Raw genomic sequence first — 72,089 nt, forward strand, 5'->3', positions numbered from 1 at the left:
GCATGGGAAAAAATATCAATGCATGAAGGCCAAATTGATAAGTAACACAGGAACCTTTAAAAGGCCGAAAGCCTTCCAGCTAATGATGACAACTTACAGCTAATAAAAGGCCTAAAGAGTAAGCTGAATGATATGCTTGATAAGGAGGAAACTTTCTAGGCCCAGCGTGCACGGATTTAATGGTTGAGGGAGGGTGATCGGAATACTGTGTTCTTCCATGCTAAGGTTAACCAAAGACAACGAAGAAACACCATCACAGGCTTACTCGACAATAATAGTGAATGAAAAGAGGATGAAGGAAGGATTCAAGACATGGACACTAATTATTTCAGAGAATTGTTTCAGTCTTAAGGTAGTACCACTTCGGAAGACATATTGGAGGCAGTGTATAATAGTGTCATTAGGGAAATGAACGATAGCCTGTTTAGGAGTTCAAGGAGGAGGAGGTGGTATTAGCACTGAAACAAATGCACCCATCAAAGGCACCGGGTCCATATGGAATGCCAGCGCTGTTCTACCAGAAATACTATCACATTGTGGGTAAAGATGTGGTTAAATTCTATTTATATGTTTTGAATGGGGATGAAAGGCTGGAAGAAGTGAATCATACCAACATAATTTTAATTCCAAAAAATAGAGAACCTAGGCATATTACTCATTAGAGGCCCATTAGCCTATGTAACATTATGTACAAGCTTATTGCTAAGGTTCTTGCAAATAGACTTAAATTGGTCCTTCCATGATGCATCAGTGATACACAGAATGCATTCGTGCCGGGATGACTAATAACTAATAATATTCTTGTGGCTTATGAATTGTTGCACACGTTGAATAATAGGCGGTCAAGGAAAATGGGTTCTTTTGCTCTAAAACTGGACATGAGGACGGCGTATGATAGGATGGAGTGGCACTTTCTACAAGCCATGATGGAAAGGTTAGGCTTCCACAATAGATGGGTTTCCTTAATAATGAGGTGTATTATATCGGTTTTGTATTCTTTGTTGTTAATGGTTGAATTACTAACAAGTTCTGGCCAGGAAGAGACCTTAGACAAGGTGATCCACTATCCCTATATTTGTTTCTAATTTGCAGTGAGGGCCTTTCAGCTTTGCTAAGTAAAGCCCAAAGGAAGAGATACATCCAAGGTGCTAAAGCCAGTCGGAGGAGTCCAATGATCAGTCACTTATTTTTCACCGATGATAGCTTGCTCTTTGCAAAGGCTAGAAAGGAGTGAAGGCGAAAAGTTGAAGGACATGCTATAAGCAGGATCAAGACAAAAAATTAACTTCGACAAATTGGCTCTATTTTTCAGCAAGAATACAAGTGCCGAACAAAGAGGGGACATTCAAGGTATCTTTGGGATTCAGGCCAAAACTAATCCTAAAAAATACCTAGGATTGGCGACCATGGTAGGAAGAGCAAGGTTCAGTGCATTCCGAGAGACCAAGGATAAGGTCGGAGCAAAAATGAACGCACAGGAGAATAGGTGACTTTCATATGGGGGTAAGGAGGTTTTTATCAAAGCCATCCTACAAGCTATCCCTTCATATGCCATGAATTATTTCTTGCTGCCTAAGTCTGTATACAAAGGAATTAATAGCATAATCAGAGGGTGTTGGTGGAAACAAGGGGGTGGGCCGAAAGGAGTCAATTGGCTAAAATGGGATGTTTTATGTCAATCGAAAAATAAAGGCCGACAGCGCTTTAGAGAAATGAAAAAGTTCAACAAAGCTATGTTGGGGAAACAGGGTTGGCGGCTCCAAACGCAACCAATAAACCTCGTGACGCAGGTTCTTAAAGCAAAGTATTTCCCACACAAAGATTACGTGCATGCCAGTCTTGTTAGTTCCCCCTCACTCACGTGGAGAAGTTTGCGGTCTGTCAGGGAACTGGTGGAGAAAGGGCTTCGTTGGAGTGTGAGAAATGGGGAAAACATTCGTATCTGGGTGGACAAGAGGCTCTTCACCTCACCAAACTTTAAACCGCAGGAAACTGGGGGAGAATTGGACAAGGAACGCAGGGTAGCTGACCAATCAACCTTGAAATTAAAGCCTGGAAATAAGAAAACATTTTCAATATGTTTAGCAAGGAGGATGCACAAGCCATTCGTGCGTTACCAGTTAGCAGGGTAGGGTCCCAAGATGTACAAGTTTGGCATTATGAAAGCACAGGGAACTACACTGTGAGGAGTGGCTATAAGCTTTTAAGCTTTGAGGAGAGTAATGACACAACTCTTCCATTCTTACAGGGGGTTGATTAGTGGTAGCATTTGGAAGATGATATGGAGTGCTAAAGTGCTGAGCAAGATCAAGGTGATAGCTTAGTGCAGCTTGCACAATATTCTTCCTACCATGAAAAATCTCCAGGAGAGGACTGGATGTGCTGGACACTTGTTTCAGATGCGCTGTAGAAAGTGAAACGGTAATTCATGCACTGGGAACCTGCCCAAAGGTGGTTGGGTTATGGGACCTATTGCAAATGGAGCCAGGTGCGGACATCAGCTGGACTGATATGGTGGAATGGTTCCAGCAAACTTGTAAAGGGTTGACGCAAGACCAAATGCAGCTCTTCATGACAACAATCTGTGGCATTTGGGGAGAAAAGAATAAAGTGCTGTATAGGGATAGTGAGAGGAATGAATAAGACCTAGTGTACTTCATAAAGAAATACATTGAAGAGTATAATGAAGCCCAGACAAAGATGACTAGAGCAAGTGGAGTGATGAGGGGCTAGACACCACCTGATCTAGGATGGGTTAAAGTAAACTTTTATGGAGCCTTTGATAGCCAGCAAAAAAAAAGAGGGGTGGGCGTTGTAGTAAGGGACTCCACAAGTGCGTTCCTGGCGCTTTATCTAAAAGTATAGCGTTGGTGATGAACCTTTTTCAGGCTGAAGGAAGAGTTGCGGTAGCTGCACTCTCATTCGTATCGGAGTTGGGGTGCAGGCGAGTGATTTTGGAGGGTGACAGCCTTACTGTCATTAGGAAACTGCAAAGCATGCAGCCAAATCTATCTCCGATTGGTATCCTAGTAGAAGAAGGGAAACACAGGTTGGCTTGTCTGGAGTGGAGAAATATCAGGCATGTTCACAAGCAGGGGAATATGGCAGCACATTGTCAGGCAAAACATAGCCTTCTTTTAGTAGAGGAACAAATCTGGGTTGAAGATCCCCCCCCGTTTTCTTTTGTCTTATCTTCAAAATGATTGTAATGTCTTAGTTTAAACGAAGAAGTAGCCCTATTATTCAAAAAAAAAAAATTATAGTAATTTTTTCCTCTTTCCTTTTTTTCATATAGTATTTTTTTTCTTTTGCCTTTATTTCATTCTTTTATTTTTCTTAAACATTGATAATTTTTGAACTGCAACGAAGCAATATATATATATATATATATATATATATATAGATTAAGTTACATTAAAAAAGTTTTATATTTTTTAATCATTGATTTTAATAAATTTAAAAAATGAAATTAAATAAATTTTTTTCTTTTTTCAACTTATCTTTTTTATTTCTTATATTCATTAAAATTAATTATTAAAAAATATAAATTTTTTTAATTTTATACTAATGCAAATTCTCGTATAATATATATACATATAAAAGAATACTAGCATTTTCCCTATAAGAAAGCTGAGGTTAACTTGTTAAAATTGAAAAATCAATGTAGAATGGAGATAAATTAATTAAAATCTTTAATATTAAATTAATTTTATTACATTAAGTGCATAGCATATGAACATACATACTCCAAATTTGCTTTCGTCATCTTTGGTCTCTAAGACATTCCAAATGTAAAAGAAGGATTTTCCTTATAAAAGAAGAGGGAGGTGCCAGGCTGCATGTTTGGAATAATTGGCGGCAATTATTTGAGAGAAGTGTAACATGTGGTTGTAATTCTTCTATTCTTACCTGTAAATCATGTGATGAGAAGACAAGAAAACAGAGGAACAGGGCCCACCCTGCCCATCTTTAAATCCCACTCGCATATTTGTAATTACGCCTCTCACGATACGGCTAATTCGCTCGGCTCGTCATGTGTTAGTTATATCCGAATTAAATTTAAAAAAAAAAAATTTTAAGTGTGTGATTTATGAGTATATTTTATTATTAAAAATATTTTTTTATTTAATTTTAATTTAGAAATACATTTAAAAATTTTTAATTTTAAAATGTTTCAAAAATATATTTTAAAATATGAAACATTAATTTAAAATTATTTCTAAATATTTTGATAGTAAAATTAAATAAATTAGCCAAAATGACTTTTAATGAATCGATAAAATCTTGGACAAATATTTTTGAAACGTCAACTGAATTAGATGCTGATCAAACAAAGCGTAAACACTCATGTTATAACTAGTTGCCTAGTGGGGAAGAATATGAAATTTAACCGTAGCAAACTGGCACGTACTTAAAAGGGTAAAAAATAAATAAATAAATAATTAATTAATTAACAGGATCTTAAATTTAATTATTTATGTATTTATATCATATAAAATATTAATAATTTATATATTTTTATAATATTTTATATAAAAATTATATATTATAATTTGTGTCGATATAAACATATAAAATATATTTTTTAATTTTATCAAATCTATTTATAATTTTTTTAAAATTTAAAATTATATAAATTTTATTTATTTTATTCGTATCGATTTTATATCATATCATCATATCTTATTTTAATTTATCACATCTACATATTATTTAATAAAAAATGTGATTCGTCTTTTAATATTATGATTTTAGTGATTGAATTTGATCGATGATAATTGTAATGATTAAATTTATAATTAATAATTTTCTTTGTTATGAATTTATTTTCACTTATACACGGTAAACACATTAAATTGTAATTTTTTATATAATTAATATTTTTTCTTTTTGATGATTTTTTTTCACCTATATACATCGTGTACACATTAAATTGTAATTTCTCTTTTTATCAAAGCATATCATGTTATCAAATTGGATTTGATTAGATTATGATTGATGACTATGATTTCCATTTTAGATCCTGAAGTTATAAAGTCCGATGGATTTGGGGTATTGTAATTTATTAATAATTTAGTTTATGGATTTTGGGAATAAAAATTTCTTAATAAATCATTTGTTATAATCAAAATTTTAATATTATTAATAGTAAAAGTGATAACGATTTAAATAGAAATAGATTTTGTTTTTTTTATAGTTCACCTGTTATGGGTTTTCAAAATTCAATTTGAATCTAAATTAATTTTTTTAAAATTGATTTAATTTAAATCAAATTTTATTAATTTGATACATAAATTTTTGAAATTTATTTTTTAATTTTTTGCTATTATTTTAATATAAATTTTAATATATTAAAATAAATATTTTTATTTTATAAAATTTTAAAAATATAAAAATAATAAAAATTATAATTCAATTTAATTCAAATTTTTTTGATTTAAAATTTGATTTGAACCTGATAAAAATATTTAATATTTAAATTTAATTTAAATTAAATAAAAAAAATTTAACAAAACACCATATTTCAACTCTTTTTTTTTTTTCACTCTGAGTAGTACTTATGGGTAAGATTACCAAAAAATATAATAAAATAAAATAAAATAAAAAGACGATTGAGGCATGCAAATGCAAATGCAAAGGTGGAAAAGTGAATTGTAATTGTAAGCGGGCAGTCCAAACAAACACACACCTAAGAGTGGAGAGCTGAGTTTTCACGTGTGACCCCACTCTATTCCTATAAAAACAAAATTAAAATAGTCGCATTGGCCATCGGCTCCTCATTTATCGCTTCTACTTTCTGCGTAATTTTCTCCCCTTCTTCCTTCCTTACTTCGTTCTTGAGTGTAGTATTTGTAGTCACTACTCTCTCACACGCTCTAACTAAAGCGCCTTTCTTTTCGGCCGGAATTTTTCGAAATGGATGTCCGCCGCCGACTTTTAAAATCATCCCGATCAGCTGCCACGGAGCAGCAATCACCAGCATCCAAGGCATCAGACGCACTCCCGCTCCCTCTTTACCTGACAAACGCCATTTTCTTCACGCTTTTCTTCTCGGTGGCTTACTACCTGCTGTTCAGGTGGCGAGACAAGATCCGCAACTCCATTCCTCTCCACATAGTCACTTTTTCCGAACTGGCTGCCATTCTCTCTCTCATCGCCTCCTTCATATACCTCCTCGGTTTCTTCGGCATTGACTTTGTCCAGTCCTTCATTGCACGCGCCTCCAATGACGCTTGGGACCTTGACGACGACGTCGACGATCCCCGGCACCGACTGCTGACTTGCCCTCCCTCTATTCCTGACCATCTAATTTCGGCGGTTTCCTCTGCCGAAGACGAAGAAATCGTAGAATGGGTTATAAAGGGGACGCTCCCCTCACACTCGCTCGAAGAAAAACTTGGAGACTGCAAAAGAGCGGTCCGCATTCGAAGAGAGGCTTTGCAGAGGATTACTGGGAGGTCATTGCAGGGCTTACCTTTGGATGGCTTCGATTATGACTCCATTCTGAAGCAATGCTGCGAAATGCCAGTAGGCTACGTGCAGATACCGGTGGGGATTGCAGGGCCATTGCTCCTCGATGGTTTCCTGTACTCTGTCCCCATGGCTACCACGGAGGGCTGCCTGGTTGCCAGCGCCAACCGAGGATTCAAGGGCATCTATGCATCCGGTGGGGCCACCAGCACCATCTTGAGGGACGGTATGACCAGAGCTCCAGTCGTCAGGTTCCCCTCTGCCGCCAGAGCTTGCCATCTCAAGTTTTTCCTCGAGAATCCTTCAAATTTTCAGATCTTGGCCGACGAATTTAACAAGTAACATAACAAACTTATGTCTTCAAATGCTTCTTTATTGTTTTTCTTATATGATAGTAAATTTCATTAATCATTTTCGTGGCTTAGGATTTATGACTCTATGTTCATGCAATCTGATTCTATATGTCTCAATCTTGTGGGTCTGTTGCGTTGATATTGATGGGTATTTACAATTTAACGCTTTCCTTATGACTTTTGCTACAGAAGGTTTTTGTGTGTTTAACCCTCATCAAATTTTTGAATCGATTTGATGCTCGGCGAATCACAGAAGCTTAAAAATTTCATGAGTAGATTCATATGTTTGTGATATTTTGATGTCAATTTAGCTATGAATAAGGGAATCGACATTGAATTGTTATGAAGGTAACTTATTTAGATAATTGGATATTTGGCATGTAGATGTCTTATAAAGGGATATAAAAGGGAAAGAAATAATCTACCCGTTTTAATTACTCTACTTTTATTATGCTATACTTGATATTAAACATGCCTTAAAAGGCCTTGCGTGAGCAATGGAAAAGGTTGGGGTGGGGTTGGTTTGTGTTGGGGGTGGTTTAATTTCATATCTGTTCATTGAAGTAGTGATTTATGTTCCATTGGTTGCCAGGTCAAGTAACTTTGCAAGACTTCAGCGTGTCCAATGTTCTGTTGCTGGTAAAAATCTCTATACGAGATTTAGTTGCAGTACAGGGGATGCAATGGGTATGAACATGGTTTCCAAGGGGGTTGAGAACGTCCTTAAATACCTTAAAAGTGATTATCCAGACATGGATATTATTGGTATCTCCGGTAGGTTCATTTCTTATTTGTATCCATTTCTAAGTTTCATCAATGGTTAGTGACACTACTCCATCCTGTGTTGAAAAATTTTCACTACTTTTTTGTAGTTTCAAACAATACTTCTTTATGTCTTATCTTTTGTCTCATCCTTTGGAATTATTAGTTTGATATGTTTTCAACAAAACTATGATCATGATTCCTTTCACTAAGACAGTGTGATATCATCGTAAATAGTAGCTTTACTAAAAAAACCATAATCAAATATAGTCGGAGCATGTTTGTATTTAGAATTTTCCTTAAAAATTTGTCTTTTTTAATAAAAGCATTCTGTACTTTACCTTGACATGAATATACACTAGTTATTCTTCATTGGAAATGTAAACTTGTTTATACTAGTCTTAGCATTTTTGTTTCAGAAACAACATTAAATGTATATTTCTTTTCAAATTATTAGAGTAATTATCATGGTGCCAAAATTTGTTTGCCTTGATTATGCTGTTTCATTGACTGGATATTTCAGCATCAGTATCAGAATTGTGTTCATTTTATTACTATTTCAATTATTGGAGTTAAATTTTTATTTTGATATAGTATCTTTTTTATGTTTAGTTACATTAACATTCCACTTTTTTCATTCATTCTTTCTCTCTCTATTCCTTTTTTTTTTTTTTTTAAGTTGAAATTGTTTTGTAATGGTAATTAAAATTTCTTGTAAGTCTAGTTGACTTGGATTTTTAGATTAACTATGTAGAGTGTTACCTTCACCTAAATGGCAATTACAACATGTTTTTCGTTGTGGTTATATTTTATTTTATTTGCTAGGAAACTTTTGTTCGGACAAGAAACCTGCTGCTATTAACTGGATTGAAGGGCGAGGCAAATCAGTGGTGTGTGAAGCAATTATTAAAGAAGAAGTAGTGAAGAAGGTTTTCAGAACCAATGTTGCTACACTAATAGAGCTCAACATGCTCAAGAACCTTGCTGGTTCAGCTGTTGCTGGTGCTCTTGGTGGATTTAATGCCCATGCAAGCAACATTGTCTCTGCTATCTTCATAGCAACAGGACAAGATCCAGCACAAAATGTTGAGAGCTCCCACTGCATTACCATGATGGAAGCTGTCAATGATGGGAAAGATCTCCACATTTCTGTGACTATGCCTTCCATTGAGGTGATTTAACTTTCTATTTACACAAAGTGAAACTTTTTTTTCTTATTCACCACCAATATGATTTTTGTTCTCATCAGGTGGGCACAATTGGGGGCGGAACTCAACTTGCATCACAGTCTGCATGCCTGAATTTGCTTGGGGTGAAGGGTGCAAATAAAGAATTACCAGGTTCAAACTCAAGGCTCTTGGCAACAATTGTGGCCGGCTCGGTTCTGGCAGGGGAGCTTTCCTTGATGGCTGCAATTGCTGATGGTCAGCTTGTCAAGAGTCACATGAAATATAACAGATCCAGCAAAGATGTATCCAAAGTTGCATCATCAGAGTGAAAGTGGTCCCTGCTTCAAAATGAATTAGAATAAAGAGTTATAACCAGGTTTGATAGGAAACACAGAGTTGGGGTGGCGGAAATCAAAAAATCACTGCTATTGGCATGTGAGATCATTTGGCATATGCTTGGAATAAAAATTGCATTGCACTGCTAGGAAGAAGACAGACAGAAACATGACATACCACTCCATCTGTGGGGGGTATCAATATCAATCGAATCTTTTACCAATCTGAAACAGTCCCCCACCCAAAACATTTAGTCTTTGTTGTGTCCATCCTGTGAATTTTAATTGCCCTCTCTCCTAGTTAATTTCTTCTACCATGTATTTGTAGTTCTGGAACAAGGTGTCAGACTCTGGACCACTGGTTTTTACTTTTATTGCATCGTAGAAAGGAATGGAACTTGGTAAAAAAATTCAGTTGTTGTGGTAATGGGATGTAATTATTCTAGAAATGATTTGTGCAAGTTTGACAATATTGTGTTTATGGTATGGAGGATAATTTGAATGAGTGAAGAAGCTCACGTTTGTTCAAGTCCAAAGATGGCAATCTATGGACTGTGTTGTTGTGCTTGCGTTATGCAATCTTCTACAACTATTCTTATTTTTGAGTTCTAACTTCTTGGGATGTCCAAGGGCAATTTTGCCTTATTGTTGAATTGTGATTGACGAGTATATCTTGAAAGTATAAACAATATACATCAATGCCGGTTGACACAAGTGATAAGGAATTTTATTTTATTTTTAAATAAAATTTTAATTTCAAATTTTATAAATAAAAAATATAAATTTGAAAGAGTTTTTTTTTTTTTTTTTTTTTTTTTTTTTTTTTTAAATTTGATTCAATTCAAGTCTGAATTAATCAATTTACAATGATTACAGCACATTGAAGGTTTTAAACCAAAAAAAATATAAAAAATACATTATCTTTTTTCTCAAACCATAACAATTTAAAAAATTTATTTCCTGAATTATTGTACTTTTAAACTTATTTTTTAATTTCTGGTACTTCTTGCAATGTCATTCCAATCATTAACAATTGTTAACGTGATTTTCTATCTCTCTCCATCCGTTTTGCTCTTATTGTACTGTTCTTTTCTTTTATTTTTTTGTTAGTTAATTTCTCTTCTCTTCTAGTCTTTAAACATGATATTGAAGAAACTTACAATACGTGCCACCTTTTCCTATCCGCTTTGTCCCTCAATCTCTTTTTTCTGTTTTTAATTTGTATGCTGAAGTCATACAGAGTGTTGCTCAATTGCTATGAACAAGGGCTGATGAATTCAGGCAAGCTGGGAAGAATTGCTAAAAAATCACTCATTGAAAAAGAAAAAATTTGGGGCCATGATTTTGGAAGTGAAGTCCTTCACAGATGGAGAGTTTGTAGAAAGGGTGCGTTCTAATAATTCTAATAATCACCGATAATAGTAAAATAAAAAATTATTATTGTAAATTTTTTTTTTATATATTTAGATTATTAAAATTTGAATCTTAATTATTTAAATTTAAAAAATATAAAATTTATCAATAAATCACATAATAATAATAATTATCATTATATATTCCATCTTAATATAATAAAAAAATTACTGTATTTTTTATGATCTAACAAGATTTTTTTTTGGACCCATAATATTTGCTCTATTGTGACAAAACATTCCTCAATTGTTTCTCAAAGTGAATTTAATTGATTATAATTGTTCAAAAATAAGTAATATATTAAATTCATTTCTTTCACACAAATTGATACATGATAGTTTTGGAATGATACTAGAAAATTTGCCCACACCTCGTTGTGGCATAAAAATTTTTATTATATATTTAAATTAATATAATTAATTAAATTTCTTAAGAGTTTATTTTGACAAAATAAAATATAATATAAAAAATTAAATTAGTACTTAAAACATAAAAATTAGATCCATTTTTATCTTTAAAAACCCACAATATAATTCCAAAGGTTCATAATTTATATCCTTTACTCAAAGAACTTCCTTACAAAAACAAAGCAAATAAATGATTATGTATTTCCCTATAGAAACGAAGCAAATAAAATATTATGCATTTCGGGTTGCTAAAATGGAAACCTCATGATTTTACTTGTCTAGCATTCACTAATCTCAACTCAAATCAATTCATTTTCCCATTGTGTATAGATCAAATTAATCAAATGGCTACCGACTAGCTTCATAATTTAAATACTCTGTAACACTGATGCTCTTCATCAAAGTCCAGTTTTCATCAATCGTTTTCACCAATCCCAAAAAGAGTAGATGAAAACACCATCTGAAATAGAAAATATTTTATTTAAACCTTTAAAAATGCATAAACCAACTCCATTGGTTAAAGAATTAACACAGGCAAACAACACATGGAGAGTATAAGACATAAACTTTGCATATAACCATGGTGGCCAGTTAAAGACAATTCAATTATAAAAAAATTAGTATGCCATAAAGTCCATTTAATGCCTAAGACTAAAAGAAGGCATAAAACAAACTAAATTACTATATCCAATACTAAAATTCAACTTAAAATGTAAATAAAGGGCATAAATTATCACATTATACATTTTAATACAATTCATTTGCATAAAGAAGATCAAAGACTAAAAGACTAAAAGAAGATACATTTACAGTATAGATGATATGAGTTTAATTAGAATTCAAAATTTAATTCAATTTATTTATGCGATTAGTTTCAAGAGATTTTATCTTATGTATTTGAAATTTAAATTTTAACATCGATAATTTTTTTATCCTCAAATTACGATATTTTTAACATTAAAAAAAACGTGATTGGGCGTAATGAAACCAATTTATGTCTGTTTAATTGATTCTTTTGTCTTTTATATTTTTTATATATATTTTGAAATACTATATAATTTGTAAATAAATGCTTTTAATTAATTAAAAAAAGAGTTTTGCATTTTTTTTTAAACCTTCCACTAGTTCATGTTCTTAACACAACCACACGTAAGGAAAGGAAGTCTGAAGTTAAACTGCTTGTGTAAGAAAGGTATTCTTAATCCGTATACCTTTTATGTATTCAGACCTGTAGAGCTTATTTGGATGCTTGTCCAACCCTCTGCATAATGAAAAAAAATCATCCCAACACGTTTTTTTTTTTCTGAGTTTCAGAACCATGTACATCGTCTCATGAATTAATTTGCATAACCAAGCCATAGATGAGGTGAATGGCAAAGACTAAATTCCTCCCAAAGCCACTTTAAAGGTATACAAACGATACGACAACTAGACCAACACTGGTAAAAATCCTAAAATGTTTGATATATATGCACCGAAATTGCCAGAAAAGATGAACAATGGCATTAGCATTTTCCTATCTTAATCTAAAGCAACGTAAAAAGTTACACGCTTAATTACAATAGCATTATTTCTTTCTAAAAAGTCCATTTGTACAATCACACCACAGGCAAGGTTCAAGTTCAACCACATAGAAACTGAGCAAATGTGTACACTTAAGGTTTTTTTTTTAAGTAAAAGGAAAACATGCATCAGATTTTATTTAGTTTAGGGCCAAACCAATTGGACTTGATTCGATCTAAGTCCAATTGTTGAATTTTGGTTTTTATTTATGAATATTTATTTATTTATTTATTTATCTTTCCTTTTATTATTAACTGTATTAAAATATTTTTTTATTTTTTACTTTATCATGTTTGTTTATCTTTTGAATTAATTTATCTGTTTAGTTTTATTTATTTTCATGCTTATTTATCTTTTAAATTAAGTTTTATTTATCCTCTTTTTTATTAGTTAAATTATCTGTTAAACAATAAATTGAGATTAGGATTATTGATAAACCAGAAAGTAAGTGATAATCTCGACTTTAAATTGAGTTGGCGTTGATCTTAAATTCTCTTAATTTGTCCTCTATAAAGGACCTGCAATCAACAACAATGATCACATAGTAATTACAGAAAAAAAGCAGCCCGCCAAAAAGAAAAACCACCTTCCTCCAAGCCACTACCACCACTAAATCTGCCATAACAACTTAGCGCCAACCACAACTGCAACTCAACCTTAGCACCAACTCAATGACCCATTCACTATTGCCACCACAAGAATCTAACCCCTACACCAAAAGAACGCAGAACCAAGAACCATCATAAAGACAGCCAAACTTAATTCCTGCAAAACCCAAGAAGCACCACAATAGATAGAAGCATTACACCATACTTCTAGCTTAATTCCCAGAAAACCCATTCCCAGCAGCAAAGACAATTACACAAGAAAAAAACTCAAACATAACAAACCCAGAGAATTTTCGGTTGGGGGTTTGAGTCATTTTTACATATCGGGGTTGTCCAAGAGGAGAGAAATAAGACCTTAGGAAACGGACAGGTAGTTAGAGCAGCGGCAACAACGGTGGCATTTGTGGTGGTTGATGGGATTCTTGGAGATTAGAATGGTGAAGAGGAAGAGAACGATGATTACACCAGCATACTAAAAGTTTAAAGGAATCGAATGGTTGGAAGAGGCTGAGATGGCAGTGGATGGCCGCGACCTCATTCTCAGATCCAGGCCGTTAGGAAACGATTTGCGAAAAATTGTGTCCAGATTCGAGATAAGGGAGTCAATAAGAAGTGAAAGTAAAATTTTGGGCCTGATCAGACTCCAGCCAATGGTGGAGTGTGGCAACCAGCGGCGGCACCGTGACCAACAGCGGCGGGAATCCCAGAGGAGAGAGAGGCTCTGGCGAAAGAGCGAGTAGAGAGAAAAAGAGTAAGGGAAAATATATAATTTTTTGGACTTTTGCCTTTATATAGGCCCACCAAAACAGCGCCGTTTGATTAAAAGAAAAATGAGCTAAACCGGATTAAACCAGTGAACCACCCGAACCGAATCGAACCGGTTGACCTAGTGACCTGAATTTTTCAAATTTTGGTTTTTTTTTTTTTTTTTAATTTTTAAATGTTTTATTTATGTATTTATTTATTTTTGCTTTGGCAGAGTGATTCCTAGTAACTCATTAGACGGATTAACAACAATTTCTATACAACTACCATAAGAAGGAATGGGACTGCTGCTCGCTCTCTTCCTGGAGAAGGGGATGTGGAATCAGCTAGCTGCTCTTGCTGTCTTTCTTGGGAAGAATCCCAGTAAAGCTATCGCATTAAATCCGCAACGTGAAGTATGCTCTTTCATAAGATGCTTTTCATTGCATTTCTTTGACGGTTGCTGAACCTATGTTCATGTTTATTTTCTTGTGAATTTATTTATTAATAAAAAGGTTTTCTTTTAAAAATAATAACAATAATAATTTTTTAAAAAATAAAATAAATTAAAAAAAAAAAAACCTTACAAAAAAGTTGGATTATACCTTTTGTGTCACTTCCAATTCCTATTTTAATAAGAATGGGACTCTTACTTTTTCCGACGGCAACAAAAAATTTTCGTCGTATGTGGGTTTTTTTTATTATTTTATTATTAAGTATAGTTATGATTTTTTTGGTCTATCTATTTATTGAGTAAATAAATAGAAGTTTTATCTATCAATATGGATGGTCTTAATTCGATATGAAAATTTTTTTTATTTTTTATATTTTTTCAAAAAAAAAGTTAAATTATGTATCGAAAGAGTAGTATAAGAGAAGGGCATTTCCAATTTAATCTTAGCTATCGTGGGCCCATCTCAGGCGTCACAAACTTTTTTTTCTTTTCTTACCAGAGGCTATTAACAATATTTATGTTATGAAAGAGTACGAAAAAAAAAAGATTATTTTTTTTTTTTTGAAAAAAAAAAGAAACTTTGGGATTGTTGAATCACATACGAAATAAATATATAAAACAACGGAGCCATCATAGTATTTTTAAACTTTTCTGAAAAAAAAGATGGTAATTGGATTATTTATTAATCTGGGAAGTTTTAAAAAAAATGAATTTTGCATAAAACCTTTCTCAACATATTAACATATCGGAGACCTTTAATTTTATTTTCAAAATAAGATTTTAACAATATATTGGAATACCTAAAGCTTTATCAACATATTAAAAAGCTTGTGATTTTAGATAAATAAAGTATTACTAACATATTAGATAACTTTATAAATTTTAAAAATTAAGTTTAAAAAAAATAAATAATTTTTATAAAATTTTATCAATATATTGAAAAAGATAAAAAATTTTACTAATATATTGAAAGATATTTATGAAAGAAAATGCTATTATGAAAATCAATTTTGAATTATAAAAATATTAATAAATCTGATAACAAAACCTCTTCAAAACATGATAAATAATCTTTTTGAATATTTTTGAAATGAGAACATGTTTTTAAATTATTACAAATATATTGTAGTAATTTGAGAATAATTTTTAATATTAAATTATTTGATAAAATTTTTTAAGTCTTTTTGATAGCATGAAATCAAACTGATACTATCCTTCGATGGATATTGTAAGAGTGTTATAATTTTTTTCACACATAATCATACTTTCAAATCTAATTCTAATTTTATAGATTTGAATTTACTTTTTAAAATAACTTAAATTAAGTTTAAAACTTTTCTTTAAAATGAAATAAATTCAAAAAAAAAATTGATGACGACTCTTTAAATCATGTTTAACGATATACTCACGAATTTATATGCTATAACAACCAACAAAATAAATAGTCAATTAATAAAAAAAGTTTAAAAAATTGATTATCTCTTCTTCTTTCTCTTCCTTCTTACCTCTTGTTAAATACTTACAACCTTCATAAAAGAGTAAACCCCAACTGTTAAAGAAACAATCACAAACAGCAACAAGCAGAAAATATTAATTCAATTAAAAAAAAAAGTGAAAATTTAAGCATTTCAAAGAAATGGGTTTTTCAAAAATAAGCAACTAAACAATTAAAAAGATATAAAAAAAAAAAAACACTTACATGCTCTTTTTTTCCATTTAGATAGGTTCATGGGATCTTCCCTAAAATTCACTTTTAGAGGTCCATAATGATTTGCAACACAACCTAATCATCAAAAAAAAGTTTTAAATTCTATTTTTTTTTATTGAAATTAGCTCAAAAGGAAGAAATACATGATTTTTGTTATCATGGTTATAAAGAAGTGTGCGAGGGTAGTACCACCGCAAACGTTGGCAAGTCTGCCGCGGTGAATGAGGGTAGCAACTTGAGGAGTTGAATCACCTGACTTTGGTGAGGACAGCCGAGCCAAATTGGTGGCCTGGCGAGCCCTGGTGATCCAAGCTAACCTAGTTTTGGTGCAAGCTGCTCTCAACACCATGTTTATTGCAAAGCCGAGGAAAAAATGAAAATAATATATGTTTGTCCAGAGATGATCCACAAAATGGCTCTTCAACCAATGTCTTTATGGTGTCATCCATTACTAATAGTCCTCTGCCTCAATGACTTTTCTTTCAAGAAAGGTTGGACCTAGTTTTAAAGATTTCATTTCCAGCAAAGAGGCTAAATACCAACTTAACCTTACAAAGAACCAAACATGAAACATCAATCCACCGATCAAGACCAAAACTCAGCGATCATCATTTCTGAAGCTTGGTGTGGGGGTATAGTCCCAAAATATGCTCTGGCATGAAGTCATGCCGTGTCGAAATTCCAACAATTGGAGGCCTATACATTCAGCACATGGATAATGAATAGTTAGACGAAATTGCCTACATACATCTCTACAAATGTAAGAGATAAATTTGGGTAATTAGTTCTAGGAGTTAACGCTCCAAATTCCTATGTTCAAAATTTTTTCATGTTAGAAACCTTTCATTCTTACTAAATGTATTTTTTTGAAATAAACAAGCGTACATGCACGCGATAAACCATAAGAGAGACTTACGCCCTGACTCTTTGGTACAACGCACATGTGTCGAAGAAAAAGTTGATGAAAGAGAACTGCAGCTTTGGCAAGTGACATGGTCTCAACCACTGTGTACAGTGATGCATTGGTGATAGGATGGAGATCAACAAACATGTCCTATCCTCCTCTCGAACATCTTTAAAAAATCTTAATAGTCATGTTCTAAATTATAAAATCTCAACAGTCATATTTTAAAGTATAATACTTTTCTTGGCTATGGTTGCTTTATGACTTACTTTTGATTTGTTGTTTATTCTAAAGCATAAAGATCTTAAATATTACCTTTAAAACCATTTATAGAGATAAAGAAGAAAACCCATTTCCCTTGATCCTTTGACTCCATCTTGAAATTATTCATAGGCTGTAGCCATTGTAGCAAAAAAAAAAAAAAAATCTAGACAGCTTCATATGTAACATTTAAAACAACAAAGAAAAAAAAAATAAAAATAGTAAAAATACCTGCAATGGGCAACAGAAAAATACACCTGGCTACCCTTAGATGTAGCCCAACCTTTCAACACATCATGTTCCACTGCAACTATCGCTACTAATTGTAGCAAACAAAAAAAAAAAAAAATCTAAACAAAGCTTCATATGTAATATTTAAAACAATCAAAGAAAAAAAAACGGTTAAAATACTTGCTATGGGCAATAGAAAAACACACCTGGATACCCTTAGATGCAGCCCAATCTTTTAACGCATTAGGTTCCACTGGAACTATTGCTATCAAAGATGATTTCAAACTATCACCTATAAACATATTAAGCAGTCAAGGTAACAAACACTGGTGAAGTTCAACCAAATAATTTATAATCTATTTCCTTATTGGATATAAAAGACTGCGAAGTAAATTTGCATTTTGCATATACATTCTCAGCCTTCTCAGGTGCTATGTATTCACTTGTGCCAACTTAAATATGTTCTTTTTCCTATAATGAATTAATAACTGTGGTCATAAAAGGTTCAGCAGAAAGTTTAACGATATGGATGAAAGCAATCCATGTAGATGATTCATCACCAAAAATAAAAAAACCATAAGAAAATCAGAACATCATTCTCAAATGTTTGAAGAGGTTCTGAATGCAGTCAGCACACACATTAAAAGCCCATTTAAAAAGAAAAAACCCATTAAATTAAACTATTTTCATAACTGAATTAGCTCAATTAAGAGCAAAATCAAAGTAAAAATACCCACAATTAGAATTAGTATTTCACTGTAATCAATAGTAAAACTTCTTGTCACAGAGGTTGAAACCATAAATACCCATCTTTCTCTCAAAAAGCTTCTAGATCTTATAAGGAGTGTTGTTTTGCTAACTACCTTAAAAAGTTAAACCTATGTGACAACAATGAAGAAGCATTGAAACAAACTCAAAACAACAACCAAACTCAATAATCCAAACCCAAAAAAAAGCGAAGAGAGAAGAGAGAGAGCGAGAGATTAAAATTCGAACTTGTACAGGCAGCATTAAGGAGAGGTGAATCAAGAATTGTCTTCCTTCTTTTCTTTCCCTTTTTCTTTCCCGTTGCATGAGTAATAGGCTGGCACTGGAGCTAGAGCTGGAGACAGGGTTTAGGGTTGAGAAAGTGATGTGTTAAAGAGAGAAACTGAAAGCAAAAAGAACGTGAAGCTGATGATGGGATGGAGTTTGTATGCTGCCTCAGCCATGGTTGATGAGTTATGTAATGTTGAAATGGGGTTCGTGAGTTGGTATTTTTAAGGAGATGAGTTTAAATAAATGGAAATGGTGAAGTTGTGAGAATAAAAGTGAATGAAGCTCTTGGAGAAATTTTTTTATGTCAAAAATTACGCATTGATTTTTTTTTTTTTTATATATTGTTAAGCTATCCCTTCGATACAAATGAGGGACAGGTTTTATATTAAGTTATAGATACCATGGTTTGAACGTGATTATAGAGTTTAAGTATGACAGAACAATGTCCTGCTGTAATAGCTGAAAAATTGAATGATGATTGTAAGTTGAATGACTAATGAATCGAACTTTTTTTTTTTTTTTTAAATGTATGACAGAACAATGAGTTGGCACAAGTTCAAGATATTGATAAATAAATTTAAAAGTACAGTTATTTGGGAAATAAATTTTTAAATTACAATGGTTGAATAAAAAGCTCTATTGTTATCTTGAAAATGTATTTCGACTTGATCGTTAGAGAGTTGGATTGCGACCAAAGTACTCCGGCCTCTCAGCTCATTGCCTTTGTCTTACTCGTATCCGATTGGGTGCCAATGTTGATTTTGGCGCTAATCCTCCGAAACAGGTCCCAATTTTCCATGCGAAATCGTACCTATTTCCATTCATCCGTTGCTTCAAACCTTAGATTCTCGAATTCATTCGTCGATGATGACGAGGGAGGCAGCCCCATTTACCGGCTCGCACTTAAATTCCAGCAGCGACGACAGTAGAAGTGCGTGCAGCCTCGGTTGGAACCATATCAGCATCGTAGGAACGGTGGATCGGCCTCTCAAAGTTATTCGGACTACTAAGACCGATAATGTCAGAAACCCCCAAGGTTCTGGCCGCACATTCAAGTCAGTTACTTCCTTTTTTTTTTTTTTTTTTTTTTGACATTTGGCCTTTATATTGAAATTTTAATGTTGGAAAGTTAATTTTAAAGCAGGATATGACAGAAAATGTGGAAAGAGATGGGGAAATGTATGTGAAACATGGTGGTTTTATTTATGTTTTGGGGTATTTAGGGTCTTTCTCTAAGGTTAATGAGGATGGGCAACTCAGATTATATTACGAGGTTCTTCACACAAATAATGCGTTCTTTTTTTTTTTTTTTTTGCCATTGTTTATGTTTCAGGGCATTTAATCAAACTAATAATACCTTGATTAATGTTGGTTTCCTCACCTTTTTGATGAAATGTGATTGTTTACAACTAACCTGATGCATTGAGCTAACAAGATAAATCCAATAGATTTGGTTTAATGCGTGTATTTAGTAGCCTTGTTGTTTTTGCACAAATATGTATGACGTGTGTGGATTCATTTCATGTAATATTTTGTAGGTAATCGTAAAAGAGTTGACTTATGTTGCACAACATGGTCAGAGATCAACTTCCCAAAAAAAAAAAAATACAAGGAATTACAATCAGCGCATGTTTCTGTCTATCATTCTTAATTTGTATGTTTTACTAGTTGTCTGGTTTGTTGTGAAATCATAGTTGGACCTAACCTAGAAAACAGCTTCTTTTTGCTAATTTATATGCCATCTGTGGCCGCTTAACTGAAGATGTCTAGCCTCTCAGAAGTATTATAAATATTTGGTCAATTCTGGAGATAGAGATCCATAATCTTAAGAAAACTGCTAATTATAGAAAAGACACTTAAAATTATTGTCAACTTTGAGGTTTTTGGTTTCTTCATTTGCTCCATGCTTATTGTGTTTTCTTTCTTTCCCTATATATTAAAAGATGTTGGCGACGCTGGTAAGGAGAGATATGAAAGCCAACTTTACTTGTGGCAAGTATTTTTTACCAACCCATTTGAATGGTGGGACAATAGGAAAAGTAAGAAAAATCCAGGGCGGCCAGATTTTAGGCACAAAGATACTGGTGAAGCTCTCTGGCTGAATCCCAATGATCCTCTTTGGCACGAGGCCTAGGTGGTCAAGTTCCCCTGATCGCGTATATGAATGGGTGTATGATCAGTAGGATAAATCTGCAGGACTTGAAGACGAGGAGCAGGTAGTAATATTGGGGGTTCACTGCAGGACAGCTGCAAACTTATAGCATCAGCCAATTGCAAAGAAAGATCTTTAACCTTATTCATCAAATGAAGAACAGTAACAAATGGAAAACATCATGTTATTAATAGGGTATTTAAGGTAATTGTAGAACGAGAGTTATGTGGCTAACTAGGACGGTGGAAATTCTGAGACACTACACCACTTTACAGGTATTATTACTTGTTTTCTTTAGTTGAAATGTTTTATTGTGGAAAATATTACTTATCAATCTAACAATATATCAAAAGTTTTATAAGAAATTTTATTTTTATTAAAATTTTACAATTGAAAAATATGGAAATTTTTTAAAAATACTGAAAATTTCAAAAAATATATAAAAAATGAAAAATTTGAAATTAAAAAAAATGATTGTGTTTTCAGAATTTTTTTTTAAAATTTCAGTTTTTTTTATTTTTAGTTTTTTTAAGTTTTGTAATTTTTTTGAATTTTTTGAATTAAATGTTTGAGTTTTTTTAAATTTTTATAATTTTGAATAATATTTTATATATTTTAAAATTTTTATTTTTAAAAATTTTTATAATTTTTTAAAGTATTTATATTTTTTAAAAAAAAAATTTTATGAAATTTTTTTTTAATATTGATATAATAATTGATGATATAACGTTAATTGATTTTTTTTACACGTATTAATATTTTATTAAATATTTATATTACGTCAATAAATTAATTGATAATATTAATACGAGATATCAGATTAAACGATGGAATAAAAATAAAAATATTAAAATGATAATTTTATTTTCTAAGATCTTAAACTAATAGAAAATGTACAGTAATAATGTGTATTTATCCCATTTTTGTGCCATGCATTCATATTTGAAGGCTTCTAATTTCTTTCTTGTACGTCTTTCACAAAACCAAGTCCCCCGGTGAGACGTGACATGCGACCCTTACAAGTGGATTACTTTGGGTTTGCTTAGATGTGACGATGGAAATAATGGGCTAAATTGTTTATGTGGGCCTTGGGCTATTGCTGATGGGCCATACAATTTTCTTTGGCTTATGCTTCCTATGAAGCAGCAAATAACTTTGTAATTTACTCGATAATATTTTTAAGAGAGCCACCTATTCCTTGGCGCGGGGAAAAGAACACTTTGCGGCAAATTTGAATATACGGTGAATTTTTTTTTGTATTTATGATTATTAAGTTTTGATTTTTGATTGTTTTACTTAAAAGTTCAATATTTTGTTAATAAAACACGTTATTAACAATTTTGATAAAATTAAAAATAAGATAAAATTAATATCGATGATAGGGTGACAGTAAAACTAGATATGACAGACTGACAGTGGGTTCGATTGGAAAAATCTTTTTACACCAATGCCTGCGTAGAGATAATACAAAATAAGTTCATTTTCAAGGTTGAAGAAAAGCAATGAATCAGATCAAGGCAGATATTAAGTAACGGCATCTAGAGCAACATGTGCATAGAATAGAGGATTGACAGGTGCTCCAATAGTTAGAGTCAGAAACTCAAGCAGGAGCTTTCGAAATTTTTCTCAAGGATTCAACGGTGATTGACAGTCCTAACTCCTTAGGCAAAATGTTAAACATGGCACACCAACAGAAACATGGTACTGTTAAATCAAAAGCAATCACTTAAAATTGTTTAAATTTCTTTTTATTTTTTTAATATTTCCTGAAGATATATGTTATCTTACTAATCTCGTTTTGCAAGATTAAAAACTCCACTGACAATCAATCCAATAAGCTTCTTTGCTTTTTAATAGAGATTGTCCTTAGGTAAGTTCTACTTGGCATTTTATACTAGATTACCCTCCAACCTTTTATTTATGTTTGAAGTTAAGATTAGAACAGATTCCCAAGTCTTATTGCTCTTATACTTAGTTTTGTTTGGAAGGAAAACATATTTTTACTTATTGATTCAAAAGTTATGATGCTTAGAAGAAAAAGATATTTACTTAATGATTCAAAAGTTTTGACATCCCATCAAGGTAAAAATGTTTCATTTGGTTTAAATATGTCACTCGCCAGTTCCCATGCATAATCATAACTAGGATTAATATATCAGAATGCACTGATTTTTAACTGTCATCTCATGTTATTGAATCTGTCCAAGTGTTTCTGTTACAACCATTAACATAAATTAGCCAAAAAAAGAAATGAAAGAAAGAGAAGAATCGTGCGCTTTTTTTTTTTTTTTTTCACTATGCAATATGGAAATTTTCTTTTTCTCATCACTGCAATGTTTAACTTCATGTGCAAGGTTCAGCAAAGGAAAATCATTCACCTGTCTTTGAACCATGTTGTCAATACAAACAGTGTCTCACTTTTGATTTTGTTGGGGGAAGGGGGGGGGGTGGCCGGCAGAGAATGAAATTCCATTTACTTATACTGATAAGGGGGCAATGGAATGGGGCAATATCAACCCACATTGCAGTCTCTTATAGATCTTCTCAGTGAAAAGGTGCAACTTCTTCCTAAACAAAATCCGATTTACAGCTGGCATCGTGTTTTCTCATTCTGCTAGAATTTTTTTTTATAGAAAATCGTGCACTATCGGCTGTTTTCTTGATCAATTCTATTGTCTGGTCTCAATACCCTGTCAGGTAAGGTGGAAAGGGGAAGCCAGAAAAATTAATATAGATGTGGGACTGAACATAAACTGCAACAGTATCATTCGCATTCACCCTCACAGCACATATCCAATGGAACTAGGTGTATCTCTCTGCACCGAAGATTTAGTTCTGCATTCGATATACCTAGCTATATTTCTGTAACAGCCAAATCTAATATCGGGATATTCTGAAGATCCATTATGATATATATATATAAAGATCTAAACTTAAATTTGTTAGGTGCCTCTTGTAAGACAAAACCATACATAAGTCTCATTAGATTACTTGCATCTGCGTATTCCTTTCATACTTGTATGCAAGTGCAACAGGATAACTATGTGCAGGATATAGTTGCATTCATGCGCACTTGGACTAGGTAACGAAGATAGGCTAAAAAGAATAACGAGTGATACAATTAACTTCAATTAGATATTCTTGTGGGAATAATGGTGAATGCTATATAGCGATGCTCAGAGATGGAAAGAGTGGTTAGTTCAGTAATTTTGTGGTTGGACCATTATCCCGAATGCATAAAGAGTTTCACCAATTATTGATTGCAACAAGTGGCGGATCAGGGCATTTTATATCTGAAATATACTGTTATTCTTGTGAAATCAATTTATCATATCCTGCTGCAGAACTCTGTGATGCTTTATAGCTTGCATAGAATGTTTTAATAGGCTATAAACAAGGATCTGATTGGTATTTAAATCAGACACTAAGTCAATCTAAACTTGAATAAATATCATGAATTATTTTCTAATATCAAATAAAAGAAAGTCATGCATTAGAAGGGTCAAAAGATAAAGAGTGAATGTAGATTAAAGTACTTACCAAACATTAGGCATGTATTCTGCCGTAGTGGAAAGGTAACCTATCATACTTAGAATTCACCGCAATGGTTTAAGTGAGAAATTTCTTTCCAATCTAGACTAAGGAATAGCGTGACCAATAATGGAAATGATTTTTTTTTTTACACTAATAATAAAATTTTTGAAAGAGTTCCAAATGGAAAACAATCATTGTACCAAGTACCATATCAAGTTTTGATTTCATGAGCTCGATTTGTTGGAGTTACGACCAAACCTTGACATGATTTAATTATAATAAAAAATTTTTAATTTATAAAAAGTGTATGTTTCATCTAATATTTTGATGGGCACAATTATGGTGGGAATGATGTACATAATAAAATTTTCAATTCTAGAGATTATTACTATTTTTTTTATTAATACTATATCTATACACGTGGCAATTGATGGGTTCAATTCTGTCTGAACCCATCAATTGCCGCTTGCATGATTAACGCGACTATCAATTAAAAAAAGTCAAAACATACCAAATTATTAAAAATTAATACATTATTTTAAACCGATATGGTACCATAAATTTAAGTTCTCAATCATGTGGGCTTGAATTTTTAGTGGCTATGAAAAGTTAATATACCCTCCTATCTTCCTCTATTTTCCATTTCTATCTTATTTTGTAAATTTATTTTATTTAACCTTGCTTTCCTTCTCAAGTATGTCGATCATTTTGTTTTTATTTTCCCAATGAAAATTTTTTAATTCGGTTGCCCCCCTCTCCCCCCCCCCCCCCCAAAATAAATCATGAATATACTCATGGTTTAAAAACAATCATAGTCCCCTAACTAATTATACATGCATTTATCATGCATCGAAACTTAAGTTTCGAACTCGAGTAATTTCGGGATCCAGACATACACTCATCCGACGTCTTAGATCAGTCTTCCTATCACGGTTCACATTCTTGTGACGTATTGTCCGCTTTGATCCCCTATAGTTTCACGATTTTATCCTACAAAAGGTGCCTCACAAGGTTGAGGTGGTGTGAATCCTTTTATATCATAGTAACCCTCATATTATGGTCAATGTGAGATTCAGGACTCTTTCTTAGATCCATGACATTTTCTTGCATCCAATCTCGTGACGCCCTCGTCATGAAGGCTGACCACCCTGTCTATCTCAATTGAGGTGCTTGGCGTGGATCGAACGGTTTAGGACTGGCTCTGATATTACTTGTCACAGGTCGAGACTTAAGCTTTGAACTTGCACAGCTTCGGGATCCGGGCATCCACTCATCTAACGTTCCGGATTAGCCTTCCTATCACGGTTCACACCTTTGTGAGGTATTGTCCACTTTGACTCATTGACCTTACGATTTTATCTTACAAAAAGTACCTCACAAGGTTGATGTGGTGTGAACCTTTTTATACCTCAATGACCCTCCTATTATGTTTGATGTGAGATTCAAGACTCTTCTTTAAATCCATGATATTCTTCTGCACTCAACCTCGTGATATCCAAAATAAATTTGTCAATTATATTACATTTGTCCAAAATAAAATTTCCAACATTTCTTCCACCCACTATATATGTGGAATTGAAGAACTAAAATTGCCATTTTTATGGAAAATTGGATAATATAGAAAAATAGGAAGGGAAAAGAGAGGCTTACGAAATTCTAAAAACCCTAAAAATGAAAACTGGTTAAAAAAATAATAGAAACTAGAAAAACAAAATTTGTGGTTTGTCTAGATAATAAGATCCATTTTCTGATAAAATTATCCATTCATTAATTAATCCTAGTCCACATAAAGTTTTGACAAGTAATGAAGTTTTCATGGCGAAATTTGATAATTTAATTCGACTTTAAGTCATTGCCAAATTATTACTTTTATTTATTGCTAAATTATTACTATTTTTTGGATTACAATTGAAGTTAGAATTGAGAAGTTGATTCTAGTATCACTTCATTAACCATACAGTGGTGCCAAACTATTGCTTTAATAAGTTAGACCAACTTAATTATCGACTTTAATTACATCTTTATATAAATTATCATTATTACTTACCTAATAAAATAAATACACTAAGATGAAATTATTTACCTAATAAAATAAAAATTACATCAATAAATTCCACTTGATTAGATTCTTAGGAGATTGTTGCCCCACCCAAATTATAGTTAATTAGTTTACAAAGTTTAGTAGAAAATAATAATGGATTAAAAATAATGATTCTCTACTTACAATTTTCTTTTGTTAGTCTCCAACTCAATTTGTTCTCATTATTGTTATTATTAATGTAAAAGAAGATGTATTTAAGGCTTCAAGTCAAAAAGCATTGTTTGTAACCAAAAGAAGATTATTTGGACTAATACAAAGGGGATCAGGCCGAACACTCGTCCGTACATACACTTGCAGCTGCACCTGCCCTTTTATTAATACTGCTAGCTGATTGCTAAGCCGATGGAATTGAGGCAGCAATTTGATGGATGAGAGTAGAGACAGATGAAAGAAACCAAGCCATGAAGTGCAGCAATAGAAACTTCTTTGCCTTTGGGTTTTTCCTTTTTTCTTCTCTCATTCTCTCCTCTTGCTCTCAATCTCAGTCTGTGGGTATATACATATTCTTTCTTTTATTTCTTATGTTTTAAATAACATTATTATGCTGCAACATCATCATTTTTATCATATTTTTAACTGACTTGGAAGCATGTTGTTTGTTGTTTTTCTTTCCTTTCCTTGTCATCTTGTCTTTCATTTTTTTTTTTACTTTCATACTTTTTTTGAAAGGTTAATTTGTTCTTTGATTAATTACTACATGCATGAGAGAAATTGATTCTCTTTTAATTTTTTTTTTTTGTTATGGGAATAAGGGAAGTCTTCGGCATTTGAAAGACAAAATAACTAATTAATATTATATATAGCCTGTACTAATGACATATATTTGGAGATTATGCTATAGACGTAGTAAAATTTAAAATTTTCATCTCTCAAAAACAAAAATCACGCATTGATATCATTGAATACAAGCATACATGGCAATCAGCAAAGCAGAAAATTGTTTACTTTATCTTGTTTTTTTTTTTTTTTTATTCAGCAAACACACATCCTCCAAGAACACCAATTAAATTAGGTTGCAGCAAAACATTAGCTGTACATGTGTCTGGTCTCTAAAGATAGCCCATACAAACAAGAAATAAAATAACCTTCAAGGATGCGAAGAAGCTAGTCAAATACTTTGCTAGATGTATATTCAATTGCCTCTAAATTTTTAGGTTTTTTCAACACATGAAATCAAATGAATTTCTATTTAAAATAAAGCTATTAATATATAATTTTTGTGATACATATAAAAGTTCATTAAACAAATACAATAATAGGAGGTTGTTGGAATTTGAAAGTTCCTAAGTTTAACTTTAAATATTATATATTAACTTAAAAAGTTCATTAAAATTCTAAAAATTTTAAAAATTTTAAAAATTTTAAAAATTTCTAAAAAAATTAAGGAAACTTAAAAATGTTCAAAAAATCTCAAAATTAAAAAAAAATCCAAAATTTTTCAAAAATTAAAAAATTGAAGATTTTAATAAAAATAAATTTTTCTTAAAATTAAAAAAAAATCACAAAAACTTAAAAATATTTAAAATAAAAAAATATATTTTTTTTTTTGAAAAATATAACATTTTAAAAAAACTGCAAAATTTTTTTTAAAAATTCTCAAAATTTTTCATTTTTTTTGAATCTTACAATTTTAATTTTTTTTTTGTAATTTTCCCAAAAAATGTTTGAATTTTTGGATTGTTGTTAAATTTTTAAGTTTTTTTTTAATTTTTTATTTCAAGAATTTTTTTAAAAGTTTTTAGAATTTAGAATTATTTAATTTTTTGGAAAATGTAAACAATTTTTAAATTTTTTTAAAAAATTTTCATATTTTTTAAAAATGCTAATGGTCTAGATTTTTTATATGTGGACAGTCTTAAAAAATGTTATGTTTTCTCTAATAAATATATTTATTTTATTTGATACATTTTTAATTTAAACAATAATTCTAAAAACTAAATTGATTACATTTTTTTTATTATTTACCATAAATCACTCTCATTAATTTCATATGAAAGGTATTAACACTTTGATTGCCATTATTAATAAATAAAATAATTTTATGTCTTTTTTTTTTCAATTATAAATATTCAATTCTTTAATTATATTTATTAAAAAAATAATTTTCAGTTTTTTTTTAAACATAACCTATTGGCTCATCCTTTTAAGCTATACATATGTATATATATATATATATATATATATATTTAATACATTGATTTTAAAATGATTAATAAATGATCAATCAACTAAAATTAATTTTAGTATATCAAATCAAATTAATTTTATTATCATTATTATACTAATTTCAAAATCTTTCTTTTCATTTCTCCCAAGCACATTGAATATATTTTAATTGTCAAGTATAAATTACCCTCAATTTAAATATTATTACTTTTGATTTGGTTCTTAATTTATTTTAGTCAATTAGTCATTAAAAATAAATAAGATTCTTTCTTTATGTATTAATAAGAATAATTGAATGTGTTTTATAATAATGGAAATAAGATATTTGAAATTAAATTTATTTTATTATTAAATTCTAAATTTTAAATTTGAAAAGCTTAATTAATTTTGAATATATGTAAATTTTGTAGATTATCTATATGTTAGAAATATAGACCATCCATATCAAATTATTTCCTTTTTATTAGAGGTTTTAATTTTTATATATTTATATAGGATATATAAGATTTCTCTTCTGATCTTATATGAAGTGTATGAAGTAAATAAAAATAGAATAAAAAGTTTAAGCACTATTACCATTATATCTCAAATTGAGATCATTATTTAAATTATTTTTTAGATGCAAGAATCATCAAAATTTAAAGTTATTAAAATAAATACTTTTTTGGCATATAAAAGTTTAGGTAAAGGGAGGCTATCACATTTTAGGTCAAATCATGTTGCACAATCTAGAGACTACTTAATTAATGGAATATTTTCAATCAAATATTTCTTTTTGTTACACAATCTAAAGACTATTTAAATGTGTTAATTCTAACTTTGTTTGTGAAATTAAAAAATTTAACTACATTGTATTAAATAATTTCTCATTAATTAAACCCTACCTTTGTAACATTCAATCAAATTCTTTTTCATTTTTAATTCTTATTAGATGTAAAATCTTTAATCATATATTTATCTTTAATTTTTAGAAGCATACTAAATTATTTTCATAGTATAAGTTTAGTGCTTAAAATTTTCAATAATTTAAGCTTAGCACAATTTATTAATACTAAAATTTTCACTTTATCAATATCACCTTAACTTAAGAAAACTCATTCAGGTTTCTTTTTTGTTTTTTCGTGCATATGAAGATATTTAAGCAGACGGGGTTCAATTATTAAAACTTAACTTTGTTAAGAAGTGCAGGCAAATTTTTTTTAGTACATAAAAAATCGTAATTTGAGAATAGAGAATGCAAGTGTTGAAATTCGAATTTTAAATTTGTTATTATCTTTTAAAAATAATTATATGAATAAATTAAATTGAATTTTAAATTTAACATGTATTATACCTTTTCAATTCACCATATGATATAGAATTGCAGATTTTGAAATTCGAATTCAAATTTATTATTATTTTTTTAAATAATTATATGAATCAATTGAATAAAATTTTAAATTTAACTTGTATTATACTCTCTCAATTCACCATATGATGTAGAATACTAGAATGTTGAAAACTTTTTTTTTTTTGCATAAAAAACATATATTTTTTTAAAAATTTCTTTATATATATATTTTTTGTTATTCAAAATATTTAATATATTTGATATTTGATTTTTTTTGGGGTTTGGACAAATTGAGATGGAAGGAGGATTTGAATTTTATCCTTGATTACATGATGTTTTCATTGAATTATATATATATATATATATATATATTTCATTTCTCTTACAGTTTAATTTGTTGACAATAACTAAATAGGCCTTGATCATTCAAAGATTTTAAAAATTTTGGACTTTGAAAATTTGGAGATTTTATGAAGCTGAAATATATATATTTTTATTTTTTGTTCCAAGTTTAAGATAAGCTACAAAAATAGCAGCTTTTAGCAACATATATTAGGATTTTATATATTTAGAATCCATGAAATCATCAGAATTATTGAATATCTCTTGCTTCGGGGTTTGGGGTGGGACAGAGCATGAATTTAATTACGACGAAGGAACAGGCAGGGGGCCGTCGCGTTGGGGCTCACTCAAACCAGAATGGAGAAATTGCAGCGTTGGACAAGAGCAATCTCCTATCAATATTGGAACAGTCCATGTTCGTTCTCAATTGGGAGATTTGCAAAGGAACTACGCATCCGCTCCTGCTGTTTTGAGGAATAGGACGGAAGATGTTGCGGTAATATTTTATATATATATATATATATATATATATATTAGTAAGTATTTTGATAATTGACCAAATAAATTATTTTACAATGACAATAAAATTTTTGAACTTTACAAACAAAATTATAAGATGTCACATATTTTTTAAGATATATCAAAAAATAAATGTGTTAATTTTTCAATTTCGCTTATAAAATCAAATAACTCAATTGACAATGTATCAAATTATTTATTTTATTGTATTTAATTAAGCACATGCTGAAATTATAAGTTGTAAGATAAATAAACCGATTCAAAGTTTGGACAACATCAAACTGACCCCCTAGTAATTGATTGTTTGTTATTACTCAGGTAATATGGTTAGGGAATGCTGGAAGCATTACCATAAATGGGATTGTGTATAGAGTGGTTAACTGTCATTGGCATTCACCCTCAGAGCACACTTTCAATGGAACCAGGTATACATATCTTCAATTATTCTGATCTCATAAATATATATATATATATATAATTTTTTCTAAATTTCAATTGCTTGCTATTCTTGTTATTTTCTAATTGCCTTTGCCGTTGAAAAAATCAATTGATTTATACTGAAATCACTTTCTTTCCTTTTCTATTTTGTCAAAGTCCAAAGCAACATTTTTCATATATTTTGTTTACAGGTTGCCCTTGGAGCTTCACATAGTTCATCGTAGCGCTCAAAATCGGATTGCGGTTGTTGCAATTCTTTACCGATATGGCCTACCTGATCCCTTCCTTCTTAGGGTATGGCAACATTTTGTTCCTGGGTTATTCAGTGTTATTCTTTACGGTATAGAATTTCTTGTGTTAATCGATAATCTCAATATTATATAGTTTTATTGGGTTTGATTTTTCTTATTATTGTTTTAATTAATTTTTTTTATGCCCTTGCTATGTTTTGAAAGCAGCTGTTTGGGTCCATAATAACTCTTGGACTCGGAGAGAGACAACTAGGGCGTGTTAACCCAGTAAGCATTGGAATTCCTGGCAGAAGGTATTATCGATACATGGGTTCACTTACAACTCCTTCATGCTCAGAGGGCGTGGTTTGGACAGTCTTCCAACAGGTCTTTTTCTCAACAATTTGCATCCTATTTGCTTATTTTTGCCCACCGTTCACTCATTGGATTCTCACTAACGTATTCTTATGATCATAATTATAATTAAAGAACAAGATGGCCTCCTGGCTTCAAGTTGCAGCAATAAGGAATGCCCTTCCTCCAGTAAGTCTTTCTAAATCCTAAATTACTTAGCAACCCATCATGAATTCGAAATTTTCTCATATGAAAATGACATTATGTGTATTAGCAATTTCTTTCTTACATAGAAGCTGTAGTATGAGGATCGAAAAGAGATTACAAAAGTTAAAATTTAAAATTTAAATATATTAGATGTTATTTTTTAAAAATAATTATATGAATCAATTAAATTTTTTGAATTTTTATAATAGCAATACTTATAATTATAATGTAATAACCATTAATAACGTGCGTCTAGTAGAAAAATCAACAAATAAATCAACATAAAGTTTGTATAAAATTCAGAATATTAGGAGATTTAGGTTGTGTTCGGTGAAGTGAAAAAGAGAAAGATGGATGGAAGATGGTGAAAAGCTGGATAGAAAATTAATTTTAGGGGTGTTTAGTAGGAAAAAAATGAGAAGAAAGAAAATTGAAAAAATTATTATTTTTGACATTTATTAACAAAAACAAATCAGTAAAAATTTAAAAAAAAAAAAGAAAAAAGGAGGGAAAAAAAGAGAGATGTAATGTGTTGCATATTTTCAAAATTATCCATCATATTTAAAATTTTCTTTTTCATCTTAATTTATAAAAAGTTATAATGATAATATGGTATAATTTTAATTTGTTTCCTTTTATTTTTTAACTCTATCAAGCAATGAATAAAACAAAAATATATTTTTTTTCAACTCTTTTATCTTTCCAACCAAGCACACACCACACCAACAAAGAAAAATGTTTTACATCTTTTCATTTTTATTTTCTTTTAATGTTTCATTTCTCCACTTTTTTTGTGCACAATACCAAGCAAAGCTTCAAATCTGGTTAAGTTTCCGATGTCTTATGTCTTTTCCTTAAGACATTTTTAGAATTTTGGAGTAATCCAAGAAGCAATGAACAGTGTACAATCAATTTTGTTTGGGAAAATCACTTAGAGAATACATGAAAGCATATCCAAGAAGCAATCTAATTGCCTTGGAAACTTAAGCAAATGCCGCACATATCGTACACATGTTTACAAGAAATTAAAATGTTTTCCTTGAATTGAAATTTGAATCTGCCTTGTCTATTTCTTCTCTTTTTTTTTTTCTCCCAGCAATACAGGAACAATTCAAGGCCAGCTCAACCACTTAATAGAAGAACCATCTTGCTCTACGACCCAGCAAGGACGGGTATTTTCACGTGAAAATTGATGATTGATGAACCATGTAAATGTCAACTCTCTATGGATAAGGGCTGTGTCTCTCCTTGAAACAAATTGACGAACCTACTATTTGATGTCCCATAAATATATTAGGCCATATATCTAAAGCTGTTATATACGTGACAGATGTTTTCAAAGATCATAATAAAATTAATTCTCTCCTTTTTTGCCATATGCTTCATTCTTAGCTTAAAACAAACTGCCCTTGATCTCTATAATTTTGTCAACCTCCTTATGATAAATATTTATATAATAATGTATTAATCTTACATTCCGAACAATTGATTCAATGATAATTATAATATTTTTCATATGAAAAAATTGGGTTTGAATGTTCATTTTTCAAAATTAGCCATCGAGGGAAAAATAATAAAAGGATATTTGATTCGTGGCTTCTAACTAGATTTCAAAAGAAAAAGTTATATTGAAAGAGAACGAGTGATTTCTATGATTTGTTAACCTTAGTAAATATAAGATTTTTGTATTTGGTTAGAAGAATTTTAAATTAGCTAATAATATATTTTAATATATTATTTTTTGATAACACGTGAATAACATATAATAGACATGAAAATATAAAAATAACTTATTTACTTAATATTTTATAAGATTTTTTATTATAAACTATTTATATATTTAGTTAAATATTTTAAATATTTTTTAATTAATTTATTTAAAAAATAAAATGATTATAGTTCTTTTTAATAAACATCTTTCCATATACTAAAAAATTTGTAAAAATATAAAAACAAATTCACTATACACTTTTGATAAAGTTATATGGTAGAACATGTAATTGTTGAAAATTATTAAAAAAAATGATAAAAGCATGTTATAATATAGAATATAAGTATTTTATTTTTTGCAACTAAGGCAATGAGGAAAAGTGTGAATCAACAACAAGATAGTTTCTTGAACAAAGGATAGCAAATGATTTTGAGTTTTATGTTTTTAAAATAGGTGGGATTCATTAGCATTGATGTTAGATTATGGTTTATCATACATATAAGTCTCTAAACCTATCGTTAGATATAATAAGAGAAATCATCACAAATCTTTTTTCAATATAAGTATGATTGGCTACCTAAGTGAATCTATTCCTTTAAGAAAGTCTTAAGCTTGATTAAGGGTTTCTAAAAAAATAAGTTTTTATTTATATTTCAAAACTAAGTCTAGGAGTTTGATTAGGTATGAAAAAAGTTATAACACACTCACACACTTGTTTAAAAGACGGTACCACTTAATTTTAAATTATTCTAAAAATCTTTAGTTTTAATGGTTTTCTATTAAAGTTTAATGTTTAAATATTGAAAATAATTTTTAAGATTTCTCTATTAATCTAGCAGAATTCTTAAAAATATTTTCTCACCTCAAAAGTATTCAAAAATTCTATTTGTTTTCTTGAAGAGATTTTGTTGTCAAAAAAATTAATCATTTGTATATTTTTGTTTAATTTTACTTTATTGAAAACATAACTAAAACTTCCCCCAATTTGAACCAAATTTAGAAATATTTTTTCACTTAGAAATTTTTTAAAAAAATCATTTGTTTGCAATTATTAAAAAATTTATCCTCGAAATTTATTCTTTATTTTTGTAAGCTTTTTTAATTTTTTTTATTGTATTGAAAATATATCTAAATTCTTCACCGTTTGAATCAAATTTAGAATACACGATTTTAAAGAATCTTCTTATTTATTTCTTAATTTTTTGATTGAAAATAAAATTGCCAATTATTTTTTATTTAAATTCTTCTACCATTTGAGTTAAATTTTAGAAAATATTTTTACTTGAAAATCACCCATTTATGATTTTATTGGGATTTTATTCTTGGATAATTGCTATATATTTTCAAACAAACTTATAAGTTATATTTTAGTATTTGATTTGAAAATGAATAAAATTACTCTTATTAAAATTTCATCTAAATTATTCCACCATTCGAGACTAAATTTAAAGAAATTCTTTACCAAATTTTTAGAGAATAGACCATTTGCAATTTTTAAAAATCTCATCATTCAATAATTACTATCATTCCCTAAATTTTTTAAAGTTTATTATTATTATTATTATTATTATTATTTACTTTGAAAAAAAATACTAGCTATTGTTGAAATTTTATCTAAATTTTCATCCATTTGGATCTAATTTAGAAAAATCTCACCTAAAAATTTCCTAAAAAATTATTTATTTGTAATTTTTAAGAATTTCATCTTCAAATAATTATAATTTATTTTCAAAATTTTATTAAAGCTTTTTTAACCTTTATTTATTTATTTTTAATTTAGAATTACCTCTCATAATAATAATTTTCCTAAAAATGTAATCATACAAAATATATTAAATAAATAAAAAATATAAAAACAAGAGATAAATAAAATAAACAAATACAATGAAAAAAGAAAAAAAAAAGGGAAAAACTTGCGGAATAGGTCAAGTTGAAAACAGGTCAATGTGTGGATCTTGCAAAATTTTTAAAGGCAAAACAACATCGTTTGGCAATGGTATAAATAGTCCAAACAAAACCTTTTCTTCAATTTTTGCTTTATCATTTCTCTCTCTTCCTCAGTTTTCTTTATCTTCTCTCTAAAATTTCAACACCGATGATGGCAAGTCTAATCATGATCTGAAAATTAATGCCAAAAAATTTAAATGGTCATTGAAAAATTCAAATTGTTGGAAAAGTCATTGAAAATTGCAAAATTTGCCAGAATCTTCGTCAAAAAATTCAAGTTTATAAAAAAACTCAAACTTTTTTTTAGAATCTTCAAAAATTTTCAAAAACGTTAGAAACACTAATTTGGACCTTTTAAGCTTATTGAATCCTCCAATAACACTAATTTCTCACAAATAAAAAATTCCAAAACACTAAATTTCTCCAAACGTCATTGTCAAAATGAAAAATTTTTATTACTCTTTTGCTTGATTGTTTTCTACTTATTGCTTGTTTTGTTGAATACTTAACTTATTTATAAAGGAAAATCGATAAGGATTTCAACTCATCTAAAATCACAAATTTAAAAATTGAATTATCACTGTCATAACATATAGATCTGTAAATCTATAGCTAGATTTAATAAATAAATGGAGTCATCACCAATCTTTTTTGCTAGGTGTGATTGGTCACCTAAAGAATCTATCCTCTTAAAGAGCGTTTAAGCTTGATGAAGGGTTCTTAAAAGAATAGGTTTGGGTCTACTAACCAGGATAGGGTTCGAGAATTCAGTTACATGTGGAGAAGGTTATAGCACCCCCACATGCCCATCCAAAGAATGGTACCATACTATTTTAAATTCATCCTAAAGTCTTGGTTCTAATGGTTTCAAATTTTTTAATGTTTAAATATTGAAAATAATTCTTAAGATTCTTCCATAAATCTGGTTGAATTCTTAGAAATATTTTTTCACCTCAAGAGTATTCAAGAATCCCATTTGATATCTTGAAGAGGCTCTGTCATCAGAAAAATGTTTAATTATTATTATTTTATCAAAAATATATCTAATTATTCTACCATTTGGGCCAAATTAAAAATATTTTCTTTTTTTGAATTTCTAAAATTTCCACCATTTAGGCCTATTTAGAAATTATTATTATTATTATTATTATTATTATTATTTTTTTGGAAAGAAATAATATGACAATTATTTTTATTGAAATTTCATCTAAATTATTCCACCATTTGGGCCAAATTTAAAGAAAATTTCTCACCTAGAGACTTATTAGGAATTTACCATTTGAAATTCCTAAGAATCTCATCCTTGGATAATTATCACATATTTTCAACCAAATTTTATTTTGAAAAGAATACAATTATTTGTATTGAAATTTCATCTAAATTATTTCACTATTTGGGCCAAATTTAGAGAAAATTTCTTACATAGAGATTTCTTAGGAATTTACCATTTGAAAATTTTAAGAATCTCATCTTTGGGTAATTTGTATTTAATTCCAAAATTTTTTTATATTTTTATTTATTTATTTTGTTGAAAAATAAATATTAATTATTGTTATTGAAACTTTATCTAAATTATTCCACCATTTAGGATAAATTTAGATAAAATTTCTCACCTAAGAATTTAATAGAAATTTATCATTTGAAATTTCTATAAATTCTATAATTGGATAATTAATATTTATTCCCAAAATATTTATTTTTCTACCTTTTTTATTTTTAATATATATAAATAATCATAAAAACTAAAAATAAATAAATAAATAAATAAAAAATATCAAAAAAATAGAAACGGCTCGGCAGGAGTGGCTTGGATCAGCTCAACTCAAGAGACAAACAGTGGCTTAGAAACACAGCTCAGAAAAGCAGCTCGGCTCGGCTTAGCTTGACTATAGGGTCTGGTTGGGACGCGGGTCACTTGATCGAGTAGCGATGCGGTCGGGTTACTAGATGAAAACGCACAGATCCTAACTAAAACACCCAAAATGATGTCATTTTTTATCAGTATAAAAGGCTCCAATTTTTGTTTTTTCCCAGATTGCTTCCTTCCCTCTCTCTTTCCTATCATTTTTTCCTCTCTTTTTCTCTTTACCCGTCTAGAATCCAATTGAATATTCACCGAAAACTAGAAAAAAGCCATCGAAAAATATGAACCTCACCGAAAAACCCATCAAAATTTGGAATTTCCAAAAAAAAATTCACCAAAAATTCTAAAAAAATTCCTAAAATTTCTAAATTGCTTCTACTCTTTGAAACACTTTTTTTGGCTTATGTTTACTTCTGTTTTGTGTGTTTTTTCTATGTGATTGGTGGGTCTATTTATAGGGTTCTAAACTACAGACTCCAAAGCCAAATAGAAATCCCAATTTCCTTGGGACTTTAGTCCTATTCAATCTCTTCCAATCCGCCTCAAACTCCTTAGCCTAAATTTACATCAATTCATCCATCATTTTTTTTCGTTTTTTCATTTTTATTTATTCTATTTTTTTAATTAATAAAAAAAATAGACCCCGGACAGATTGGGTGTCTACAGCTACCCCTCTTTATGTATTTTTTTTGAAACAGGAATTGTGTAAAGACATAGACAACCCAATCATCTCAACACACTTTGTTTTTTCTTTCTTTTTATTTTTTTAAAAAGTAAACAAAGCTCCTCTAAACAAAGACTCAACGACTTTGAAAGAATAAAATGCTCTTCTAAATAGAGGTAACAAAACTTTGAAAAAATAAATTGCTTTTCTAAATAGAGGCAACAAAACTTTGAAAAAGTAAATTGCTCCTCTAAATAAAGGCAACAGAACTTTGGAAAAATAAATTGCTCCTCTAAACAGAGGCAACAGAACTTTGAAAAAATAAATTGAAAAAAATAAATTGCTCCTCTAAACAGAGGGAATAGAACTTTGGAAAAGTAAATTGCTCCTCTAAATAGAGGCAACAGAACTTTGGAAAAAGAAATTGCTCCTCTACAATCATGTCCAGAGGAGTCATAAATCATGTTTGATGGAAACTCAAAGATTCACAATTTGAGTTTGCAATTTAAAGGTTCAGATTCGCAAGAACCTTTTAGCTTTGCCAAAATTTACTGAAATTTGATTCTTAAAATATCAATTTTGCCAAAATCCAAATTTGCAAGGTCTTAAGATTCGCATTTTCAAATTGTAAGACTTGCATCCAATAAATTTCACAGTTGCTTATCTCAAAGATTTCCATTTGAAACTTGAAGATTTTCATCTGAAAACTCCAAAATTCTTATTTGAGGATTTCTTAAAAAAATTCTCATTGAAGAACTCAAAGATTTTTCTTTGACAATTTACAATTTCACCTTTAAAGCCTTCATCCAAAGATTCAAAATTTCCTTCTTAGATGACTTCCAAACTCAAAATTTAGCATGTAATGAATGTCATGATCAATGATGCAATTGCTTTCTTAATGAATGTCTATGTTATGAAATTTTAACTAATTGTGGTACTCAAATTTCTTAAGCTCTTTTCTTAGGGCTTGAACCCTTCACTCTTTAGGTACTAAGACCAAATCAATGTAATTCTCAATAATCTCTCTCATTAAATTTTCATATTCTCTTTTTCAAGAAATCTCTTTCCAAATTCAATGTCCTTGTCAAGAGCTGAACATTTTAAAATTGCCTTTATCATTCTCAACCTTTCTAATGTAATGTAAAAAAAATCTTTCATGCTATTATTCATTTATCAATCATTATTTTAATCTCAAAAAGTAAGAATGCATTCATACATTTCCTCTATTGTAAGGTATTGAAGAGAAATGAGTAAGAATGGCTAGGAAATAATCAATAAAAGAGACACATGAAGAATAAAATGAAATGTCTTTTATTAGCAAACTTGGCCAGTTGGAAAAGAAAGAATTACAAAATGGGTATGGGGTCAAAGCCCAAAAATAAACAATCAGACAATCATGATAACATATCTTGAAATCTTTTTTTAAAAAATCAACCACCTAATGCAGTCAATAATTTAGAGCTCCTCAGATCATGCTAACCATTTGCTAATGGACTTTTAAATTCAATGATGTATTCTCCTTATCTAAGTTGCCTTTTCAGGTTTTCAACTTAGATAAACCCTCTTTTGACTCAAACTGCCCTTTTGGGATTTTCGCCTTGAGTTCTCTTTTTTTTTTTCATTTTTTTAGTTTTTTCTCAAGCATAGTACTTCTTCACAGCCTTAAAATTTGTAGGATGAGGTAAATTATTTCCATCCATCTCAGCTGATATCAATGCTTCACTAGAGAAAGCTCGTTTCATGACATATGGCCATTCTCAATTCGGAGTCCATTTCCCTCTATTGTTGTGCTAACTTGAGAGAATTCTTTTCAAGACTAGCTCCTCTTCTCAGAAACAATGAGGTCATAATTTTTTATTGTGAGCCATCATCATTCTTCTTTGATATAAATGACCATGGCACAATGCTGTCAATCTCTTTTTCTTGATAAGATTTAACTGTTCATAATACTCTTTAATCTATTTAGCCTTTTCCAATTTAACTTATTTTAGAACCCTTAAAGATGGGATCTCTACTTTCATTGGCAGTACAACTTCTATCCCATAAATAAAAAAAATAGAGTTACCCTAGTAGAAGTACGCACTGATGTTCGATATGCATGCATATCAAATGGCAACTTCTCATGCCAGGCTTTACAGGTCTCGGTCATTTTTTCAAGAATTCTTTTTATATTCTTGTTTGCTGCCTCAACTGTCTCATTCATTTTTGATCGATATAGTGCTGAATTATGGTGCTTGATCTTGTATTAAACGTATACTTCTTGTATCATCTTGTTATTCAAATTTTTGGTATTATCTAAAATAATTCTCTCTAGAAGTCCATATCTGTAAATGATTTCTCTCTTTATGAACTTACAGACCACAGATCATGTCACATTTCCAAATGATGCTGCTTCCACCCATTTCGTGAAGTAATCTGTCATCACAAAAATGAACTTATGCCTATTAAAAGCTTTTGGGGTGATAGGACCAATGACATCCATGCCCCACATAAAAAATGGCTAGGGTGGTGCCAAAACATGTAAAGTAGATGGTAGAGCATGAATCTTATCAGCATAAATTTGACACTTACGACATTTTTATGCATAATCAATGCAATTGCTCTTCATTGTCAACCAATAATACCCTGTTCTCATGATCTGTCATGCCATCATATGTCTATTAGCATGTGCCCCACATATTCCATCATGCACTTCTTTGATAATTTTCTTTGTCTCATCCTTATCTACACATCTCAACAATACTTGGTTATGGTTTCTTTTGTAGAGAACATCTCCATCCAGGAAAAAACTCATGGCTAGTCTTTGAATAACCCTTTTATCATTCTCAGTTGCTTGGGTAGGGTATTGTTGATTCTTAATATACTGTAAGATATTATAATACTAAGGCTTCCTATCCTCTTTCTCTTTTACATTAGAGTAGTGAGTCGGTATATCCTTGACATCTAACTTGATGGGCTGAATGTCATCGCTATCATTAATTTAAACCATTGTTGTTAAAGTAGCCAAGGCATCAGGAATCAAATTCTCCTCCTGAGGTAAATGATTAAATTGAATATCTTCAAACTGCTTGATCAACTTAAGGATATACTTGCAATATAGAATGAGTTTCGAATCTCTTGTCTCATATTCTCCTTTCAATTGATATATAACTAAAGTTGAGTCTCTAAACACTTTTAATGCTTTAATTTTTCTATATATAGTAGCTTGCAAACCCATGACACATGCCTCATATTCAGCGATATTGTTTGTGCAATTAAAATTCAACCTAGCTGTTATAGGATAGTATTGTTCTTTTGGAGAAATCAAGATTGCTTTAATTTTATGTCCCAAGGCATTAGTAGCTCCATCAAAATACATTTTCCAATGGTTCTCTTCATGCCCTTCCTTTTTTAATTGGGAAATAGTCATCAAATCTTCATTAGGAAATTTTAATCTTATCGGTTCATAATTCTCAGCAGCACGATCTGCGAGAAACTTAGTTATGGCACTCCTTTTTATTGCTTTCTGGCACACATATATAATATCATATTTCTGAGAGCATTACTTGTCATCTAGCTATTTTTTCAAACAGAAAAGATTTTTCAAAGATGTATTTAATTGGATCCAGTTTTGCTATAAGCCAGGTGGTATGATAGAGCATGTATTGTCTGAGTCTTTTGGCAGTCGAAACTAATGCGCAGTACATTTTCTCCAAAGAGGAATACTTGGATTCATATTCTGTGAATTTTTTACTCAAATAGTAAATAGCTCTCTTCTTTTGCTAGACTCATCTTGCTACCCCAGCACACATCCCATTGAATTCTCACATACCGTTAAATATAAAATTAAAGGTCTCCCTAGAATAGGTGGTACAAATACTAAAAGATTTGACAAGTATTGCTTAATCTTATCAAAAGTCATTTGGCATTCCTCATTCCATTCTCCAGGGTTACTCTTTCGTAAGAGCTTAAATATGGAATCACACTTATAGGTAAGTTGAGATATGAACCGAGAAATGTAGTTCAATCTTCTCAGAAAACCTCAAACTTTTTTTAGTGTGCTTGGAGGTGATAAATTTTGAATGGCTCGTATTTTATCTAGATTGACCTCAATTTTTCTTTCACTAACCACAAAGCCTAGCAACTTCTTTGACCTTGCTTCGAAGGTGCACTTGGCTGGGTTCAACTTGAGTTGGAATTTTCTCAACCTCTCAAATAGCTTTATGAGGTTGGCAACATGGTTTTCGCCTTCTCAAGATTTTACAATCATATCATCAATGTATATCTCAATCTCTTTATGCATTATGTCATGAAAGAGCATCACCATTGCTCTTTGATACGTTACCCCAGCATTATTTAGACCAAAGGGCATGACTTTATAGCAAAACGTTCCCCACATGGTCACGAAAGTGGTTTTTTCCATGTCATCTTCAGCCATATTTATTTAGTTATATCCTAAGAACCCATCCATGAAAGAGAACATTGAATGCTTGGCTGTATTATCTACCAGCGTGTCAATATGAAGTAAAAAAAAGTTATCTTTTAGGTTAGCCTTATTCAGATCATGATAATCTACACATATCTGTACCTTTCCATCCTTCTTATAAACTGGTACAATATTGGCTACCCATTCTGGATACTTAGCCATCTGTAAGAATCTTGCATCAAATTGCTTTATCACTTCTTCTTTGATCTTTAGCAACATTTCAGGTTTCATTTACCTCAATTTTTATTGGATTGGTATTAGTCTGGCTTCAAAGGCAGTCTATGCTCTACTATTTTTGTACTAAGCCCAGGTATATCCTAATAAGACCAAGCAAACACATCTATGAATTCTCGAAGTAGATTTTCTAACTATTGTCTATCTATTGACGGGAGTGACATGCCAAGTTTAACCTCTTTCTTATTCTCCTCATCTCTTAAATTCACTAATTCAATTGTTTCCTAATGAGGCTCAATTAGTTTACTTTTTTGCTCAATCAACCTTATTAGGTTTGGAGGGATAGCATATTCTTTAGAGTCATCTTCATTATTAAGTGCATCAGTGTTAATTGATTTTTTAAAATTAACCCCTTGATCGTTATCATGATTATTTTTCTGTTCATTTAAGGACCTGAAATTGAATGAAATGGGATATGTTGGCAAAATGTATGGGAAAAATGGAAAAAAAGTATTAGAAGAAATGAATGAAAATGTATCCATCCTAATTTTATTAAAATAATAACAGATAAATGGCCCAAACAAGAAATACCACCCCAAGGCTTTGGCATAAGCTATTGGGATGTTTAATTACATTGAATCAGTATCAAGGATAGTAAGCATCTCAATAATGCTCTAATTGTTTAGCTCATAATCTGTTGGACAATGATGAACCCATGTTTCTGGCTTGTACCCACTTTCATCTTCAATCGCATGGATGGACAACTCAGTAAATGTCTTTTTCATGCTTTGTTCTAAATCTTCCTTTACATCTGAGTACATGAATCCTCTAGGCCTAAAAGTCTCATATAAGTGTGGGATGATCATTGTTGTCTTGTTGGCTTGTTGTCCCTTAATTTTTCAGTCTTCAGTTTCATAACCAAGACTCAATCTCTCCCTATTATCCATCATTATCGGAGGCTCTTTTATCCCTTGTAAATTTTTACCCAAGCCTACTTCAAGATACCAGCCTTTATTAATGACCTAACACATTACTATCTTCAAATATAGTTGGCTTTTAGGTCCCTCACCCACAAAGTTGACAACTCAAAAGATAAGTAAAAATATTCCATCACTTCTTCAACAGTTTCTACATATGGAGCATTTAAGAGTTGAGTTAGCAGCATGTCTTTTTCCCCAAACACTACTACTAACTGACCCTTCACATTAACTTGATCCTTTAGTGTATGGTAGAAGGAACAGCACCTTCCATGTGAATCCATGGCCTTCCCAACAAGCAACTGTAAGATGGGAAGATATTTATTACTTGGAATCTTACATTGAAAGTGTAAGGCCCAATTTACAAGGGCATCTCTATATCTCTCAGAACTTTTTACCTTGTCCCGTCAAATGCTCGGACAATCATTTGATTATCTTTCATATGTGAGTAATCAACAGGTGGCTTTGCCAAAGTTGACATGGGCATGACATTGATGGCAAATCTGTTGTCGATGAGGACCTTAACTATAATATGGCTTTTACAATTAACATTGATATGCAAAGCATTAGTGCTTCCCCTTCCTTCTGGGAAAATCTCTTCATCACTAAAGGATATGTAATTTGGCATGACTAGATTTCTAGCTGCGTGATTCACATACTCAATAGACACATTATGTGCCACATATGCCTAATTCAACACTTTCAGCAAGACATTCCGGTGTGGTTTTGAATTCAATAATAATGATAACAATGAGATTTGTGCCAACATCTTATTTAATTGCTCCACCACTGAGTATTCACTGTATTTTATCAGTTTTAGGAATTCATAAGCCTTTTTCTCTGACACTGGCTTTGGATAATCTTTTTCAGGTACATTTTTGGGTTATTCCTTTCTCCACCTTCCTTGGCTTTTTCTTTTCTAGCCCTCTTCAGCATCTCTGGAGTATAGCATTTTCCACTTCGGGTGATGTCCCTCATACTAGTTATTTGATAGTATCAGGTTTAGAGACATTCTTTTCCTGCCCCTGGATTATTGTGTCATACTCGTATTTTCATGGTACAACCCTATTGCTCTTATAAGGGAATGGAACAGGGACTTTTAAGGTTACTGACCTAGGCATGAACTTGTCTATGGTTGACTTTGGCTTATCCCCACAGTAAATTGTTAACGGCCATGGAAATAATTTCGATGGTTGGTCGATCATAAACACTTCAGCATCCTTTGAACTTTCACTTTTCTCATAGAATTTAATTTGATAAAAATCCATGAGCTTTTGCACCTTTTGGCAAAACTGTTCACAGGTCTCAATAGAATGGCTAGATGCCCCACTATGGTACTTGCAATTGTTATTTGACACATACTCTTCATGGTAACTATGCGAACTCACTGGTTGTATCATATCAGTTTTCCATAAAGCATCAAATAGCTGACTGAAAGGGGTCTTGATTTTTGCTAATTTTTTTTTAAATGATGCCCTTGTTCCTTACTTAGAGCATTCACATTGTGATTGGGCAAAGGATTACCATTAACATTTGATGTAACTACCACTCTTATATTAAAATTGATCATTCTATCATTGATCGATCTCTGTACTTTATGTTTCAAGGTAGTGCAATTCTTGATGAAATGATCAGTAACACCATAATGGTAGTCACAATGGGCTATAGGATCATACGATTTGAGGTATAGTGGCTTGGGTGGTTCTACTTGGTTGGGAGCAATTAGATGATTATTGTAAAGCTCTTGATACAATTCCATGTATGTCATAGGAATTGAATCAAATACAAGCTTTTCGCGAGTAGTTTGTTGCTCTCGTAAACCACTTGTAGGACTAGCTGGATGGATTTGAGGTCTTAGGGAAGGTTGAGCCTTAGGGCCATATGTGACAATCTGAGATCTAAAAGAGGATCGATAGGTTTAGGGGTAGAGTGGCTGCGGATTTAGCTAGTACTAGTAAACATTATTCACAGTGGAATAATTTTGAAAGTAGCCCTATGGTGTCTAGGGCTGATAACCCCTAAACCATTATCTATCATAACCCATAGCCTGAGCTTCAGTCTCCTTCTTTTTTGAGGCTCTTTTGGTAGATGTATCTCCTTCCTTTAACTTGCCATTCTTGATAGCTCTCAATAATTTCACCAAAGATCACCATGTCAATGAAATTCTTTGTTGCATTTCCTATCATCTTTTCATAATAGAAAGATTTCAGAGTGCTAACAAATAGCACTGTAGTTTCTTTTTTAGTGAGATGAGGTTGCATTTAAGAGGCTACATCCTTCCACCTCTAGGCATATTCTTTAAAGGACTCGTTTACCTTTTTTTTCATATTCTGTAAAAACAAGCGATCAAAAGCCAAATCTATGATATGTCGGTATTGACTGATAAAGTTATAGGCCATATCACTCTAGGAATGGATGCGAGTTTTATCCAACTGGACATACCACCTAGCAACGGAGCTTGTAAGGTTGTCCTGGAACACATGCATTAGCAGCTTTTCATTATGAGCATAGGTTGCCATCTTCTGACAATACATGATAATGTGAGTCTTCGGATACTTTGTACCATCATATTTTTTGAACTTCAATACTTTGAACTTTGGAGGAATAACCATATCTGGGACCAAACAAAGTCCAGCAACATCAACAGAACCATAAAAACCAATTCCCTCCATAGCCCGTAACCTTTGTTCTAACATATTAATCTTTGAGTTTTTCTGAGATTCCACTTTTGCCTTTTCCTTCTCTTTTTCTTACAGTTATCCAAATAAGGAACTTGAATCGATTCTACTACCTTTTTAGTGAAAACAGGATTCACATCATTGTGGTAATGCCCTGGATTAGAAGTTGATGGCATCTGGGATATGTAGGATATGTGAATTGTTGTGGTGAAACCTCTTGTGTAGATTAGGCTTGAGGTGGACTAAAACCAGATGGATATAAAGGGTCAGTCACTTCTTATGATGAACGGCCCTGTTGGCTTATGTTCTCTTCTATCCTCTCTCCTTTGCTTAACTTATTGAGAGCATCCAAAATCTTACTCAACTCATTTTCAAGCTTTTCTTGTGCCTTTTCTATATTTTCAAGTCGATGAGAGTTATCTTACTCCATTTGTCTAGCTCTGGCTCTTGTGTTATATTGATGGGTGGGGTTTTTGTTCGGTAGAGCTATCCTTGAACCTTGAGTACCACAATTATATTATTATTAGAAAATATGTGCACTATGTTTAGATATGCAAATGTATGCATGAAATGTACTAATATTTACCACATCACCATTATTGATAAAAGAAATCTTTACCTAAAACTTTATTTATTTAATAAAATTTTAAAATTACATCCTATTAAAGTCAAAGCAACATCATCCTTTACTTCTAATGTCTCTTTATGAACTTCCTAGCTTGCTGGAAATGATTTTGTGCTTTATTCAGGAAATCAAGCAATTGTCGCCCATGAGCCTTACTGGTTGCACCACAGCCTTCAAATCTTTCACTTTTTTTCCATTTTTGATGTTTATATGTAGAAATGCATAGCTGATCGAACAAATACCTTAGATGCCTTTGTTTTTCTGTGCACATGTCTTTTCACAACTCACTTTGTTTAGCTTGTCTTTTGCATTCAGTAAATAGTACTTCTACTTATGCTGTGTATCGATCTACTATCTCTTATAGCATCTGACTATGTGTGTGTGCCCTAGCAGTGGCCTTTTTTTCTTTCTCCACCCTTGCTTTTAATAATTCATTTTCCTTTAAAAGTCGAGCAAGCTCGAGTGTGACTGATGAATGTGTCATGTCTAGATCATTGAATAAAGCTCTCCACTAATCTTTCTACTCTATAAAGCTTTGGATTTTCAGCTCTTGAAGCCTTGAACTTTTTTCCATTTCTAACTTCAGTTGTTTATTTTCTTGTTTCAGCTCGTCTTTCTCAATTTGAAGCTTTTTTTTAGCCTTTTTTATTTTGAGCAGAGGATCTTGAAAAATATGCTTTGAGGAGTGACCTATTTGTTCACTAGGAAGCACAGTGTCCTTACCCTCTTCTTGCATGCCACACACTATATTATGGGGTGATGTCATAAGTAAGCTTTCCTTGATTAACCCTGGTAGTTTGCTTTCATGCCTTTTTGATATTTTCAACTATTCTATATGCCCTTTTATCTGTGAATGAGAACTTCTACTGATTAAGTCCATAGGTTTCTAGAATGAATTATTCACACCCTGATTGTCTTCTCACCAAAGTTGGGGCATAAGCAACGACACCCTATAGGCCTAATAGGAATACCCATGGCTAATCTCCACAACTATACAACATTGTGTCATGACACCTCCAAGGTGCTCTCCAAGCTATCTCTTGACTATCAAGAGTTCGAAAGTAGAAAACTCATTCTTCTTTTGACTTTACTTGAGGCCATGTGCTACAACAAAACTCTTTGATTGGGATACTGGAATGAAGGTATGATTTATGAAATTGGCTTTCTTTGTATTCAATGTGACTTTTCATCCATACATAAAGCAACTGTAGGCACCCATTGAATTGACCCTTACCATTTCTACGACAAAAGTTTAGAGAACGAATGGTTTCGGCTAAAATGGTTGGTGCTACATTGACTTGGTATGCTAACTGATCAACAAAGTTTATTACTGCGACATTGACATACCCGATGGCTTTTGGGAAGATCACCAGCCATATAGAGCTATAGCCATAGCCACTAACCCTTGATCATCATCTATATGCCCTTCGATGAAATCTCACAGAAAACTCAACGGGATAGCTTTACTTTCACCTTTTTCCTTGACACATGTATCGACTTACGACGAGCTAAGTCCCAGCATCTACACCAACTTTTTACGATAGCCCACCTTATTCGACCAATAGATCTTGTCTGGGTTTGGCAAATTGAAATGAAGAAAGATCGTATATTCTTCGATTATGGGAACCATGTCTGCTTTATTGAAGATGAAACATCTATAAGAAAGATCCTAAAAATGAATGAGGGCTCTAATTAGATTATTGTCCACATCCACTTGAAGCAATTAAGCTATGTCTCCATATTTGTTCTCAAATGCCTCTTGCCTTGTTTTACTCATGCATCCTCAGACATTGTTTAAGTCAACTAGATCATTTTGATGTAGCTCAAGATGAACTCTTTCAGGCAATGATGAGATGAAATCTTCAGGTAAGCAATTTTCCTATTTTCTTTGACTTTCATCTGACTTGATTTTCAATTGATGAGCAGACTCATAATAGACTAATATAAACTTTGATTGGCTTTCCATGGATGTAAGTGAGAGATCTGATTTATCAATAACTGCTATATGACAAATATTTCCTAAATGAGAATGATGCAAATGATAGTGTTAAACATGATCATGAAAATGATACATAGAATGATATGATAATGTTGTGATGCACAAAATCAAACAAAATGGTTAAATAACAAATTGTTCCTTCTTGTGTCCTAATTTTGGGTTATATCTATTGACGGGTAGGAAGGGCTTTATCTTAAGTTGGCCTCTTAGGGTGAACTATGTGCAGGGTTAAGAGATTTTGACCACTAAAAGGTCCTCAAATTACTCCTTACATCATCGTCCATCACAGACTAGTAAGGCATTCCAATCCTCACCCATCATAGGCTACCAATAGAAAAGATTCAATTTGAGTAGGAGTAGTTCACTAGCCATTACGAAGATTATCATCTTAGAGCGTAGGTACTTTATTCCCTCCTAAGAGGGATGAAGCCTGGGTATAGAGCTCATGTAATGCAAATGCAAGTGATAGTGTGTGTGAAGGAACATATAATTATCAACCCTCCATAAATCAAACAAGAAACAAAAAAGAAAAAAATGTTAGCAAATAATTATAATTTAAAACTATTAGATTTAGGAAAAGGACAAATTTAAAAGTTTATGGCTTGACTCTCTAGCATCCCCAGTGGAGTTGCCAAATTGTCATAACATATAGATCTGTAAATCTATAGCTAGATTTAACTAATGAATAGAGTCACTACCAATATTTTTTACTAGGTGTGATTGGTCACCTTAGAAATCTATCCTCTTAAAGAGCTCCTAAACTTGACGAAGGGTCCCTAAAAGAATAGGCTCGGGTCTACTAACCAAGACAGGGTCTACTAACCAAGACAGGTTTTACGAGTTCAGTTACATGTGGGGAAGGTTATAGCACCCCCACATGCTCATCCAAAGGATGGTACCATATTTTTTTAAATTCATCCTAAGGTTTTGGTTCTAATGGTTTAAAATTTTTTAATGTTCAAATATTGGAAATAATTCTTAAGATTCTTCCATAAATTTGGTTGAATTCTTAGAAATATTTTCTCACTTCAAGAGTATTCAAGAATCTCATTTGATATCTTGAAGAGGCTCCGTCGTCGAAAAACTATTTAATTATTATTATTTTATCAAAAATATATCTAATTATTCTACCATTTGGGCCAAATTAGAAATATTTTCTTTTTTGAATTTCTAAAATTTCCACCATTTAGGCCTATTTAGAAATTATTATTATTATTATTATTATTATTTTTGGAAAGAAAATAATATGACAATTATTTTTATTGAATTTCATCTAAATTATTCCACCATTTGGGCCAAATTTAAAGAAAATTTCTCACCTAGAGACTTATTAGGAATTTACCATTTGAAATTCCTAAGAATCTCATCCTTGAAAAGTGATAACATATTTTCAACCAAATTTTATTTGGAAAAGAATACAATTATTTGTAGTGAAATTTCATCTAAATTATTCCATAATTGGGTCAAATTTAGAGGAAATTTCTCACCTAAAAATTTCTTAGGAATTTACTATTTGAAATTTCTAAGAATCTCATCTTTGGGTAATTTGTATTTAATTCTAAATTTTTTTTATATTTTTATTTATTTTTTATGTTGAAAAATAAATATTAATTATTGTTATTGAAACTTTATCTAAATTATTCTACCATTTGGGACAAATTTAGATAAAATTTCTCACCTAAGAATTTTATAAAAATTTACCATTTGAAATTTCTATAAATTCTATCATTGGATAATTAATATTTATTCCCAAAATTTTTATTTTTTTACCTTTTTTTATTTTTAATATATATAAATAATCATAAAAAAGTAAAGGAAAAAAACAAAATAAATAAATAAATAATACAAAATACAAAAAAATGGAAACGGCTTGACAGGAACGGCTTGGATCAGCTCAGCTCAAGATATAAACAGTGGCTTAGAAGCGCGGTTCGGGAAAGCAACTCGGCTTGGCTTGGCTATAGGGTCTAGTTGGGACGTGGGTCACAAGACCGGGTCACGATCGGGTTAGGTTACTAGATGAAAATGCACGGATCTTGACTAAAACACCCAGAATGACATTATTTTTTATCAGTACAAAAGGCTCCAATTTTTGTTTTTTCCCAGATTACTTCTTTCCCTCTCTCTTCCTCTCATTTTTTCCTCTCCTTCTCTCTCTACCCGTCTAGAATCCAATTGAATATTCACCTAAAACTGGAAAAAAGCCATCGAAAAATATGAACCTCACCGAAAAACCCATCAAAATTTGGAATTTCCAAAAAACAATTCGCCAAAAATTTCAAAAAAATTCCTAAAATTTCTAAATTGCTTCTACTCTTTGAAACACCTTTTTTGGCTTATGTTTACTTCTGTTTTGTGTGTTTTTTCTATGTGATTGGTGGGTCTATTTATAGGGTTCTAAACTACAGACTCTAAAGCCGAATAGAAATCCCAATTTCCTTGGGACTTTAGTCCTATTCAATCTCTTCCAATCCGCCTCAAACTCCTTAGCCCAATTTTACACCAATTCATCCATCCTTTTTTTTTTTTTTCCATTTTTAGTTATTTTATTTTTTTAATTAATAAAAAAGGTAGACCCTAGATAGATTGGGTGTCTATAATCACAAAAATTTAAATTTATCTAAAAAACAAATCCTAATCTTAATCTCAAGTTATCCTTTTTTTATATGGCTAATATCCGACCCCTTTTTAATTTTCTCAATATTTTTGGTTTGCCTTTTTTATTTACACAAACAAATAAGATAAATAAGATAACCTAAAACAAATGAATAAATAAATAAAATTAAGACGAAGGAATAAAATAAAGATAAAGGTAAAGTAAGATAAATAGACAAAGTAATCATAAATATAAAGTAAAAAAAATACCAGGATAAATACAAAAAATGAAATAATGATAGACACATTTGTAAATATAAAGATAAAAATAAATAAAATAAAATAAACAAATAATGAAAATGAAAATGAAATAAAATATAACAATTGAACTTTTAGGTATGAATAGAAATCGAGCCCAACAAACTTAGACCTTAAACTAAATAAGATATCTACAATTGCTCTTTAACTTAACCAAAGATCAAATAAGAAGGATTTAAAACATTTTCTAAAGAGACAAGTAGTTTTAGAGTGATTTAAAAGGATGAAGTTGTAACCTAGATTGAGCAGAAGTGAAAAAAAAAATAAATGACCTAAATTGAACTAAAGTCTAAAAATGTAATGACTTGGATTGAACTAAAGTCTAAAAGTGCAATTTGACCAGACTAAACGAAGGTTAAAGATGGGGGTGACTAGATTGGGCCAAGGTAAAAAATGAAAGTGATCGAATTGAGCTAAGGTAAAAAATAAAGATAATTGGATTGAGTTGAGTTGAGGTCGAAGATGAAGGTAACCGAATTGAGCCAACGTCGAAGATGAAGGTAACTAGACTAAGCCAAGGTCGAGAATGAAAGGGATCGGACTAAGCCAAGGTAAAAAATGAAGGTGATCAAATAAGCCAAGGTTGAAGATGAAATAAAAAAATTTTAAAAATAATGCCTGCAGGTTTAAAGATTAGGCTCGAAGGTCTTGGAGATTTTACATGAAAGTCATATAGATTTTGCCTGGAGGCTTTGCAAATCTTAGTAATCTTTCTAAAATATACCACTCTAGATAGAGGTTAATGACTTTTTGAAAATATAAAAGCTTTCTTTTGAAATGTTTCTCTCATTTGAAGGTTAAGGCCTAATTCTTGAAACTTTTCAATCAAGAGTTAAAGTCTCATCTCTTTTTCAACCAAAGATTACCTTTTGGAAATTTTCCTCAACCGAGGATTTACAAGCTCAAAATTCTTTTACTTGAAATTTTTTTAGCTTTTTGCTAATTTCAATTTCAAAATTCAAAGTCAAAACTTCTTATTTGTAATATATGTAATGAATGTTATGAAGGCAATGCTTAAAATACAATAAATGCATCCATAATTGTAGTAAAAGGGTTCTCAAGACTCTATTTTTTTTAATCTTCAAAACTAGTTATCTTCATAACCTTTATATATTTTTTAAACCAAAATGTCTTTTTACCAATTGTAATTACCAAATCTGGACTTTTCTTGAAATGTTCTTCCTTCTTTTGATAGTTCAGAGAATCAACATTTTCACAAGTTTCTTTCATTACCTTATATTCATTCTACCTCTATCATTATTGATTTCTTTTTAAAGTAATGTAGGGATTTTTTTATGTATTTTACTATTTATTTCTTATAATCCCAATTTCATGAAAAATGAAATTCATCACATAATTTCTTAGTTCTTTATGGGAAAGCAAAAAAGGTAAAGAACAAGATGGTTTGAAAAAAAAGATATTGGATGCAAGAATAAGTCTAGTAAAGGATAATAGGCAAAAGAACAATGTCAAAACATAGTGTTTGGATGGGATTTTAACATCCAAAATAATGAATATTCAAATAATTTCTGGCAACAATCTAACTTTTTTTTTTCTCAAAAACTCATTTTATTACCACGTTTGATCTCTTCAAGCTTATCAATTCAAATCTTGCCCCTTATCCCATTGGATTCCTGAAAACTCTTAATCTTCTTATTTCAAGCTGTTTTTCCATGTTTTTAGCTAATATATCTTCTTTTACTTAAATCGCCTTTTTAGGTTTTTGATTTGTATTCTTTTTCCCTCATTTTCATTTTTTTATTTTGGCTAAATGCTCAATTTAGGATCTAATATTTAGGTCAATTCTCAATTAAGGATATAACATTTAATTTGATTCAAATAAGTATTAAACATTTTCAAATTTGATCCAATAAGGATTTTTTTTTACAAAAGTGACATACATGCCATTAAATAATGTAATTTGTTTAAAATAAACTACTGATATGTTGTTTTTTGTACATGTGATATGTCAAGTGGCCATTTAATAAAATTTGGATGCTTAAAAAACTCTAATCCCTAAAATTAGAGACTTAAACCATAATTTAGAACAACCTAAACAAATTAATCAAATAGTTTTTGAAAGAACTGAGATCTACAATTTCATGTGTTCCAAATAAAAACCCAAATCAACCAAGGAATTAAACCTAGAAAATAAATTTTGAAAAGGAAAATAAAAACCCAAAATATAACAAATTCAATCAAACTAAAAACCTAATTAGATTCAACAAGAAACTATAAACCCAAAAACAAATTCAATAACAAACAAAAAACCCAAATCAACAACAAATTTGATGAAAAATAGAAACACAAAAACAAAAATTACCAAAGAAAAGAAAAACCTGCTTAATTCAGTCATATCAAAAGATGAGGTATATCAAATCAAAATTAAATCTAATAAAAAAAATAAAACCTCATAAAAAACATTAACACTGAAATTTATGATTTTAAATTTAATAATATAATAAAAAGTAATAAAAAAAACAAACCATAAAAAAGAGAATGAATGATCATCAACAAGTGAATAGTTAGCAACGAAAACAAGGAAATGAGGTAGTAGGTGAGATCAATGGAGGAACCAATAATCATGAGGAAAAATGAAAAATAAAAAGGGAGAAAAAAGTGAATATTTTCAGGTTAGAAAGAAAAGAAAGGGGTTGAGGTTAACAACCTACCAAATGAAAGTGAAAGAGAGGTAGCAAAAGACATGATGACAACACACAAAATGAACTACAAAAAAATTTAAAAGAAAGAAGAAAACATTACAGGAGATTGGAAAAAAATAAAAAAAATAAAAAGCTATTTCTTTCTATTTTAAGATCTTATATTTTTATTTTTTTCTTAATAATGGGAAAAAAGTGTCACCTATCTCGTCATTTGAATAAAAAATGGCATATCAGTAACAGAGTATATATTTAATAGTGTGTGTATTTTACTTTGTTAAAATTTTTTATTTGAATCAACTTGAAAACATTTAGTCCTTATTTGGATCACATTAGACATTACATTCTTAATTGAGAATTGATGGAAACCTTAGATCTTAAATCGAACATTTATCTTTTCTTTTTTCATCTTTCATTTTTTTCATCATTTTTCCTTTTTTTTTTGTTGCATCATTCACCATAGGCATTCCCATCGAATTCCATATAAATCCCTAAAATATAATACTTCATTGTCATTTGATTATACTGTAAGTGTGCATCAATTTGATTCTTCAATTTAAGCATTCATGTTTAATCGAAATGGATTTCTAAGGCATGTAACTTATGCTATGGTGATCAGTTATGAAAAAAATGGATGAATTAGACTCAAAATATGTGTTTGAAAGGGTATTATATTAAAGGATCATCTCTCATCATTTAAAGTACCTTGGCATTTTTCCCTATTATTTATCAAATGCTTCTACATTCTCATTTTTCATCTTTCAATCTCACTTTTCTTCTTTTCAATTTTTCTTTCCAAGAAAGATTAACACACGAGAGAGTTTTTTCCTTTTTTTTTTAATCAGAAATCACTTGCGACTCTTTTTTATTTGCGAATAGATCTTTTTTCCAAACTTTGTCAACCAATATAAATAGTGACCCTTGGTGTGTTTCTTTTAAAGAAATCATAATGGCTTAAAAGGCATAACAAATGGATTATTTCACTTTTTGTGAAATGAAAAGAAAGTGGTTATTTCTTATTTGAAATGTGAATGCTTTTTTTTTAAAGAATCTATATTGAATGAAGGCAGGCTTGTGGATATTAGGGATCACATTTTCCTAAAATGGCTCTATTTTTGCCTTTTAATGGATAAGGAGAAAGGATGTCAATTTTAATTCAGCCTAATAGATTAGGGATCTAAATCATCAATCTTATCAATATGAATGAGATTTTCAAGATTGAATCCTAAATTAACATTATAATTGTTTGAACATTTATTACTTGGAATATGAGAATAAGTGAAATATGAAGGGATATATGTCATAACGTCTAGATCCGGGGATCTATCGCTAGACATTGACTTTTAGGAGTCGCCACCAATCTTTTTTATCTAGGTGCGATTGGCCACCTAAAGAATCTGTCCTTTCAAGGAACACCTAAGCTTAAGGGTCCCTAAAAGAATAGGTTCAGGTATACTAACCAGAACAGGGTTCGGGAGTTCGATTATGTGTGAGGAAGGTTATAGCACCCTCACAACGCCCATCAAAAGATGGTACCAGCATAATTTTGTGTTATCCAATAAGCTTTAAAATTTTACCAAGTAATTAATTATTGGAAATTATTCTCAATTGACTCTAATACTTTTAGCAGAAAATTGAGAAAATTCCCTTACCTCAAGAGTATGCAAGAAAAACCACTGTTTCACTTGCAGAGGCTCCGTCGTCAGATTATTTAAAGAAAAAATCAAAATCAAAATCAAAATAAAAAGGAAGAAAAGAATGATTGTTTTTGTGTAGGAAAAATTGATACTTTCAACTTTTTCCCAAAAATATTTTTTGGAAAGCTTATTTTCAAGGAAAATTGATACTTTCAACTTTTTTCCAAAAATATTTTTTTATTTTTTGGAAACTTTAATTTCGAGAAAAATTGATACTTTCAACTTTTTCTCAAAATATTTTTTTTAAAAATTTATTTTTAAGAAAAATTGATACTTTCAACTTTTCTTCAAAAATATTTTTTTTTACAGTTCCTATAAAATGTTGACAGCCATACTGATACAATTTCCAGGCATCTCTTCCAAGAATATCCTCAGTCGTTGGTTGCATTGGAGTTATAGGAGGATGATCACCAGCATCTGTTCCTGAGCATGATTTACGATAACCTTCAACAAGCAGTCTTTGGACATAGTCACTCCACAGTGGATTATTTTCTAGTGCCTTAAATGTGCTTTTGAAGTCAAACGATGAAGGATATGCTGTACTTTCGGTTCGTGGATAGCTTATGAAACCTTGTGTATATAAGCGTTCAGCAATTTGCATGGCCGTCTGAGGTCCAAAACCTAATGCACTTGAAGCAGCCTTCAAAAGATTCACTGTGTTGAAACCAGAAGGTCGACCTTTGCTTTCCTGTTTTTCTGATACGTCAATTACTTCAAGAATTCCATCCTCTGTCACCAACTTTTGGAACATTGTGGAAACATCTAAGTCAAACAATTTTCGACGTTTCCATTCTAGATGAAGGTTATAACCATTCTGAATAATGTAGGGACGTAATGCCCAAAACTTTTCGGGCTTAAAAGTATTAATTTGCAAATATAACTGCACACAAAACCCAAGTGTAGGGGTTTACCATGGTCCACAACTCAAGATCAGCTGACGAAATAAGCTCACCATTTAGAAATGTTCAGCAGGTTTATCATCCACTTCAGAAACCATTTCAATCAGTTCCCGTCTTTTTTCTGCAACTGTGGCCTCCATTTCTGCTGGTATTTCTTCAGCATCAACTTTTTCTCCGCTGGAACCATGAAAATAATAAGCTTTTAGCTGCACGAGATCAATAAGACCCTGAAAATTTTTTTCCAAGCCAATTGGGACTTGCACTGCTACACTGTGATGTCGAAGCTTAGACCTTGCCTAGTTGAGAACTTTCCATGGATCAGCTCCCATTCGATCAAGCTTGTTAATAAAGGCGAGTCTCGGAACCTCATATCTTCTCATTGTCGATCAACAGTAATTGATTGACTTTGTACACCACCAACACTACACAGAACCAAAATGGTACCGTCAAGAACACGCAGCGCCCTCTCCACTTCAATCGTAAAATTAACATGACCGAGCGTATTGATTATATTAATCTGATAATCTTTCCAGGTGCAACACGTGACAGCAGATTGAATAGTAATTCCTTTCTCTCTTTCTGAATCCATGGAATCCGTCTTTGCTCCGACGTTGTCTTTGCCACGAACTTCATGGATCTCGTGGATCCAGCTCGTATAATAGAGAATCTGCTCCGTTAGCGTGGTCTTGCCCGAGTCGATGTGAATGGAGATTCCGATGTTTCAAAGTCGTTCCATTGACTTGCTTCGCTCTGAAGGAGAAACTACACTGTTTAGCATTGCTTTTGTTTCCTGCCCAGCGTAAACCACCACGCCTATTATCCAATTCGTGTTCTTCAGCTGATAACCACGTAAAACAATGTTTGATTGGCTGAAAGGGAATTTTTGTTCATTAAACTCCATGTTGGCTGTGAACTCATAAATATTCCTATTAGACTACTCACATCCGATCAGCCCCAATATATTACAACCTTCAAATACCAAAGAAGCTGTTTCCTACCTAGCATATCTTGTCTTCAGGTTTGATTCACCATCCAACTTCATGGTCTGGATGTAGGCAAGTCCAGTAGGGTCACTTGTCCCTAACAAAACCATGTCGCAAGGAATTGTCTCATCAGCGTGGGTCTTGACGACCTGTCCGGCTCTTATCTTTTTCCATTTCTTCATTTGGAATTCCCCCAACTGGAGAACTAGTGCCTCTCGGTTATTCTCATTCCGGTCTGACCAGTGTCTTCGCCAATCCTCATAACCATCTTTAATTACCGTGACACAAAGCACAAACAAGAGTGGGAAAAGGGACACAGTTCTTCCAAAAACTGCTGGAGGTGGAAGTTGATTAAAAGTAGCGATAGCCAGGAAATACAAATTGGCCACTCGATGAAACTGAATGAAAAGATTCTTGGGTAAAAACATGATAAGTGTATACTTGCTTGTCCGAATCTCATTCCCACTGAACCCGTACTTGTCATTTGCTCTCCTCGAATCATTAATGTAGATCAGCCTTGGATTTTCTGCACATAACAGATTATCATCAAAATCCACACTTTTGTTGCGAAACCTCCGGGACTTATTCAACTTATCTTGCACCACAGATGAACCCCTGGAAATATCAAAGCTTGTACAAGTGTTACTGTTATTATGCAGCTCAAAAAAAAAATAAATGAAGAGAAGACAAAGAAGCTAGCAATAAGGCCTACGCAAATCGTCAATACAATCAGAGACAGCAAATTCAAAACAGGCCCCACAGAAAATCAAAAGTGTCAGAAATCAATAAGAAAAAAAAAAGCGAAAGAGCTCTGTCGACGAATTGAATAGGAACGTTGACAGATCTCTGATAAAACAACTCAACTCAGCTCCCACAGATCTCTTCTTATTGAATAAAATGCCAAAACTAGAAACACAACCTGAGAGAAGAAGCGATTATTAGATACGTATTTATTATTTTTGAAGCAATTTGCCCATTTCTGGAAGCACCAAATGCGGGGAAATCCCAATCATCAGACATTCCAGATTTCCAAGAAGGTCCCCTTCCCTTCAAACTTGGAGCAATTCCATCACATTGGATAAATCTTGCTATTTAAGCACTTCTCGGGTCATGGATGGGGAGGTCACCAGGATAACAATCCTGCTCCCAAGTTGGAGTTTCACAAATTGGCCCGAAGGTATGAGCTAGTACAGCAAAGTAAGAGTGAAAGTAAAGGTCAATGAAGGGAAGGTTGGGAAGCCTCGAGGGCTTGGTGGCGATGGGGGTTTCCCCTTTTTGTTTGGCTTCTGTTTTCTTTTCCCTTCCCCCTCTCCTATTCGGATTCTTCTTCTATCTTTTCTCCCCCTATTTGGATTCCTCCTCTATCTTTTTTTTTATATTTTTTTTCCTCCCCTCCAGCTTGTATATTCATTATTGATATATAGATCCATGCTGATAGAGACTCAATTCAATTCCAATTAGTCATCCAATGCTAAAGATTAGCACCTAATTATCCTTTTTGATCATCATCAAACTTAATCTCAATCTTTTTTTTTTAAAATTAATCAGATAATTAAAAGAAAGAAAAAGAAAATAAATAAAAAAATAAAAAAATGATAAATATGAAATAAAAAAATTTAAAATAAAAATGAATAAAAATCCCTACCATTGAGCTTGGATTAGTCTCAATTGACAAAGAATCCCGGACAAAATGGGATGTCTACAGCTGCCCCTCTTTGTACATTTTTTGTGAAACAGAAATTGTGCAAAGACATAGACACCCCTTCAAAACTCAACTGATTTTTTTTTGCCCATTTTTTTTTTGCTTTTTTTTTTTTTTAAATTTTGATCAAATCTCCTCTAAGCAGAGGCTCAATGATTTTGAGAAACATAAACAAAGCCCCTCTCAATAGAAGCAACTTTTTTTTTGTTTTTGTTTTTTATTGTCCATTTTTTTTTACTTTTTTTTTTTTTAAATTTGATCAAAGCTCCTCTAAGCAGAGGCTTAATGACTTTGAGAAACATAAACAAAGCTCATCTAAATAGAGGCAACCTTTATTATTATTTTTTTTATTTTTTTTATTTTTTGGTTTTTTGTTTATCAAACCTCCTCTAACCACGACTTTGGAAAGTAAATTGCTCCTCTAAACAGAGGCACCACGACTTTGAAAAGTAAATTGCTCTTCTAAACAGAGGTACCACGACTTTGAAAAAGTAAATTGCTCCTCTAAACAGAGGCACCACGACTTTGGAAAGTAAATTGCTCCTCTAAACAGAGGCACCACGACTTTGAAAAGTAAATTGCTCCTCTAAACAGAGGCACCACGACTTTGGAAAAAGTAAATTGCTCCTCTAAACAGAGGCACCACGACTTTGAAAAGTAAATTGCTCCTTGACAATCATGTCCAAAGGAGTTGAAAGTTGTGTTTGAAGGAATTTCAGGAGATTATACCTAAAGGTCTCATAAATCAACCCTGATACTAAAAGAGATCTTTTTTCAAGGATTAGGAACTTACTTGACAATTTTCTTCTCAAATTTGCAAAATATCTTCATATCTGTCTTCTCTATGTGGGATGTTGGAACACCCATGCTTTTAGAATTTATGCACTATACTTTTCTGAAAGTAGTGCATGCTATGCAATGCATATGAATTTCAATGCATGCTATGCAAATGTTGGTCAATTAATTCTTATTCAATGTATGGTACTCAAGTTTCTCAAGCTTTTTCCTCGGGCATCAAGTTTTGATTTTTAAAAGATCCAATTATACTGCTATTTTAAAATCGAACTAGTGTAGCTCTCAATTGTCTTTTCCACTCACATTCTTCCTTGTTCAGTTTCTCAATACTTTAGAATAAGCTTCATCAATCGATCATCACTTGACCATCATTCAATGAATTTTTCAGCACTAACAAATTTCAAAACAAGTTTCATCCATCATCACTGGGTCATCACTCATAGGTGTCTCAGCATTAATCATTCCAAAACAAACTTTGTCCACTGATTGTTCTCATCATTCAATCATAACTTGCAAGTCATATCGACCAATTCATCCTTGTACTCATCACTTGGTTATACCACTTTTCAAGATTTGCCCCATTATATTCTTCATTTGATCACATCATATATCTTTCCAAATCATCTCTTTTAGGTTTCTACCATTTCTTCATTTTGTTACCACCATCATCTTAGATTTCTTTTCAAATGAATGCAAGATTCTTTTAAACACATATTCATTCATTCATTATCATTACAAATCTTGACAAATGCAATGCAATCAAGCATTTTCTCAATTCATTCTAGGGGTGTAACAATAAGAGAACACAATGTGAATTATGGTAAAGATAATCAATGAAGATCTATTTTGGTACAAAATAAATGGGAAAGAAAATAAATTGGATACATGTCATTGGGATGAATGGTATGTCCAAATGATGAATATGCAAACAATTCTCAACATTAATCTAGGATTCTTTTTCAAAATCTCATTCCATTTACTGTTGAAGTCATCTTGAGCTTGATAAATTTTACCCCAGTCTTTGATCTTTCATTCATGTGAGCTATTTGACCTAGATCTTTTTTTACCAAAATCATCTTTTCAGGTTTTCTTTTTTTTTTTCATTTTTTCATTTTCTCATTTTTTCATTCTTTTTTTTTTCTCATTTTTCATCCATTGTTGATATCTTTCATACATCAAACTTTAGAGCAATGTAGCATAACTCCATTGCTTCATCATGAGCATACCTTCGCTCAACATATGATCATTCAAGTTGAGTATTCACATTTAATCCAAATGGACTTTTCAAGGTTGTAACGTAGGCCAAGGTGAAGGGTCATAAAAAAAATGGATATAATAGGCTCAAAACATGTATTAAAAAGGTTCAAAACCAAATGATCATTTGATACAACTTGGCATTTTGCCCTCACATCTTTCACTATTTTTTTTCTTTCTTCACACAAAGGATTCTCATTACTTTACCCCAAATCATGTGTGGTATTTTTTTTCACTTTTCTTTCTCTTTCCATCTTTGAGACCTTTTATGGTTTATTTTTTCAAAAATTACCCTCTAGTGTAGGGGTGATCCTTGGTTGAGGTTTTTTAGAAAAAAGAAATCATAATAGGCTCAAAGGGGTAGCAATGAATGGTTTTTCGAATGGTAAAATAAAGATGGTCATTTTTCATCTCAATTGTGAATACCTTTCTTGAACATCATCTATTGAACAAAACACATGAACCTGTATAAAAGATTGCACATCTTCAAGACATATCTATTTCACCTCCGATAATAGCTTATTTTTTGCTCAAATCATCTTCTCATGTTAATGTGGATGAGTTTTTAAAATTAAATCCCAGAATTATTATTATTATTGTCTAAATATTCATCATCTGAAATTTAAGAATGGGAATGTAAAGTTATGAAAGGTAACAGGGCATGGAATAATGGTCGAGTGAAAGAGAAAATGTAATGAAATGCATTAACTTGCCCTTATTAAGATGATAATAAGTGAAATCATATTGCAGAAAAGAAATCCTAACATTACTTTAAAAAAACTCTTAGAATGACAAGTGGTATTCAACTAGTTTTAACATCCTCTTTAAAATCATGCCCCTAGGCAACCAGGTGAAGGATTTTTATCTCGCCCCATTGATTCATTATGACTCTTCATATTCTTGATCCTCAAACAAAATGATTGGGCTTTTCCTGTCGAGTTTTAAAGATACAGGCTTGACCATTTGAGCGACTGCTTCCATTATCATGCTCCCTGTTGTATTACTTCTAGTAAAGGCAATCTTGTCAACATTGGGATGATATGCCAAAGGAATTGCAACTTTCAGGCCCAATCCAATCAGAATATTCAAGACATGTGGAGGAAAACCAACCTTTCTACATACGTTAGCCAGCTCCAAATAAGTGATAGGTACCAATCTGAAAGGCTTCAGTATTACAACACAATCTTTTACTTTGCATCTAAACCTTCAGCAAGGTACATATAATACTCAAAACATCCAGCAACATCATCAATGTCCTAAGTTGCTTCATCAAGTAGTTTTTCTAATCAATTGCTCAAGCTTTTCTAATTCAGATTTTCTCTCTGTTATTTTAGAAATGATGGCCCATAAATACTTAGCATGAACAGTGCCAGAAGCTAAAGTTCATTCCATACTTGATTAATCATTGCACCTCATGCTTTAGAGTAGTGTAATTTTCAGTGCAATGGCCAATAATTTTATAGCGGTAGTCATAATGAGCTGTAAGATCATACCACTTAGGATGAGGTGGTTTAAGAGGGTCCACATAGCTTGGGGGTAATCAGGTGGCTATTATAGAGCTCTCAGTATAACTCCATATAAGTTATGAGGATTGGATCAAATACAAGTTTTTCTCGAATAGTCCATTGCTCTCGTGAATCACTTTCCAGAGTAATAGGATGAATTTAGGGTCTTGCAAGAGTTTGACTGTTAAGGCTGTATATGAGAGCTTGAGGGATAAAAATAGGCTGATATATGGATGAATTAGGTGGTTGTGAGGGCTAGTTGGTATGGATAAGATGAAGCATTGTTCACAGTAGGATAGTATGGAGAGTAATAGGAAGGTAAATAAGGTTGATATCCCCTGAACTATCTGTCAAAACCTACAGCTTGAGCTTTAGTCTCTTTCTTCTTGGGTGCCTTCTTGGTTTCTTCTCCTTTCAGCTTGCCATTCTCAATGATTTCGCTTGAGATCATCATGTCAACAAAATTCTTTGTGACATTCCCTATCATCTCTTCATAATAGAGAGATTTTAAAGTACTGACAAATAATACGGTGGTCTCTTTTTCAGTCAAAGAAGGTTGCACTTGAGAAGCAATATCCTTCCACCATTGGGCATATTCTTTGAATGATTCAGTTGCTTTCTTATTCATATTCTGTAAAGAAAGATGATCAAGGGCCAAGTCTATTATATGCTGATATCGACTAATGAAAGCATAAACCATATCGCTCTAAGAACCAATACGATTCTTGTCTAACTGGACATACCACCTAGCAGTAGAGCCAGTGAGGCTGTCTTAGAATGCATGCATCAAGAGCTTTTCATTATTGGCATGGACAACTATTTTTCAACAGTACAAAGTAATGTGAGTTTTCGAACACCTTGTACCATCATTTTTCTCAAACTCTGGCACTTTAAACTTCAAAGAGATAATTGTATCCGAGATTAAATAGAGTCTATCATCATCAGCAAAATCATAAAAACCCATTCCTTCCATTACTTGTAGCCTTTCCTCTAACAAATTAACTTTTAAGGCTTCTACAAGCTCCTTCTCTTTGGGCTTCAATTTTTATTCTTTTAGATCATCCAAATTAGGGAATGATATTGGTTCTACTGCCTTTTCAGTAAGGACATAATTTATATAACTTTAGTACTATCCTTGATTTGAATCTCATGGCATTCTAGGATATATGTACCTTACAAGATAGGTGAACTGCTATGATGGTGGACCTTATGCAGATTGGACTTGGTATGGCTCGAAACCAAGAGGATACAGTGAGTCATTTTCCTCTTATTAGCTAGCATTCTCCTCTATTACCTTCCCCTTGTTTAACTTGTTCAAAGGCTCTAAAATCTTATTCAACTCCCCTTCTAACTTCTCTTGAGCTTTCTCTATTCTCTCGAGACGATTGAAATTTTCTTGTTCCATTAGTCTGGCTTGAGCTCTTGTATTGTATTGGTGAGTGGAGTTGCTTGGTGGAGCTATCCTTGAACCTCTAGCACCACAATTATGATTAAAAATGCTATGCTTTATGTATGATGCTTTGATACATGAATGAAATGTACATTTTCCTAAATGAAATCTAATATGAAATGGATGCAAATGATTGTGTTAAAACATGATAATGAAAGTAATGCAGATGCATACAATCAGACAAACAACATAGTTAGTTCTATGGATGAAATGAAAGTGATGCTGATGCATAATGTTATATATGATAACGAAAATGATGCACAAAGTTAAACAATCAAAATGATTAGATAAATACCCTTTTTGTGTCTTAATTTCAAGGTATATCTATCATTGGGTAGAAAGGGCTTTATCCTAGGTCTAAGCACTCTTAAGGTTCACTATATGTGGTTTAAGGTCAAAGTCTAAAGGTTCCCAAATTGCTCCTTACATCTTTGTCCATCACAGACTAGTAAGGCACCCTAATCCTTACCTATTATAGGCTACAAGTGAAAAAGGTTCAATTTGAGTGGGAGTATTTCACTAGTCACTGTGGAGGTATTAGACCTCACGAAAGCAATAGGTACTTTACTCCCTCCTAGAGGGACGAAGCTCGGGTATGGAGCTCATGTTATGCACATGCACATGAATGACATAATTAACAAAGTAAATAAACATGAATGAATAATAACACATATATACAAAAAGGTTCAATTTTATTAGGCTTTTGGATAACATAAATTATTTGTTGGCCTGACTCTCAAAGTCCCCAGTGGAGTCACCAAGCTGTCATAACGTCTAGATCTGGGGATCTATTGCTAGACATTGACTTTTAGGAGTCGTCACCAATATTTTTTATCTAGGTGCGATTGGTCACCTAAAGAATCTGTCCTTTCAGGGAACACCTAAGCTTAAAGGTCCCTAAAAGAATATGTTCAGGTATACTAACCAGAATAGGGTTCGGGAGTTCAGTTACGTGTGAGGAAGGTTATAGCACCCTCACAACGCCCATCAAAAGATGATACCAGTATAATTTTGTGTTATCCAATAAGCCTTAAAATTTTACCAAGTAATTAATTATTGGAAATTATTCTCAATTGACTCTAATACTTTTAGCAAAAAATTAAGAAAATTCCCTTACCTCAAGAGTATGCAAGAAAAACTACTGTTTCACTTGCAGAGGCTCCGTCGTCGGATTATTTAAAGAAAAAATCAAAATCAAAATCAAAATAAAAAGGAAGAAAAGAATATTGTTTTTGTGTAGGAAAAATTGATGCTTTCAACTTTTTCCCAAAAATATTTTTTGGAAAGCTTATTTTCAAGGAAAATTAATACTTTCAACTTTTCCTCAAAAATATATTTTTTTGAAAATTTATTTTCAAGGAAAATTGATACATTCAACTTTTCTCCAAAAATATTTGTTTGTTTTTTGGAAACTTTAATTTCGAAAAAAATTGATACTTTCAACTTTTCTTCAAAAATATTTTTTTTTTACAGTTCCTATAAAATGTTGACAGCCATACTGATACAATTTCCAGGCATCTCTTCCAAGAATATCCTCAGTCGTTGGTCGCATTGGAGTTATAGGAGGATGATCACCAGCATCGTTCCTGAGCGTGATTTACGATAACCTTCAACAAGCAGTCTTTGGACATAGTCACTCCACAGTGGATTATTTTCTAGTGCCTTAAGTGTGCTTTTGAAGTCAAACGATGCAGGATATGCTGTACTTTCGGTTCGTGGATAGCTTATGAAACCTTGTGTATATAAGTGTTCAGTAATTTGCATGGCCGTCTGAGGTCCAAAACCTAATGCACTTTGAAGCAGCCTTCAAAAGATTCACTGTGTTGAAACCAGAAGGTCGACCTTTGCTTTCCCGTTTTTTTGATACGTCAATTGCTTCAAGAATTCCATCCTCTGTCACCAACTTTTGGAACATTGTGGCAACATCTAAGTCAAACAATTTTTGACGTTTCCATTCTAGATGAAGGTTATAACCATTCTGAATAATGTAGGGACGTAATGCCCAAAACTTTTCGGGCTTAAAAGTATTAATTTGCAAATATAACTGCACACAAAACCCAAGTGTAGGGGTTTGCCATGGTCCACAACTCAAGATCAGCTGATGAAATAAGCTCACCATTTAGAAATGCTTCAGCAGGTTTATCATCCACTTCAGAAACCATTTCAATCAGTTCTCATCTTTTTTCTGCAACTGTGGCCTCCATTTCTGCTGGTATTTCTTCAGCATCAACTTTTTCTCCGCTGGAACCATGAAAATAATAAGCTTTTAGCTGCACGAGATCAATAAGACCCTGAAAATTTTTTTCCAAGCCAATTGGGACTTGCACTGCTACACTGTGATGTCGAAGCTTAGACCTTGCCTAGTTGAGAACTTTCCATGGATCAGCTCCCATTCGATCAAGCTTGTTAATAAAGGCGAGTCTCGGAACCTCATATCTTCTCATTGTCGATCAACAGTAATTGATTGACTTTGTACACCACCAACACTACACAGAACCAAAATGGCACCGTCAAGAACACGTAGCGCCCTGTCCACTTCAATCGTAAAATTAACATGACCGAGCGTATCGATTATATTAATCTGATAATCTTTTCAGGTGCAACACGTGACAGCAGATTGGATAGTAATTCCTTTCTCTCTTTTTGAATCCATGGAGTTCGTCTTTGCTCCGACGTTGTCTTTGCCACGAACTTCATGGATCTCGTGGATCCAGCTCGTATAATAGAGAATCTGCTCCGTTAGCGTTGTCTTGCCCGAGTCGATGTGAATGGAGATTCCGATGTTTCGAAGTCGTTCCATTGATTTGCTTCGCTCTGAAGGAGAAACTACACTGTTTAGCATTGCTTTTGTTTCCTGCCCAGCGTAAACCACCACGCCTATTATCCAATTCGTGTTCTTCAGCTGATAACCACGTAAAACAATGTTTGATTGGTTGAGGGGGAATTTTTGTTCATTAAACTCCATGTTGGCTGTGAACTCATAAATATTACTATTAGACTACTAACATCCGATCAGCCCCAATATATTACAACCTTCAAATACCAAAGAAGCTGTTTCCTGCCTAGCATATCTTGTCTTCAAGTTTGATTCACCATCCAAATTCATGGTCTGGATGTAGGCAAGTCCACTAGGGTCACTTGTCCCTAACAAAACCATGTCGCAAGGAATTGTCTCATCAGCGTGGGTCTTGACGACCTCTCCTGCTCTTATCCTTTTCCATTTCTTCATTTGGAATTCCCCCAACTGGAGAACTAGTGCCTCTCGGTTGTTCTCATTCCGGTCTGACCCGTGTCTTTGCCAATCCTCATAACCATCTTTAATTGCCGTGACACAAAGCACAAACAAGAGTGGGAAAAGAGACAAAGTTCTCTCAAAAACTGCTAGAGGTGGAAGTTGATTAAAAGCAGCGATAGCCAGGAAATACAAATAGGCCACTTGATGAAACTGAATGAAAAAATTCTTGGGTAAAAACATGATAAGTGTATACTTGCTTGTCCGAATCTCATTCCCACTGAACCCGTACTTGTCATTTGCTCTCCTCGAATCATTAATGTAGATCAACCTTGGATTTTCTGCACATAACAGATTATCATCAAAATCCACACTTTTGTTGCGAAACCCCGGCACTTATTCAACTTATCTTGCACCACAGATGAACCCCTGGAAATATCAAAGCTTGTACAAGTGTTACTGTTATTATGCAGCTCAAAAAAAAAAAAAAATGAAGAGAAGACAAAGAAGCCAGCAATAAGGCCTACGCAAATCGTCAATACAATTAGAGATAGCAGATTCAAAACAGGCCCCACAGAAAATCAAAAGTGTCAAAAATCAATAAGAAAAAAAAAACGAAAGAGCTCTGTCGATGAATTGAATGGGAACGTTGACAGATCTCTGATAAAACAACTCAACTCAGCTCCCACAGATCTCCTCTTATTCAATAAAATGCCAAAACTAGAAACACAACCTGAGAGAAGAAGCGATTATTAGATACGTATTTATTATTTTTGAAGCAACTTGCCCATTTCTGGAAGCACCAAATGCCGGGAAATCCCAATCATCAGACATTCCAGATTTCCAAGAAGGTCCCCTTCCCCTCAAACCTGGAGCAATTCCATCACATTGGATAAATCTTGGTATTGAAGCACTTTTCGGGTCATGGATGGGGAGGTCACCAGGATAACAATCCTGCTCCCAAGTTGGAGTTTCACAACTGGCCCGAAGGTATGAGCTAGTACAGCAAAGTAAGAGTGAAAGTAAAGGTCAATGAAGGGAAGGTTGGGAAGCCTCGAGGGCTTGGTGGCGATGGGGGTTTCCCCTTTTTGTTTGGCTTCTGTTTTCTTTTCCCTTCCCCCTCTCCTATTCGGATTCTTTTTCTATCTTTTCTCCCCCTATTTGGATTCCTCCTCTATCTTTTTTTTTCTATTTTTTTTCCTCCCCTCCAGCTTGTATATTCATTATTGATATATAGATCCATGCTGATAGAGATTCAATTCAATTCCAATTAGTCATCCAATGCTAAAGATTAGCACCTAATTATCCTTTCTGATCATCATCAAACTTAATCTCAATCCTTTTTTTTTAAATTAATCAAATAATTAAAAGAAAGAGAAAGAAAATAAATCAAAAAATAAAAAATGATAAATATGAAATAAAAAAAATCTAAAATAAAAATGAATAAAAATCCCTGCCACTGAGCTTGGATTGGTCTCAATTGACAAAGAATCCCGGATAAAATGGGGTGTCTACAATATATAAAAGTAAATAAAAAAAGAATATATAATGAAATGCACCTGCCATTTTATTGAAATGCAAGATAAATACAAGATAAACATATAAAAAAACCTCCCTAAAATTTATTACTTCTTAAAAAACTCCTAAAACATCTCCTTAAAATTATACCCCTATATTATTGGGCAAAGGATTTTCAATGACACTTGGCCTTCTTTTATCATTAAACTTTATCAAACCAGCATTGATGAGACCTTGTATCTTATGCTTTAGGATAACACAATTCTCTGTTAAGTGATCTGTAATCCCAAAAAAGTAGTCACATTGAACACTAGCATCATACCATTTCAAGTAAGGAGGTTTCATTGGCTCAACAACAACAGGGGCTAGCAAATGACTTTTGACTAGATGTGATAGCAACTTCATGTATGTCATGATATGGGATCAAAAGAAACCTTCTCTTTATTGTTCTATGGTCTTCTTGAATTACCGATCTGATTACTAAACTTTGAGGCTAACTTTGCATTAGGTGTGGTGGTGGGGATGTATGCATGAGTTAATGGAAAAAAATGTAGATAAATAGATAACGAGACAAGTTGATAAGGGTAAAGTGCTACACTATTCATGAATGCATAATGAACTAGATCCATTAGTGGTGGGTATTGGGGAAAACTTTTGAGTTACTTACTATCATAGCTCACAACTTAAGTTTTGACTTCTTTATTTTAGATACTTCTTCTTTATTTGCATTGGTGGTTCTTTTCTACCTAGTTTGCCATTTTTAATGGCATTTTCTATTATCTCGTCGGAGATCACTATGTCAGCAAAGTTTTTATTGGCATTCCCAATCATTTTTTCATAGTAGGGAGCTTTTAATATGCTAACAAATAAAACAAAGATTTTTTTCTCAGTTAAAGGTGGTTGGACTTAAGCAATCATATATCTTCACCTTTACACATATTCTTTGAAAGATTAAGTCATTTTTTTCCATGCTTTCTAATAAAAGGTAGTCTAGGACTAGATCAATAATGTGTCGATATTACGTAATAGACGCCTTTACAAGCTTCTTCCATAATTGTATTCTAGTCCTATTAAACATGACATACTACCTAGTAGCAAAAACAGTAAGGCTATATTGAAATACATGAATTACTAGCTTTTCATTGTGGTATAGATAGATATCTTTTCACAATACATGGTGACATAGGTCATAGGGCACTTAGTACCATCATCTTTTTCAAATTCAGAGGCTTTAAACTTGAGTGAAATTACAACATTGAAAACCAAGCAAAGTCCAGCTACGTCTATAGAGCCATAAAAATCCATAGCTTTTACATTTTGAAAACTTTCTTCTGTCAAATTTATCTTCTGCTGTGAACTTGTATCTTCCATGGTCTCTTCAGTCTTAAACTTTTCTCTTTCTTTAAAATCATATAGATCAGGGACCTAGATCAATTTTGATACTTTCTCTCTAAATATTGGATTGATATTGTAAACACCTATTTTTTCGGGAAACCAAACTTATGTCAAATAAATTTGAATAGATTCTTGAAACCATTCGAGTCCGATCGAATAACTTAATTAGATTTATTGGGTTATCTTTGTACTAAATATTTTAAACTTTTATTATTATTATTATTATTATTATTATTATTATTATTATTTTGTCTTTTTCTACTATTTGTTTCTTCTACCTTTTTCTCCAAAGTCTTGGTGCATTAATGAATTTCAATCCCTAAGTGCCAAAACCTAAATTTCAACCTGAAACCTAATTTTACCAAACTTTATAGCTTTTGGTGGTTTTAAAGAAAAGCACCACCAACTCTAAAAAATTAGGGATTTGGAATCCTTGAAGATTTAGATCCATTCTATAAATAGATGAAAATTTTTTATAGAACACAAACAAAAAAAAGGGAATTTTCATAGAAAAAAATTTTTCCCTACCGTTTTTTCGTAAAAAAAAAAACCTAAAGATATAAAAAAAAAAATCAACACTCAAAGTTATTAGATCCTCATAGGAGGAACCCTCAGCAAAAACATCAAAAAATTTTAGAAATGAAAATTTTCTTTTCAAGCCAAGAGTAAAAATTTCAGTCTAGGTAGTTTAGGATTTTGTTTGAAAAACTAGCTTGATAAAGGTGTTTAGAAAATAAAAGGAATCAATTTGGTGATTTTTGGGATTTTTTTTTAAAATTTGTGTCACCAAAATCTGAAAATAAAACTTGAATTTTTCAACAATTAGTCGAACTTTTTGGCACTGGTTGAAGATTTTGACCAAGGCACGACAATGATAGGTTAAAACCTAGAGAACAACGGTGGCTAGTGATAGGGGGTTTTGGTTTAGAGAGAAAAGCTCTAGGGGTAAAGAGAGAGAGGAAAGAAAAATTAAACAAAATAGAAAAGGCCTTTTTATAGGCCTTTCAAAATGATGCCGTTTTGGCATCTTTAATCCTATGATCGGCCTGCATCAAATTCGTACATCGACCCATGTAAAATCTAACCCGTTTGGTAAGGTTTCCATTTTTCATTTTATTTTTATTTGTTGATTTTATTTTGATTTTATGATATTTTTTAGAATTTATTTTCATAATTTATATAAATATG

The 72,089-nt window shown here is 31.8% G+C and overlaps 3 protein-coding genes and 1 pseudogene across 3 annotated transcripts; 3 read left to right on the forward strand and 1 right to left on the reverse strand.

Annotated features, from left to right (window-relative positions):
* Nucleotides 1-5,768: 5,768 nt before the first annotated feature.
* Nucleotides 5,769-9,595, forward strand: LOC149515642 (3-hydroxy-3-methylglutaryl-coenzyme A reductase 1-like). Its single transcript, XM_089769271.1, has 4 exons — nt 5,769-6,809; nt 7,417-7,598; nt 8,412-8,758; nt 8,836-9,595. Exons 1-4 carry the CDS (start codon nt 5,917-5,919, stop codon nt 9,082-9,084), a joined length of 1,671 nt encoding a protein of 556 aa, XP_089625397.1. The 5' UTR covers nt 5,769-5,916; the 3' UTR covers nt 9,085-9,595.
* Nucleotides 9,596-18,233: 8,638 nt separating this feature from the next.
* LOC111297095 (protein OSB1, mitochondrial-like) lies at nt 18,234-20,645 on the forward strand. Its single transcript, XM_089741768.1, is given in 4 exon segments — nt 18,234-19,370; nt 19,372-19,507; nt 19,539-19,755; nt 20,269-20,645. Coding segments are annotated over 4 exon segments (936 nt in total). The 5' UTR covers nt 18,234-19,074; the 3' UTR covers nt 20,556-20,645.
* A 5,670-nt stretch (nt 20,646-26,315) lies between these two features.
* Nucleotides 26,316-33,267, forward strand: LOC111297093 (alpha carbonic anhydrase 4-like). The gene is made up of 7 exons (XM_089741609.1): nt 26,316-26,700; nt 30,337-30,542; nt 30,884-30,990; nt 31,195-31,297; nt 31,462-31,620; nt 31,723-31,776; nt 32,891-33,267. Exons 1-7 carry the CDS (start codon nt 26,577-26,579, stop codon nt 32,978-32,980), a joined length of 843 nt encoding a protein of 280 aa, XP_089597735.1. The 5' UTR covers nt 26,316-26,576; the 3' UTR covers nt 32,981-33,267.
* A 24,521-nt stretch (nt 33,268-57,788) lies between these two features.
* LOC111297492 (phospholipid-transporting ATPase 1 pseudogene) lies at nt 57,789-59,070 on the reverse strand (annotated as a pseudogene).
* Nucleotides 59,071-72,089: the final 13,019 nt, after the last annotated feature.

The sequence above is a fragment of the Durio zibethinus genome, chromosome 12 (genome assembly GCF_047325235.1).
Source record: "Durio zibethinus cultivar Kanyao isolate XHJ-2024 chromosome 12, ASM4732523v1, whole genome shotgun sequence".
NCBI classification, from domain to species: Eukaryota; Viridiplantae; Streptophyta; class Magnoliopsida; order Malvales; family Malvaceae; genus Durio; species Durio zibethinus.

Coding starts and splice junctions, on each gene's coding strand:
- LOC149515642 (XM_089769271.1), top strand. CDS start 5,917: ATGGATGTCCGCCGCCGACTTTTAAAATCATCCCGATCAGCTGCCACG. Junction 6,810..7,416: donor TTGGCCGACGAATTTAACAA/GTAACATAACAA, acceptor ATTGGTTGCCAG/GTCAAGTAACTTTGCAAGAC. Junction 7,599..8,411: donor GGATATTATTGGTATCTCCG/GTAGGTTCATTT, acceptor TTTATTTGCTAG/GAAACTTTTGTTCGGACAAG.
- LOC111297093 (XM_089741609.1), top strand. CDS start 26,577: ATGAGAGTAGAGACAGATGAAAGAAACCAAGCCATGAAGTGCAGCAAT. Junction 26,701..30,336: donor CTCTCAATCTCAGTCTGTGG/GTATATACATAT, acceptor GGGGTGGGACAG/AGCATGAATTTAATTACGAC. Junction 31,298..31,461: donor CTGATCCCTTCCTTCTTAGG/GTATGGCAACAT, acceptor TTTTGAAAGCAG/CTGTTTGGGTCCATAATAAC.